The sequence below is a fragment of the Acartia tonsa genome, chromosome 11 (assembly GCF_053477335.1).
Source record: "Acartia tonsa isolate MP-2025a chromosome 11, ASM5347733v1, whole genome shotgun sequence".
Lineage (NCBI taxonomy): Eukaryota > Metazoa > Arthropoda > Copepoda > Calanoida > Acartiidae > Acartia > Acartia tonsa.
Window position 1 is genome coordinate 36,053,887 of NC_137270.1, and position 72,089 is coordinate 36,125,975.

General features: G+C 31.5%; 2 protein-coding genes and 2 long non-coding RNA genes across 4 annotated transcripts; 1 reads left to right on the forward strand and 3 right to left on the reverse strand.

The window, feature by feature from the left end:
• Window positions 1–17,524: 17,524 nt before the first annotated feature.
• On the reverse strand, window positions 17,525–23,685 carry LOC145331620 (uncharacterized). Its single transcript, XM_080176387.1, has 11 exons — window positions 22,791–23,685; window positions 22,281–22,359; window positions 21,896–21,940; window positions 21,297–21,375; window positions 21,084–21,142; window positions 20,343–20,429; window positions 19,801–19,876; window positions 19,316–19,413; window positions 18,690–18,776; window positions 18,417–18,473; window positions 17,525–17,705 (listed from the first exon to the last, which is right to left on the reverse strand). Exons 1-11 carry the CDS (start codon window positions 22,877–22,879, stop codon window positions 17,631–17,633), a joined length of 831 nt encoding a protein of 276 aa, XP_080032513.1. The 5' UTR covers window positions 22,880–23,685; the 3' UTR covers window positions 17,525–17,630.
• Window positions 23,686–25,396: 1,711 nt separating this feature from the next.
• LOC145331715 (uncharacterized) lies at window positions 25,397–27,496 on the forward strand. The gene is made up of 2 exons (XR_013883831.1): window positions 25,397–25,510; window positions 26,635–27,496. It is a non-coding gene; the product is annotated as an uncharacterized LOC145331715 (long non-coding RNA).
• Window positions 27,497–30,192: 2,696 nt separating this feature from the next.
• LOC145331539 (uncharacterized) lies at window positions 30,193–35,281 on the reverse strand. Its single transcript, XR_013883778.1, has 5 exons — window positions 34,920–35,281; window positions 32,977–33,115; window positions 31,688–31,786; window positions 30,861–31,021; window positions 30,193–30,312 (listed from the first exon to the last, which is right to left on the reverse strand). It is a non-coding gene; the product is annotated as an uncharacterized LOC145331539 (long non-coding RNA).
• A 712-nt stretch (window positions 35,282–35,993) lies between these two features.
• Window positions 35,994–40,434, reverse strand: LOC145331267 (uncharacterized). The gene is made up of 5 exons (XM_080175885.1): window positions 40,102–40,434; window positions 38,181–39,565; window positions 37,264–37,349; window positions 36,713–36,856; window positions 35,994–36,124 (listed from the first exon to the last, which is right to left on the reverse strand). Exons 2-5 carry the CDS (start codon window positions 38,342–38,344, stop codon window positions 35,994–35,996), a joined length of 525 nt encoding a protein of 174 aa, XP_080032011.1. The 5' UTR covers window positions 38,345–39,565; window positions 40,102–40,434.
• Window positions 40,435–72,089: the final 31,655 nt, after the last annotated feature.

Here is a 72,089-nt window from a genome sequence, read left to right on the forward strand (position 1 = left end):
AAGAAGTCAGTAAAGTTAACAATCTCCACACATTGGGAGTATGGTTGCATTACCATTTCTCTAACCTCTCCTCCATCCTTGTTGCGTATCTCAACTCCCAGCTTAGATTTGAAGTAGAGCATGCTTTGCACTTGGGTCCAACTCATACTTGTATTCCCACTCCAGGAGAGTGTCTTGGGATAGCCCATGAGTTCACCGACCAATGTAGACTTTTGCCACTCATATCCAATCTGGTGGCTAGCTGTGTAGTTGAAGTTTAGGTCATCAGAACAGACAAAAATCCTAAATAAGGTATAATGTAATTTCATATATGGAACAAGAAGATTGAACCAGATTTTAAAAATGGATTTTTAAATCAAAATGGCAGTGGTAAGCCGGAAAACACTTAGGAACTGGCTCAGTGGCAGTAGTTTTTTTTGCAATGCCAGCCAGTGTTTGCATAATGTTTCCCGGCTCACCACAGCCATTTTAATTTAAATATCACTATTAGGTGAGACGTTTGATCAAAATCTTCTCACTAGGGGCATTGGCAGTGGCTTACTGATATTTAAAGATCCAGCTCAGAATAAAAATTGCAGATGAGTTCTTGCCACATAGGTCAAAAGTTTAGTCAAATTTTATTAAACATAAGTTTTGTTGGAAAAACTTCAAGCAATAATTCTAAATCACCTAAAAATATGATGGTATTGTAAAAAATAATAACTACCTAGGTTTAGGTACATCATCTGAAGAAACCTCAGATTTAATATCAATGATTGGAGCCTCAATGTATTTACTTATAGCTATGACAGATTGATAGATAAACATGATTGTAGTAAATATTTGCAGAATAATTCTGATTAACTTTAATGTTTTATTCATTTTTGAGATGTTGTACTATATGACAGAGTATTTTTAAGCAACTAAATAAAAAATTGGCAAATATACTTTGTAGTGTATTTGTAATTGCTTCTTCAATATTAGTAATGAATAAAAGGATGAAAAACATAATACTTAACAGAATATAAACTAATTGTTATGAAAAACAAATTATATTAGTTATTTTTTATTATTGTTATTATTTAAAGCTTTTCTAAAAAGTTAAAATAAAATGACTGCAATTCATATATTTGTAAAGTATTATTATTGAATCATATAAAATAAGATGATTATTATAACAATTAGGCACGATTTAGCATTTCTAAAATCATTACCAGAATGTTCTGACGTCCATTTAAAACAAGCTGTTTTTGACAACAATTTTTGTAAGGAACAATTATCCTATTTATCTAATTTTGGAATACTGATTCCTATTCCACACGGTACCATGTTACAATCAAAGCATCTCTATAATCAAATCATAAAAATGTAAGTATGTCCTTAAACAGTATTCTGTATTTAAGAAGTTTTGCAACAAATTAACTTAGAATTTTGTTTAGTCCATTAAATATAATCTGCAAGTGTTATTGTTCGTTCGTCCTACCATTTTAGAGTTTCGCTTTAATGGATGTTGTCATCCTTGTTTCTTGTTATGAACAATTCTACTATACCTGGGTCTTGGTACATTATTGGCATTAGTTTCTGTCTTGATAACCACTATGGGTGCCTCTATGGGTGCCTCTATGTATTTGTTTATGGCTGTACAAACATTGGTGTTTTCATACAATACTATTTAGGAGGGAGGGGACATGGGGCTATTTATTGCACTAGTCCCCAAAGTTTTATAATAACGTTTTCTTATTCGTTGGATTAACAACTTTAGGGATTTTAGTGAATATTGATTGGTTGCATTAATAAGTTGGGTGTCCAAATGTTTCAAATGCTAATTGTAATATACAGAAGGGTTAATTTTGTATCATCATTGGGGATGTAACTCAATTCATCGGTCATTGGCTTATCCCTTTAGATCCCTGAATACAAATAGTATCTTCAATAGGGGGCAGCTACTTTATAAGTATTTGTGTATGTCTGTCTTTCTGACTGTAATGTTAGATGTAATTCATCATAGATCTTAGGGATTAGGACAAGGGATAAAGTCTTGCACATCCCAAACGAATTGTAGATCTTATTTATAAAACATTGGATACACGTTATTTACTGACCAATGTCCCCTCGATCCCTGATATTTATACAATGTATTAGTACTAGCGAATGCGCTCCCAGCATCTAGGAGCTCTGTATTCGAAGGAGTAAGGAAAGTATTTAGAAAAATAACTTAAAACTAAACCATCCAAGGGCATATAAGAAGCTTCCATAAAATGGAGAACTCAATCGGTTCAGATGTTATCGCAGAGAAAAAAAAACTTTACTACTTTATATCATAGTACTAGCGGCTACGCCCCCTAGAGGCCTCTAGGGGCACTTGAAGAGGGGGGAGTCAAATTTGATAACCCAATTTCTTATTTTAGATTTTAAAAGAAAAAGTAAAAAAAAAATTGGGGGGTGGATTTTTTTTGAGGGGGGTATTTTTCATTTTTTTGGAGGGGGGGGGAGGGTTGGGGATGTCCCACCCCCCCAAAAAAAATAGTTATAAACCATCTCGAGACCTATGAGAAGGTACCCTGTTAAGGAGAACCCGATCGTTTCAGCGGTTAGCTAGATCTTTCGTTACAAACACAAAAACAGGCATCCTGTTACTTCATAATAATGTATTGTGTGATAGGACCTGTAATGGACTGATAGATAAACATGATTAGAGTAGCTAGTTGTACAATTCTTCTAGCAGATTTCAATATCTCTGCCATTTTATCTTAAAATAATAATTAATAATAGATACTAGAACACGTGACAGGGGATTTTTTTTGTCAATTTAGGTTGCTAATATAGTACTCACATATTAGGCAGGTGGTCACTAGTCAGGGGATAGGAGGGGTCTTTATTAGCTAGCTGAGAGAAACATTTTCAGGGTATGCGAGAAACTCTCACAATCTCCACGTATTCTATATCAATTGTATGTATTAATAGTTTTGTTCCCATTGTGAAAGCAATATGAATATAAAAAAATAATTGAAAGAAAATAATATGCAATACATAAGAACTATTGAAATGTTATTCAAAAATGCTTTTCAATAAAAATTTGAATAAATTCAACAATCACAAGCCTTGAGAATTGTAGACATTTAACTAACATATATAAAACTCATATGTCATACGAATACTTTCAATTATAGATCGGCAGATACAGCCATCGCGGTTAAGAGACGCCTTGTTTTGTTAAGAAGGAAACCAACAAAAAAATTGTTAGACTAGTAAAGTAGGTTTGATGTAGAAATAGGTTTTTCGGATCATGGAAAGAAACGAAGTTGCGGGTTTCGTCGTATTTTCACGGTGGCGTTTGATAGTTTATTTAACCCTTAACGGTCGGGGGGGTCATCCAGGTAAAGCGCAAAAATATTTTTTTTGACTTAAACAAAACATTTTATCTTACCAAAATACTAAAATATCCTCTAGTAATAAATCCTTATATGAAATATAGGTGTTCAAGTCAATTTCAGGTTTTAGAGCTGGATCTTTAAATCATTTTAGTGGTGAATCAGATCGGGGTGCACCAAATTTCAGCCAATCACAGCGCGGCATTTTAAAAATGCAGCGCTAGAAATAGGAAATAGGAGAAAAGCTACTGTAAAAATACGACGAAAGTCACTACTTAGTTATCTTTCCATGATTCGGTATTTCTATTCATACATATACTTATAATACTTGTATTCAACTGAATATATAATGTATTGATAAAAAAATTCCAATTATTCCTGTTAGTGTCAATTAAATTAAAATTACGCCGTTAAAAATTATACATTAGAAATGGATATAGAATATAAGTGGATATTATGACAGGGAAAAACTTCAATTTATGTTACAAACATGGTCATTATTTATTGGTCCGTTCGCTCATCCAGTAGGAGGAGTGGGGATGGGCTAAAAGGGGTGGAAGGAGGGAATCTTTATATCAGCAAGCTACGAGTTTCAATTTATTAGAGAACATGAAAATCTACATAATGTAACATCCAAGTCACAATATATCAGAGAAATTAATATTTAAACAAGGACTTTTACGTCCATAGCAGCAAAGAACATTGAAGTTTATAAGCAAATTTACTGTTAAGTATTAAAAGTTTAGAGTATGAACAAAAAAATCACAAAGCTATACAAAGACAAAAATAAAATTAAAAATAACAACATCCATAAATAACAATGCACAAAGGATTGACAACCAGACAAAGTTAATCAAGCAAATATTCAGTAATAATGAAAAAGTAAGAAATAAAGAGAAAGAATAACATTATAATAGAAGTTATTAGGAATGATAAAAAAAATCACGAAACAAGCAAAAGCACTCTTTTGAATGAACAACATTTGTTTTTTTTGTATAACCAGTTTAACATTTTATTCTCTACTAGCGGCTACGCCCCTAGAGGCCTCTAGGGGCACTTGAGGAGGAGAGAGTCGAATTTAATAACCCAATTTCTTATTTTATATTTTAAAATAAAAAGTGAAATTGAATTTATGGAGGGGGCGAAATTTTTAAATTTTAGTTTAAAAAATAAAACTTTTCGGGGGGGGGGGGATTTTTCATTTTTTGGGGGGGTTGGGGGTGTCCCACCCCCCAAGAAAATAGTTATAAACATTCCCGGGACCTATGAGAAGCTATCCTGTTAAGGAGAACCCGATCGGTTCAGCGGTTAGCGAGATCCTTTGGTACAGACACACAGACAAATAGACACACAAACACAAGACATCCTGTTACTTTAGTATAAGGATTTAAATTATAGAAGTGTGTTACACGATACTTAAAATACAACTGAGTTTAATGTTTTGAAAAATCACTTTCTTTATAAAATACAACTTTTACAATATTATGTTTGCCTTAAGTGTACTTACACATATGTGAAGTGTGAAAGAAGAGACAATGATAAATACATACATTGGTAGTTGTGGGTCAAGTATCTAAATCTTTGGTTATACAATTTTTTAAATACCTATTTGGTTCTTGACAGATTTTTGTGTAAAAAAAAACTTTTTTTACAAAATAAAATATATTAGATTCAATTTCTGTACATTTAACTTTTCTTTTAAAAAATCCGAGTTTACGTTTAGGGATGTGTATACGGAAAAGGTAAGGGGGAAGTCCCTTTCGATCTGTAACGAGGATCTGTGACATTAATGTAGGTAAAAATAATTAAAAACCGATATTTTTGTCAAATAACCCAAACAGTTAAAACAAAGCAAAAATATTGGGTAATAAATTAGTCAAGACTGTTAGCACCTGTAGATCCCTTCTGTGCTGTCAGAATAATGCAAAAAAAACTTTAAAAAAAAATATACTTTAACTAGAGAAGTATAAAAACAAGGATGACAACATACATAAGTAGCGTAACTTAAAATTTTTAGATGGGCACCAGGAAAAATAGGAGTCGGTTGAGAAAATCACATAAACTTAAAAATATAAGAATCAATCTAGCACCCCACACAACATGTATATCTTAATGAAACTTGGTGGAAATTTGTAAACTTTGAACTTATTCAATCCCTGAAAATTTCAGCCGTCTATCTTTAACCCTTACAGAGCCCAAGAGCCCCCCCCCCTCTAGTTTTTTCAATCTCATTTTTTTTGTAGGTAAGATGGAGAGCTGTAACTTCATGACTTTTTAAGTTTAGTAATTATACGTCGGCAAGAGTTGATTTTATTAGGATATCTGGTCTGTGTCGGTCGTGGTGTCCGGTCAAAGTCGGTTGGGTAGCAAAAAAAATTAGAAAATATTCTAAATGAATCTTAATTTCTACATTATGACTTTTGTGTATAACGTAGAAACCTAAAATTTGTTTGGTGATTACTTAGATATCAATGACCTTCTGAGAAAAGTGGTGTTATGACCGTTTGACCGCTCCCAAACCGACTTAATGACCGATTTTTGTCCGGCTTTTACTATACAGACATATATCATGAATATCGTGGCTTCTATTACAGCTAGAGACCTATACTTTTTTTGGTAAATCCTTGAGCAATAATAAACAGATAAAAATATTAATTTGCGCCGCCAACCGCCGTTTTACCGCCGTAACCGCCGAAAATGGCGGTTTCCGTTATTTGCCGTTTTTCGGCGATGATCAGAAAAAGTAATTTTTTTGTTATGAAAAATAATAGTTCGTCCTAAAATTTGGTCATCCTAGCTGCAAAATTGCCGCTCTACAGCTGTTTTAAAATTTAGCTGCTGGCGGCTAAAAAGCGGTCTAAAAGTAGTGGTCTGACTGCTATAACTAGAAAAAGTAATTTTCTCTAAAAATACACATGAACCACCAGAAAAAAATTTTTACGTCTTTATCTGTACCAGGAGCCGAGATAGCCGATCTATTAAGGTGGGAATTGGGGCCCGATCTGTAAGGGTTAACAGGAGTTAAGAAAATCACAAACACTTAAAAATCTAGGAATCAATCTAGCACCCTTACAATAAGAAAATGTTAAAATACATATCTATCTATCTATCTATCTATGGTAATATGTAGAATGTAAACTTATTCAATCCCTGAAAGTTTCAGCTGTCTATCTTTAATAGGATCCGAGAAAACTCTTTATGGTGCAAACTTAGAAATGACAGAATTTGAATGGGAAGAAAAGGTTATGAGAAGAACAGTGATGTTCAGCTTTCCTAACAAAAGAACTTAATTGGTTCAGTGGTAGCAAATCTTAGCAGATCTTAGCGGACAAACAAAATCATCATTATATTAATGACAGGAAGATATATATTTTTTAAAATATCTTCAAACTAGCACAAAACCTTCCAAGGACCTATATCAGTTAAGAGGTTTTTAAGATCCAACTGTACATTCTACAAAGTACAATCACCCACTACAGTGAATAGACCTGAAAGGTTTAATTTTATAGTTGACATTGACAAATCCTTTTTGAAACATTCCATTCAGCTATCAATTTACTTGTTTTAAAATCATAATTAATTGACACTTTACATAATTAAGCATAAGTGGTGTAAAATATTAGGATAGATTCAAGTGTTCTTAAAAATAGTTAGAAGGCAGAACAAAAAATAGATTTTGATTGAATATTGAAGTTCATTTTAGAGACATCCAAAACTTTGTAGAACAAAACAGACAACGATTCTAAAAACTGGATAAATTCTTACGTGTTAACAGTATTGATGGCTAGCCAAAATTAAATATATACAAGCTGTAGAATAATTACATATTAATTGTTTTATAGACAGCTTTCCGCGGATAAAAAAATGAAAAATTTGAAGATTAATTTCAGTATTGATTGCCCGAAGGCCGGGGCTAACAAACTGGTATTAGTATCGTGACTTTATTATTTGTAGAAAATTTTCTATAATACAATACATGATTTTTTTAGTATGGTTCAGAACTGGTTTTTATATGAATCGTTTTTGAAGCCACACTGGAAAGTATATGCTTGCATTCAGAACTGTATAAATAGGTTGACAATCTGGTAGCCAGTATAGCTCTTCTCTACTTGTCCTGAAATATTAATACAGCTGTACTACCTTTGGATACAATTGTCCTTGTTTCTGATAATACTTAATCCTTTCTCATATTAATGATTTTAATAAATTATGCATTAAGGCTAAGTTAAAATTAAAAGTTATTTATATTCAGCAAATTTTAAGAACAACATAACCAATCAGCAATTAAAATTAAACAATTAAAAGAAACGGTAGGACAAAAGGGCACTAACACTTGTAGAGTGTCAGAACTGAATAATCAGAATATAAATGTATAAGAGTCGCAGCAAAATTGTAAGTAAATTTGTTGAAAAATTGCTTGATGCAGGATAATGTTTAAGGAAATACTTACATTTTTAGGACTTAATCATAGAGTTGCTTCGCTTATAATATTGTACTTTGTTGCTTTCTAAATTGTACCTAACTACTACAGGGATGACCATGCAAAATTTGAAATCGATAGGAAAATTCTTACGTGCTTAAATTAACGAAAAAAGCTATCCGTTACAGACGAACTCTAATAATAATAAAGCTTCGCTTTTATTAAGATATTAAATATTACTTATTTACTTCTTTGCTTTTATCTAAATGACCCTTTTAGATATTTTTTAATGCTTTGATTTGTAGAATAACCAGAATTATAATGTCCATAAGTAACGAAGGTAGAATTAAATATAACAAAATATTTACAGAATTAGCAAATTAATCACCCAGAATCAGTGGCGTGCGAAGCACTTTGTCTAGGGGGGGGGCATTTTGAAGATTTTGTAAAATTTTGCCCCCCCCTAAATCAAAGTGCCCCGGGGGGGCACTTTGCTTTAGGGGGGGGCATTTTGATTATATATACTAATTTTAAATAAGGGCGTTTTAAGGGGTGGGATTATTTGATTATGGGCCTCCTAGTCCTTATCCCTTCTTCCCCATCCCTATTTCCCATTTATATCCCCCACCTCTTCCCCCCCCCCATCTCTTCTCCCCCATCCCTTCTCCCCACCCTGCAATGACCGAAGGGAAGGGAGCTAGAAAGCATCTTCGAAAAAATAGTACAGAAGATAAATTAACCTTTCCCCCCCCCCCCCTCCACCACAAAACATTTTTAATGGGAGAAGGGGGAAAAATTTGGGGGGGGGGGAGATAAAAACACTCATTTTGGAAATAATTTACTAAAAATTAACCTAATATGAAAAAATGATATTAAATATTTCTTTATTGTTTGACAACAAGGATGACAACATCTTTAAGTAGCAAAGCACAAAAAATCATTAATAAGAATACAGACAAGTAGATTTAAAGAGCATCTGTTGAAATAAATATATATTTTAGGTAGAAAAAGTCACAAATCCTTTTTCCTGTATGTTGTGTGATGACAGTCAAAGTAAATTACATACTGGATGCTCGAAACAGCGAGAAATTTTATTTTTTTCAATATTATAATCCACAAAAAAAATTATCGTACCATAAAAACCAAAGATATAATGAACTGTGTAAAAGATAAAAAAAATTACTTGTCCTTTTATTGTGATAAAAAGAAGAAACCATTTGGAAGGGCATGAAGCGCAAATTTTTTTCTTCAAATATGCAGGGAGGGAGGGGTTTTTGGGCTATTTATTACACTAGTCCCCAATATTTCATAGCAGAAACCATTTAGAAGGGCGCATAGCGCAAATTTTTTTCTTCAAATATGCAGGGAGGGAGGGGTTTTTGGGCTATTTATTACACTAGTCCCCAATATTTCATAGCAGAAACCATTTAGAAGGACGCGAAGCGCAAATTTTTTTCTTCAAATATGCAGGGAGGGAGGGGTTTTTGGGCTATTTATTACACTAGTCCCCAATATTTCATATAAAATTTTCTTATTCGTTGGCTCAACAACTTTGGGGACTTTAATCAGTGGCGTGCGAAGCACTTTGTCTAGGGGGGGGCATTTTGAAGATTTTGTAAAATTTTGCCCCCCCTAAATCAAAGTGCCCCGGGGGGGCACTTTGCTTTAGGGGGGGGCATTTTGATTTTTATACTAATTTTAAATAAGGGCGTTTTAAGGGGTGGGATTATTTGATTATGGGCCTTCCCTTCTTCCCCATCCCTTCCCCCATCCCTATTTCCCATTTATAACCCTCATATCTCCCCCCCCACCCCATCTCTTCTCCCCCATTCCTTCTCCCCCATCCCTTCTCCCCACCCTGCAATGACAGAAGGGAAGGGAGCTAGAAAGCATCTTCGAAAAAAAAGTACAGAAGATAATTTAACCTTCCCCCCCCCCCCCCACCACAAAACATTTTTTATGGGTGGAAGGGGATGTTATAAAATCTCAGCAGGAAGGATGATTAACCCCATTAAAAAAAAATTGGGGGGGGGAGGGGGAGATAAAATATTAAAAACACTCATTTTGGAAATAATTTACCAAAAATTAACCTAATATGTAAAACTGATTATAAATATTTCTTTATTGTATGACAACAAGGATGACAACATCTTTAAGTAGCAAAGCACAAAAAAATCATTAATAAGAATACAGACAAGTAGATTTAAAGAGCATCTGTTGAAATAAATATATATTTTAGGTAGAAAAAGTCACAAATCCTTTTTCCTGTATGTTGTGTGATGACAGTCAAAGTAAATTATATACTGGATGCTCGAAACATCAAGAAATTTTATTTTTTTTAATATTATAATCCACAAAAAAATTTATCGTACCATAAAAACCAAAGATATAAAGAACTATGTTAAAAATAAATAAAAAATACTTGTCCTTTCATCTACAGATATAAAAATTGATAAAAATCTCTTAGAAATATGGAAAATTTTGGGGTATAGTCTCTTTTGTGGCAACGCCTCTTAAGGGGCATTTCGTCGTATTTTCATAGTAGCTTTAAATATGTTATTCTAGGTTAAGTTAGGTCAGGTGATTTCCCCGCTGGGTTAGGCAATTGGCCCGGTAGGAGCTATAAATAGGTGAAAAGCTACTGTGAAAATACTGTTAACATTAAGTTTTAGCCTTCTATCTTTAATTGCAGTTGAAAAAATCACATTTCCCCCTTAGCATTATGTACTGACAGCCATAGTGAATTATAGAGAAGCTAAAAAGTTATATCAACATATCCTACCCTCTTTAAATGGCACTTTAAAACTCTGTTAATTTTTGATTAAGTGGTGTTTCCAAGGATTTATAAGGGCGGTGCATGAAGCGCCCCTAAAAATATTTACTCCCCCTTTGAACTAAAATCAATTAAAGACAACAAGAGTGGCGTATTTTATCAAGTTAGGAATATAGAGTGTAGTTAGTTTTAAGGGTTTTTAATGAAAATTGCCATAAAAAAACATGTCTTTTTGTAAGGGTATGTACACAAAAAAAAGATAAACTTATTCTGAAAATATATAGTTATTCATTTAGACAGACTTACAGTGTTGAGAAAAAGGCTTAGATAAATATCAACGCTGTTTCTTTTTTATATAAAATAACTTTTTGATTAAATATTTGTTGTTTACACATGTTTTCATAGAAATAAAAACAAAATATACAATGTAATAAAAAGCAGAAACCATTTGGAAGGGCGCGAAGCGCAAATTTTTTTCTTCAAATATGCAGGAAGGGAGGGGTTTTTGGGCTATTTATTACACTAGTCCCCAATATTTCATATAAAATTTTCTTATTTGTTGGCTCAACAACTTTGGGGACTTTAATGGAATTTTGATTGGTTGGTTAATTAAGTTGAGTTTCCATACATTTAATCCACTAATTGTAATCTACATAAGGGGTAATTTTGTGTAACATCATTGGGTATGTACAAAATTTCTTTGGTAAAAAGTTTATATTATACAAAATAAAATACTTCCTATTACCTGGTTTGTTATGTTCAGTGAAAAAAGATTATAACCTAATTTCTACACTAATTAAAAAATTTGGTAAGGTTAAATGAATAGTAACTGTCTGTTTGGCGCGAAGCGCCAAAAATTTTTTTTGTTAAGTATTTCTTGATCTTTTTTTTGGAAACTGGGATAGTTTTGCTTTTTGTAGGGTAGGGGGCAAAAAGGGGCATTTTTGTTGACCAGGGGGGGGCAAAATGGGGCATTTTTCAACATTTAGGGGGGGGCAGGGGGGGCGTTGGCTAGGGGGGGGCAGGGGGGGGCGTTTTGGTCGCTAGGGGGGGGCGATTGCCCCAAATGCCCCCTTCGGTTCGCACGCCACTGACTTTAATGGAGTTTTGATTGGTTGGTTAATTAAGTCGAGTTTCCATACATTTCATCCACTAATTGTAATCTATATAAGGGGTAATTTTGTGTATCATCATTGGGGATGTACAAAATTTCTTTAGTAAAAAGTTTATATTATACAAAATAAAATACTTCCTATAACCTGGTTTGTTATGTTTAGTGAAAAAAGATTATAACCTAATTTCTACACTAATTAAAAAATTTGGTAAGGTTAAATGAATAGTAAATGTCTGTTTGGCGCGAAGCGCCAAAGTTTTTTTTTTGGAGTATTTCTTGATCTTTTTTTTTGGAAACTGGGATAGTTTTGCTTTTTGTAGGGTAGGGTAGGGGGCAAAAAGGGGCATTTTTGTTGACAAGGGGGGGGGGGCAAAATGGGGCATTTTTTAACATTTGGGGGGGGGGGGGCAGGGGGCGGTTGCCAGGGGGGGGGGTCGATGACAAATTAATGCCCCGCTGTATCACGGGATAGGGTCGTGATTTTTTATTGTATCACTCTCACTTTTTCATTCTCAATTTTGGCGCTTTTGTTTAATTGCAACATTTATTCCTAACGATAAAAAAATTTTCTTTTTGGCAATGATTACATACCTGTGCATATATTTTATAAGATATATCTGTTTATTAGTTAATAAACCCGCTTACTCAATGTATATAGGACATGACATCATTAATAATATGAATTTTGTAATTAAAGATAAACGACGACTTTTCTCTATTTTTATGAGTTCTATTAATTATCTATGCCCTTACATAATTTTTAAAAAAGATTGTCGTCTTTTACTTCATTTATTATTAAATGTGAACCTTTTGTATAATTAATGTCTGTCCGTCCGTCCGTTCGAAACGATTAGCTCTTATAATTAATTTAGACATGTTAAAATTATCCTAACGATTTCAAACTTGCATGGTAATTCCTATAACAGTTTGGTACAATTTTGAAAACGTAGCCACTACCAGAATGTCCAGACGTCCAATTAAAACATGTTGATTTTTAACTTTTTAACTATACATGTTTGAATGATAAAATTATCCGATTTATCTGAAAAAAGTATTATGCTATATAGCGAAGTTTCTCTAAAAATGCAAGTATATCCTTAAACATTATCTTGTATTTAAAAAGTTTTTTTCAACAAATTTACTTTTAAATTTCTTTTGACATATATACATTTATATTCTGATTATTCCGTAATTCCACTCTACAAGTGAATTTTCGTTTGACCTACTGTTTCAGAGCTTCGCTTTTATGGATGTTGTCATCCTTGTATATGTAGTTCTTACTATGAGAAAAAAAAGATTTGGATTTTTATTCCCTTATAATTTACTAGCGGCTGCGCCCCTAGCATCTAAGGGCTCTATATTCGAAAGGCAGAAAAATAGCCTAAAACCCTACCCAGACTCATTTAAAAAAATAAATAGCCAAAAACCATCTCAGAGCCTATAAGAGACTTCACTGTTAAGAAGAACCATATCTGTTCAGCGGTTAGCGAGATCCTTCGCTACAGACAAAACAATCTTATTACTTTATATTATAGGACTAGCGGCTACGCCCCTAGAAGCCTCTAGGGGCACTGGTAGGAGGGGGAAAAGTTGACCTTATCACTTTTTAAATTTGATTTTAAAAAGAATTTAAAAATATTTTTTGGGGGGGGGAGAGAAGTGAAGACACCCTCTCCAAAAATAGTTTAAAACCTTACCAGGACCTATAAGAAGCTTCACTGTAAAGGGGAACAATATCAGTTTAGCGGTTAGCGAGATCCTTCGGGACAGACAAAAAACGCTTACTACTTTATATAATAGGATAATCTATTTTTCTTAGAATATTTGATTTTTAGTTACGCACAACCAAAATGAGAAACTTTGAAAGCATTGAAATAATTTTTTTTTGTTTAAAATGTAAGATTTTGATACATAAACACATGTATTCTAACAAGCCTCTTTCAGGGTACGTATGGATTGCTAAAAATTAGAATTTATGAAGGTAATAAGATCATATATGCTTAAAAAGGATTTTTTAAATTTTAAAGCTACTCGATAATTTGAAATATCCGACTACTTTTAGGATGAAACATGATTATCTCAGCTGCTAATTAAAATTAGTTGAATTATTTTGTGCATTCTTCTGATTAGATTCCATATATTCTATGATTCTCTGACCATTGATCTTTTGTTCAGTGCAAAAGACATAAATAGATTTTGTAATAAGTTTCGTGTTTATAATTTTTTTTATTAACGTTCTAGCTGTTACTATATTATTACTGATATCAAAGAGCTTTGTTACTATTAATGTTTAAAATTAAAAAAAAAAATTGATTAGATAGTATATATTTTTAAAAAGTATATGCTAAAACAACGAAAAAGGCAATATAAATTAAAATTTGAGGCACATTTACTAATATGAAGGATCAGACGGACTAGCATGGTTAATTAAAGAGAAGCTGTGTTTTGTGAGATTTGTGTTAGAAAATCATGCAACCTCTTATAATTATAAAGTACAAAAAATCAAAATAATGAACTCAATTTTATTATCAATAAATTTATTAAATAAATAATACTTAAATAATAACTTAAATAACACGGAAAACGCCTTTGCCGCCTACGTTACATCTCCGTATGCTTTCTCAGGTTACATGACATCTTCTTTTTCTGTAATTCAAACACCTAGCTTCCTCAGACACTTCCGCACTTTATATCTGCTAACCAGAAATGCTGCCGAATGCCAACGTCACTAAGATATAAAAATATTTAAAGTTATGGTTAAGTTTGTTTCCGAAAAATGATGTTTCCCGATAAATATTTCCCCTAGGCTAAGATTAAATTGCCAATTTAATTCATGCTTATTTCGCCCCAATGTTAAAATCTCTCAGAACTAGATACCTAAAATTTTAATTTGCTAAATGATTAATGCAGCTTAAGTTTTAGGATTTGAAAATTGTTGAATAAAAGTTTGGAACATTCATGACATTTTTTGGTAATAATTGTTTTCAAAAACGAACATTGGACATTTCAAATTATAGAGTTAACTTGCTATAGGCAACAAAAGCATTATTAGAGAAAACGAAAATTTAAGGCTGTAAAAAAAGATTTGCAATTTAATAGTTATTTCTACGAATATAAATATGTACAATCATAAGATTAAAACCAGTTTATTTAGCTGGTGCCTTTGGCACCTCGGGAAAGCTGGATATAATACTGTATAATGCTAGACATAGTTTTTTCGTATGGATGAGACCCGGTTCTTATCCACCGGATTCGAATGAATACGAGAAAAGAATTTACAGACAAAGGGGTAGTTTTACGAAATTCCGCATATTTTTTGCTAGTTATTGGGTTAAACTATATTTATATGGCATATATTTGAAAGAATTTCAATTTTCTACCACGTAGTCTTGATATTTTAAAAACTACGAGGTAGAAAATTTAAATTCTTTCATAAATGTAGTTTAATGAATTAACCAGTAAAAATATGAGGTTCACTAAATTAAGTTCAAATGCATTTCGTGAAACTACCCCTTTCAATTTTGTAAAAAAAGAGCCTTGCTCCCATTTTAGCAGGGTTGCAACTGCACAGAATGAAAAATCACAAAAAAACACTCCTTTTTTATCCCCCAATACTTTTTCATTCTGCCCATGGTTAAGGCTACTTTTTTAAGTCTTTACATTGTCGAATATCATAAAAAAATTCTTTGCTAAAATGGAGAAAAAAACCAACCCTTAAGGACAAGTAGCCTATTTGCTTAAAAAAAATGATACATTTAAAAAGACAATGCAATGGGAAGGACAGTCCTTTTAGGGCGTCTTGCTCTATTCAACCGACCATGGACACGTGCCAGGAATAGGTCCAATATACATACATTTTAAATTTTCTGAAAAAAAACATTTAAACGCAAGTATTAACAACAAAATGCTAATTACATATAAAAAATATCACATAAAAATATACAATTTATTTTATCAAATAAAATAAGGAACTAGTTTGAATTACTGAAAGGGATTGCACAACTTTAAAAAAAACATTACTTTCAGACCTGTATACATAGCCCAACCTAACAATTATGTCTTAACTTAACCTAACAATATGTCCTAACTTAACCTTACAATATGTCTTGACTAAACATAACCTAACCAAATAGTATACCAGCGGAATCCCACATTTTGCACTTGGAGCACTCAACCCCCCCCCCCCTGCCCCTCTCCTCACCTTATCTTTTTGTGGGGTTCCTTTTTTTCTTTCTTTTATGCTCAAGCCTCAGTTTAGGTAAGGTTTACCCCCCCAGGGCTAGGAAAAGGTTAGTATATATACCTGCAGGGTTAGAGCTCCCCGGCTACGCCGGCTTGAAATAGGTTAGGTTAAGCTAAAGTTAGATTTGCCCATCAAGGTTAGTGAAAGGGGTTAAGAAAGGGCCCTGTAAGGTAAGAGCCCCAAACAAGATGCTCCAAAGGGTTAGAGCCCCCCCCTCCCTCAGTGGCTAGTATTAGAGAAATGAATAACCCCCTCTTATTTTCAAAAACAAATAAAAAATAGGGGGGGGGGGTGGGGCATGAGTGTTCCAAAAGCAAAACACAGGATTGCAACAGTATATAATGATAAGGCTGTACAACCCTGGTATTGTGTTTCAGGAACTTCAGGCCTTTCAATATAATAATTATTTCCAACAATATAATTAGAAAAGTTAGATTGTAGTTGTTGTTGTTGTTGTTGTGGTTGCTGTAGTTGAAATTGTTGTTGAAGTTGTAGATATTGTTGTTGCAGTAGCTGTTGTGGCTGTAGTTGATGTAGTGGTGGAAGAGGCTGTATTTGCGGCTGCATAAAACTTGAAAAATTAACTTGTTGTGGTTGTGGTTGCTGTATTAGATATTGTGGTGGAAATTGTAGATATTGTTGTTGCTGTTGTGGCTGTAGTTGATGTAGTGGTGGTAGAGGCTGTATTTGTGGCTGCACAAAACTCGAAAAATTAACTTGTAGTTGTTGTGGTAGTTGTTGTTGTTGTGGTTGTTGTTGTTGTTGTGGTTGCTGTAATTGATATAGTTGTGAAAGTTGTTGATTTTGTTGTTGAAGTAGAAGATGCTGTTGTGGCTGCAGTTGTTGTTGTTGTGGTAGTTGTTGTTGTTGTTGTGGTTGTTGTTGTGGTTGCTGTAATTGATATAGTTGTGGAAGTTGTTGATTTTGTTGTTGAAGTAGGAGATGCTGTTGTGGCTGTAGTTGATGTAGTGGTGGTAGAGGCCGTATTTGCGGCTGCACAAAACTCGAAAAATTAACTTGTAGTTGTTGTGGTTGTTGTTGTGGTTGCTGTAGTTGATGTTGTTGAGGAAGTTGTAGATTTTGTTGTTGAAGTAGAAGATGCTGTTGTTGATGTAGTGGTGGTAGAGCCTGTATATGCGGCTGCACAAAACTCGAAAAATTCACTTCTAGTTGTTGTTGTTGTGGTTGCGGCTGTGGTTGTGGAGGCTGTTGATTTGAAGAGTCTTCAGAATCACCAGGTGGAATTTCAACTACAGTCAAGTCCGAATCACCAAAGTGTTGCATATTAAAAAGATAATTAAAAAAATTTTCAGGATTAACCCTATCAAATTTTGTCAACGCTTCCTGAACGATAGTGTAGTTTGAACTTTTTCTGATGTTTTTCTGATGTTCTGTTGGATTTTTTTCCATGCTAGTCAGCTTTGCCTCCTACAATAAGTGTATTAACTTCAAAATCCTTATAATAAAGTAACAGGATGTGTGTTTGTCTTTCTATTTGTTTCTACCAAAGGATCTCGCTAACCGCTGAACCGATCTGGTTCTCCTTAACAAGATAGCTTCTCATAAGTCCAAAATTTGTTTTTATCTACATAGACTTGAACGCAACATTGCATGGTATCGTAGAGACTTGAAAGACATTTCGATTCAAAAACAAATTATTTACAATAAGTTAATTCAAGTTACATTTGATTTTATTTAATGAAGCTTTTTAACTTTTATTAAATGGCTAGTTAATATTCCTGGAAACATGTAATTTCGTGTAAGTTTTGTACAGCAGTTGTGAATGACTTGGAGTTGGCTTGGGCCTAAACACAAATAATATATAACAAGGATGACAACATCTTTAACAGGGAAGCTCAAAAATCAGAAGGAGGACAAACAAACAAAGTATGCAAAGTTTAAAACCATGGATAATTCTAACATTTGTATTTCAATTATCATATAATGCAAAAAAAAGTTGTCTAGAAAGATAAAAATCAGCATATTTTAAATGAACATACGCACTTTCTGGTAATGCTTATAGAGTTGTTACGAATTTTTAATTGTACTTAACCCTTAAAGGATTCATCATGCAAAGTTTGAAATCGAGAGGACAATTATAACATGGATAAATTTACAAAACAGCCGACTATTATGGACGGATGGATGTATGGACGGACCGATGCTAATTATAGAAAAGCTTTGCTTTTAACGAGGATGATTACATGTAATGTAGCAAAGCTGTTAAAAGTAAAAAAAAACAATTTCAAGTAGGAAAATATTTTATTTTTAGCTTAAAACTTATTTAAGGAAAAGAAGGAAAACAAATCTTTTATGGCGTTACCTACAGACAAATGGACAAAATATATTATATAAAATTGCTCATTGGTAAGCAGAATCCACAATTACCCCAAATTGTCTTTAATAAATAGATTGACAGACAACAGACTGACATACATACAGATGCGTAAAGATAGATATAATATAATTGATGTATATATCAGATTAAGATGACAAATTAGATTCAAACTGTATACCTTGTTATAAATAACATTGAATCGTTCGCAGGAATTATTCGTCACTTGCGCCACATCCTAAAAAATTAGCATTAACAAAATTTTGAATATTAGAGTGATTTTTGACCAATTTTATATTTTTGACAAATTAGTTTGTCATTTATTTTGTCAAATTTGGCATTTATCACTAAAACTGTTATTCTTATTTTTCCATACAAACTTCTTTGATATGAAAGAGCTTTGCTACATATGAATGCTGTCATACTTGATATTCTTCAAAGTATATTTACTTACACTGAAGATTTCGTCAGACATGTTCCACAGGCTGATGGGAAACATGGCTTCTTTAGTACATCCTCCGATGTAAGTGTTTCTGATGTACTAAATAAACATAAAGTTTGAAAATAGGACCAAAAACAACAAACATGCGGAAAGCCAAAAACTTCCTAAAAAGTAGTCAGAAAGACATGGATGTTTTACAGTTAATAGTGCTCCTTAATGATGGGAATGTTATGAAAAAGTTTCAGCCTTCTATCTTTCACCTGAGTAAATCCTGTTTCCTACATAGCATTAAGAACTGATGGACGGATGGACTGACGCACGGACAGACAATGTGAATTATAGAGTAGCTGTGCTACTAAAAAAATTCAATATTATAATTTTCAAGGAACAATATTAAAAAGAAAATTATCATCTTGACTTTTCTGAAATGGATAAAAAAAATAAAGCAATTTTTTCCAAATTAGAAAAATACCCCTCAACTCCTTCGGTAAGGTTAATTTTTAATTTTCAATTTTTAGGTTAGGTTATATGGCTAGTGCCCAAAGCTAGGCAGGTAAGGGGGGGGGGGGGGAAGAGGATGGAATAAAATTTATAAATGTAGAAAAAAATCCTAGAGTATTATACCCTACATGAATTACCTTAAGAAACCCATCAGCCGAAATGCCTGCTACTCTCAACAGTGATGGGACGCAGTAGTTTTCAAAGGTGTTTTCAACTGCCGTTACCGGAACAAAGGCTGTAAAAGTGTTATTTTAAAATTTCATCTCTCATAAACAACTATTACTAGAATAAATAGTCAAAGCAAAATCGTAAACAAATTGTTGAAAAACTGCTTGATAAAGAAAAATGTTTATGTACATACTTACACTTTTATATATAGATTATAGAAAATTATAGAAAAGTTTTGCTGTTAATAAGCCAGCTATATAAATTGCATAGATATCAAGAATACAATTTATAGGTCTTTATATTTTTTTTTAAATGTGGTAGAAAACTAAAATTATTTCAAATATATGCCCTATAAATGTAGTTTTAACCATTAAACATGAAAACATATGTGGTTCACTAAATTCAAGTTGAAATGCATTTTGTGCAACTACCCCTCTATAAAAGAAAAGTATACCCAGATTGTAAAAATTTGCCAGTTGTTTTCTTCCTTCCTCGGCTGACAGGACACCTTTCACCCCCTTCTCTCTGAACTAAAAAAAAAATTTCCATTTCCTAAGCCCATTTTTTAATAAGAAACTTTGCTCTTAAAATTAATTACCCTTAAAATATGTTACTTAAGTTCAAATTTTCTCCGATAGTACTGAAGATAAATACATATATATATTTACACATTTGGGAATCAGAAAGATGATATGGCAAATCTTCATATAAAAGATCAGATATCTATTTTAAAAAAGAATTTAAAAAAGGTTTGTTTTCCTGTTTCCATGAAGAGTCAAATGCTTCCTACTGAAACACCGACAGACGGACGGATAAAATGTATATATTACATGCTTTTAGATCAAATGAATATGAATGAAAGGAATCCGACTTCTATCTTAAATAGCAGCTAAGATTATCATATTTTCCCATAATGGTAGCTCATAGACGGATATTTCAAATTATGGAGTATCTTAGCTAAAAGAAACTCTGTTATTACTTTTAATTGTATCTTACCCCTGAACTCAGCCGACATCTGAGATGGAAAAAACAAAGGCGTATACTGATGTTTCTTCCAAACAGTTCGTTCAATGTGTTTATAACCTGAAAATATAAACATTAATTTAATTACATTAGAATACAGATTTTCATACCTATCATAACATATCTAATTTCATGTTTAGTAACTGAGCATAACCAATTAGACAAAGTGAGTTAAAGAGTATTTGTGTATTGGCCATAATTAAAACAAAGTAGAGTCAATTAAATAGAAACATATTGAAAGCAAGTCTTAAAAATAAACATTTCAAGTTATAGAGTACCTTTTATAGTAAAAAATTAATAAAATATGAATGAAAGCATCCACTGTTAGTGCATAAACGTAAACTATACCAAGAAGTTAATGAGGTAATACATCTCTACTACAAAGTAGCTTGATGTCTGTCTGTCTGTCCGTCCGTCCGTTAAGATCTCGGTAACCACTGAACTGATTGGATTCTACTCTGTGCTGTTTTAGGCTGTTTGCTTAGGGGGGGGGGGGGGTTGGACACCCACAACCCCCCCCCCCCAAAAAAAAAATATCCGCCACATTAAAAAAAAAATTTATTTGAAATTAGTGGTTGCACCACCAGAGGTACTTTATTTTTTTTTTTTAATTACCTCTTGAGCCAAAGCCTCTATAGGCTAGGGGCGATGGCGCTAGAACGACATATGGAATTAAATTTTCACATATGTAAAAATTTGTTAAAAATTACTTACTGAGGATTCGAGGTCAACGGCCATTGAAATCTGCCTTTCCCCAATAAAAGACTTTACAACTGAAAACAAGTCCAATTTTATCTATTGATTATTGTTTTTAAAGGCTTTATGTTATTTATATGCTATTTAATTTATTTAATTATTTGTAAAAAATAAAAAAGGTTGTAAATAAAAAAATGTGTTTTGTATATATTAGTTGGTAAAAATGCAAACCTGTAAAGATTTCCGTGTATATAGATGCACTTTTGCCGGGTAAAAAGCAGTAGAAAAGTGGTACATTTAAATCGTTCAACTAAAAAAAAAATATAAGTTATATTATCTGTAAAGTAAAATTAAACAAGAATGTTAACATCCATAAAAGTGAACCTGTAAAATCAGAAGGAAAGACAAGCAAGCAATAACACTTGTAGATTGTCAGAACTTAATAAAAACATTAATTTCTAAGTCTAAACGAAATTAAACATAAATTTGTTGCAAATTGTGTAAATATAGGATACAAAAAATTGTTATCAAAATGTTAAAAAAAAAGCATGTTTAAATGAACTTTTGGTAACGATTACAGAAATTGGTACGCTTTCTAACTCGTACCTAACAATTATATAATCACCATGCAAAGTTTGAAATTAATAGGACAATTGTAACATGCCTAAATAAACTAAAATGGCTTACCATTACAGACAAAGGAACAGACAGACAGACGGACCAAAATTATAAAAAAAAATTTGTTTTTAAAAAAATGTTATCTAGTCTACTAAAGGGACTATACCAATGAGATTTTAGAGAAGCTTTGATGAAGAAAAGGAAATACTTACTTTGCCTAATATTATGTACAGCTGTACGAAGGGATGTGGGCAACACTAAAAAAAATAAGAATAATACCTTTCGTTCATAGAAAAGCTTCTCGATAATTTTAAATGTTTTCATTTAATTATGTATTGCATAAAAATAAACCTAATCTTAACGATCTCATAAACCTTTTATTCATAATGGAAACTAAAAGTTAGTTTATATCCATAAAGATCAAAAAAATTGTAATATCAAATTGTTAAAGATATTTTTTTGCGGTCCCGGGTGCTTAGGTGGTGGGTGGTGATTTCTAAGGTAAAAGTTAATTCATAGTCATAAAAGAAAAATAAACGGTTTATCAATTCGTTCCGGAGACCCCCATAGAAATAGAAAAGTTGTAAATTAAATAACCTTGAAGGTGCCGTCTGAATAAAATTTATCTATATCCTTGATAACTCTGCTGGTGTATACACATTTGTATACAAGAATCCTAAAATTAGTGTATTATTTTCACAGAAAACATTGTAATATACCTAAGTATCTTTGTTTAAGAGAAAAATAAGAAATATGGGCAGAAAGATGGACATAAATAATTTACAGAAAATATGCTCATAGGTAAGATAAATCTGCAAAAAATTACACACATATCTTAATTAGCCGCTGAGAAAATAACGTTTCCCCCTAAACCTGACATATGGACGGACATTCAGACGAACATTAGTAGTTATAAAGTACTAGCGGCTACGCCCCTAGAGGCCTCTAGGGGTACTTGAGGAGGGGGGGGGGTCGAATTTAATAACCCAATTTCTTATTTTAGATTTTAAAAGAAAAAAAAATATTTGGGGGGGTGGATATACAGATACACAAACAGACAAACATCCTGTTAATTTAGTACAAGGATATTCGATACTAAAAATATACCTCTTGATATTTCCCGAGGACAACATTGTTTCTTTGTTATAGATAAGTGACAGTACTTCGTTTTTTGTAGATGTTAATTCCTGGGGCATACTTTCATACTGGCTCCACTCTTTTGCCTTGAAACTTCCCTAGGTAATTATTTTTTTGTTGTATATTTTTTACTCAAAACCCAAATATAAATATTATTCTTGCTTTAAAAGATTCTTGAAAATCAAAGTATACTTTTAATGAAGGTCTCAAAGAAACATAATGTAACAAGGATGACAACATCCATAAAAGCGAAGCACTGAAACGGTAGGACAAACGGACATGAACACTTATATAGTGTCAGAACTGAATAATCAGAATATATAAGTATAAGAGTCAAAGCAAAATTGTAAGTGAATTTGTTGAAAAACTGCTTTATACAGGATAATGTTTATGGACATACTTACATATTTAGGACTTGATTATAGAGTTGCTTCGCTTATAACATTATACTTTGTTGTCCCAGGAAACAGTATACCAAAAATCAGATCAATCGGATTATTAGATCACATAAAAATTTATTGTTAAAAAAGTAAAAAAACAACATGTTTAAATTGGATGTACGGACATTTTGGTAATGACTATAGAGTTGCTACGCTTTCTAAATCATACCTAACTACTAAAGGAATCACCATGCAAAATTTGAAATCAATAGGACTATTCTAACATGCCTAAATTAACGAAAAGAGCTATCCGTTACGGACGGACCCTAATTATAGAAAAGCTTCGCTTTTAATAAATTACTATTATCTTTTTATTTAAATGATTTTAAATGAATAAAAGACGCGTAAATATATTAATTTAATTGAAGCCTTACCAACTTTCCAACAAAACACCTAAATAGACTCTAATGTTCTAAATATTTTTACCTTAAAGGGAGTGTGAAGCTAAATATTTCTGTTAATATACGGAAAGAAGGGTGTTTTTAAAACAACATTAACTAAAAAAAATATCTGAAAGTTCCTTGTGAAAAAAAATATTGACTTTTTAAACCCGAAAAAACCTTGTTGGGGAAGGGAAGAAATTTTTTTTGAGCAGCTGAGACTACATTTTTACTGTTTAAATCTATTTCCAATGACAATTTGGTTATAAAATATAGCTTAAAAGTTTTCCTAACAGTGTCTAATCAGTAATGTGATATCGAATTTTTATTTTACTGTTTTGTTACTGTGTAATTGTCGATAAATGAAGCATTTTAAAATGGAAATTTTCTGTATAATGTCTAGATTAGGCTAGTACTTCCATCCAAATCCTTATACCAATTTATAGAATATATAGAATTAGACAAATTTCTCCTGAGTATTTTTTCCGTTTTCATTTTACTTTTTTTATCATAGTATGAAGCGAAATAAGGTTCTTTTTGTAAGGTTATAATGCTGTAATTATATTAAGTGTAAAATACTTTTATAAAAATAAATTTTATATATGTTTTTGAAAAATACTTATTTAAGTATAAATAAAAAATTGCGACTAATATTTTGTCCACCTGCCCATCCGTACCTATATAGAACAACTTACAGCAGCTGATTTTGTTATTGTTTTGCTACAATAATATCTGAGATAAAAAATATACCTACTTTGTTTATAATTCCGAGTTTATTATTTATGATAAAGTATTTTTTTTAAAGTTGACCTTTAAAAACATATTAACAACTTTTAAAGCTTTCATAACATGTATGTCTAAGTTGATAACAAAAAAGTGCAGAAATATCAGTCGTACACTTGGCAAACATAAAGAGAGGCTGCTCTTTTATTATTATACACTAGCGGCTACGCCCCTAAAGGCCTCTAGTGGCACTTTGAATGTTTTTTTATTTCAAATATCTAATTAGAGAAATATTTGGTTTATGTTTCGTTGAAGTCTCTTTTTTGGAAAGGGTAATTTTTTCTAGGGGCGATATCTCTTGGGAGGGTGGTGGTACCCTCCCCCAAAGTAGTTATAAACCTTCCCGAGACCTATGAGATGCTACCCTGTTAAGGAGAACCCGATCGGTTCAGCGGTTAGCGAGATCCTTTGTTACAAACACACAGACAAAAAGACATCCTGTTACTTTAGTATAAGGATATATGTTTAGGTACAATATAAAAAGAGTAGCTAATTTAATATAACTATTTCTAGAATGAAGATAATTATTTTTTACATTTTTAATAACATTGTGTTATATTCTGAGCTGTGTGATTACTGATTAGCTTATAGGGTTTGCAAAGGCAAAAAACATAACCCACACAAACCAGCAACTAATTTGCCCCAAGAGGTTTAATCAAACCAATGTTTCGTATTTTAGATTTAAAAGAAAAATTAAAAACAAATTTGGGGGGGGGGATAGTTATAAACCTTCCCGGGACCTATGAGAAGCTACCCTGTAAAGGAGAACCCGATCGGTTCAGTGGTTAGCGAGATCCTTCGCTACAAACAGACAAACAAACAGACAGACATCGTTCTACTTTGTATTATTTACTTTATATAAGGATGATATAGGTAATTTTTCACTTTATTTTTTAAATTTGATTCCATGGATGATGAGATTATATGATAGGTTTATTATTTGGTTTCACCTGTTTATAAGTCAAGTTGTGTCCCTTACTCTTGCTTATTTAATTTGCTCTAATATGTTTAATTTCATATATTAAATTTTCAGAAAATTATAAATATGAATAACATCTAAGTTGAACATTAACAACCTCCGTAATAGGTAAATATTTTTACAGATTGTTGAGCTGAAAGTCAAAGCAGGTCCGATAGTTGTTAAAAACGTCAACCATGCTTGATATTACATAACAACACATTTTCTTTGGTGTCGTGCACATGGTTACTGCCAGGAGTGCTTGAAGCGCACATGAAATTATGTGAACCAAAATCGGGGGTGTATTACAAACAACAAGAGGGGTGTATTATTGATGTCAGTGGGATGAATTCACCCTGATAGGTGTCCATCTACCAATTAAAAGTCAAAAAATTTAATAAATATGGAATATTAACCATTGTGAAAGGGGGGGGGGTTGTATTCTTTCTAAACGCCTCTGCTTTTATCAACAAACAGACAATTTATTAGTGAAGATAAAATTCTGTATTAAATATGGGGCTTAAATCCTTAAAATAAAGTAACAGGATGTCTGTGTATTTGTTTGTAATGAAGGATCTCTCTAACCGCTGAACCGATCGGGTTCTCATTAACGGGGTAGCTTCTCATAGGTCCTGGGAAGGATTATAACTATTTTGGGGGAGGGTACCACCACCCTTCCAAGAGAAATAATAATAAATCTAAATTTTTATTTTAAGTATAGAGACTCATACTTAACATTGCGAGGTATCGTATAAAGAGATTCTTATGCAACATATCGTAGAAACTTGAACGCAACAAAAAAAACCAAACATTTAAACTGTCACTAGAGGCTTCTAGGGGCGTAGCCGCTAGTAATTAAAATCAGACTAAAGGGGTAGTTTCACGAAATGCATTTGAACTTAATTTAGTGAACCGCATATATTTTCCTAGTTAATGGGTTAAACTACATTTATATAGCATGTGTTTGAAATAAATTCAATTTTCTACCAGGTTTTAAAATATCAATACTTGAAAATTGTCTTTTTGTGATAAATGCAATTTAAATAAACAAATTTTTAAGTCTTGAAATTTTGAAAACGAGGTGGTAGAAAATTGAAATTCTTTTAAATATATGCCATATAAATGTAGTTTAACCATTTAACCAGGATAAAATATTCGGTTCACTAAATTAAGTCCAAATGCATTTTGTGAAACTACCCCTTTGACATTTGTGTTGTCTTCAACTACCTAAGTAATACTATTTCTTTATTCAGACGAGGGTTGACTGTGATGTCATTTTACAAACTGAAACTGATTATTCAAAATCTAGAAGCAATAAGAAATGTTATAGTTATATATTCCTAAGCAAATGGTTCACAAAAAGTTCAATTCAATATCAGTATTTTTTCTCTTTTTGATAATGCCATTTAAATGCTATTGGGAAATTGTTATTTTCATACCTATTTATATCCAATGATATTTTGCAGAGATCATTAAACCTTATTGAAGCCTAGGCCATACACTTTTCAGTCAATTAGTTAAATTTAACTGAGACCATTAACAAAAAAAAACTTGTTATATAACTATGTAACTTTAAACCACTTTCTAGTAAATATTTCAACTTTGACCATTTGTGCTATATTTTATCAATGTTGTAATTCATGTCATTCTTGCTGTATAAAACACTTATGCAATGTAAAATGGTTTTCATCTTATCCTTTTTTTGGTAATCGAAAATTCAACTTATTTTTCACTTCTATCATTATCAAAATATTAAAAGTGGGGATTTTGTATGTATTGGAAACAGCTGTTTTTCGACGAGAGCGTCATGTTTTTTAGTTTTTGTTTAAAAAATGTCACAACTAACCCTTCCTTTTATTTGATTGTCCAGAAAAAGATATTTATTATCTGAAAATTTTGAATACATTGTTGAAAGATATAATATCTTTAAATTACTATGAATTTTGTTTTTAAATTTCACCTGAAAATATCGTGGAAAGACTCCTTTACATATTGTAAAATTTGTATTTATTGGCTATGTTTGTAGTTTTAAGTTTTTAGTGACAATTGAAGTTATTGTTATATACCTTTTAATTTTTTTAATGTTTTTATTAATAAAGTACTTATTTTTGAAAAGATTTTCTTGATCTATACATTCTATGAATCAAGCTTTGTTAAATTTTTACCTATCCATCTTTGAACGTATTGAACATTAAGGATTACGAAATCCGTAAGTGGCAATGCAAAAAAATGCATGTGTGTGTGTTTGTGTGAAGGACAAACGAACAATAACTCGTGAGTGTCAGAACCTTATAAAATAATTATTTTTTTAAGTCTAAATAAAATTGTACATAAAGAGGGACATTTGTTACGTGGAATTTTCGTAAAGGCCGAATTTTTCACCCTCGCCTTAAACCGTCAAAAAATATTTATAAAGAAGAAAGTACCCTAATTTTTCACCTGATACTTGTAAAGGGGGAAGGAGATGAGCCCCTTTATGTAACCAAAAGTAAAACGCGCATGATTTTAACCCATAAAAGAGTTACAGCTCTAAAATTCGGCACAGCAGTTGCTTTTGTGGAGAACAATATTGAACTGTGAAGAAACGGCGGCGGAACAGCCGCTTCCGCCGAAAACCGCTGTTTCCCGCAAAAATATTTTTTGTCTTTTTTGCCAAATTAGACAGTTCTAGATCATCTGAGATAAACTTTTTTCTCATAAAAATTTCTCTTACATTTACACATTGACATTATATTTCAAACATGTCAATATTAAAAAATTGCAATTGTAAAATATAAGGGAAATTTTTATGAAAAAAAAATTATCACAGATGTTTGAAAATTGTCTATTATGGCGAGAACAGGCAAAAAAAAATTTGATGAGAAACGGCGGTTCCGCCGCCGTTCCTTCACAGTTCCATACAAAAGCAACTGATGTGCCAAATTTTAGAGCCGTAACTCTTTTATGGGCTAAGATCATACGCGTTTTACTTTTGGTTTAAAAAGTGGCACATCCGCCTCCCCCCCCCCCCAAATAAAGTTTAAATGGGATATTTTTAGAGCTACTCTATAATTAAAATGTCCGTCCATATTTCTGTTAGAGACAAAAAGGGGGAAAAGTGATTTTCTCGGCTGCTATGAAAGATAGAAGGCTAAAATTTTCAGGAATTGAATATGTTAACATTTATTAAGATTAGTCAATTAATTAAGGTGCTAGATCGATTCCTACATTTTAAAGTTTGCATGATTTTAGATAGAAGGCTGAAATTTTTAGGGATTGAATACTTATTATAAAGTGTTATTGAGATTTTCTGATTGGTTGGGGTGATAGTTTGATTTCTAGATTTTTAAGTTTTTATGATTTTCTTTACACCTATTCCGGGATAAACCTACACAATTAACATATCCCCACAAAGTTTCATTAAGATTTGCTTATAGGTTATGGACATTCATCCATAATTTTTTTATTGATGTTGTCATCCTTGTTTTAATATTAAATTCGAGCAAATAAAAGGCCTACTTTATTAGAAAAAAAATAAGTTTGTTTTAAATTATTCAAACTTGTCTAATTTAGCGAGAAATAACGGGATATACAGGTTTTTGGCGGCAGCAACGGGTTTTCAGCTTTTTTCCTCACAGCTCCATTTTAGACCAACTGTCTTGCCAAATTTAAGGATTCTACTCTTGTTTTAAAGTCTTGGAACATCAAGAAATATCAATTCAAAAAAATACTCCCTTTGTTTTTTTTAGATATGCCTCGTGTCATTAAAAAGTCAAAACAGTTAATAAAATCAGTATGTTTCAAATGACTTTCTTGTAACGATTAGAGTGTTACTTAGTCCCTAAATCGTACCTAACTGTTATAAGAATCACCATGAAATATTGAAATCAATAGGATGATTCTAACATGCCTAACCCTAGTTGTAGAAAAGCTTTTCTTTTAAAAACAATGTATTAACTAGATGCGGTTGTCTTATGAATCTTTACTGAAATTTTCAGATGTAACTTCGAAATCAGCTGAGAATATCACAATTCCCCAATAGTGTTATATACTGATTTGACTGATGGATACACAAATCTAACCCTTAACGTTTTTTTCTATCTCATTTTCTGTGCGTGAAAGATAAGAGCCTAAACTGCATGACTTTTTAAGTATGGGTATGACACATAAATGAGAGTTGAAATTTTTTTAATATCTCCATCCTGGCGGGCAGAGGATGCCAGCAAACCTCATATGAAATACAGGTGTTCAAGTCAATTTCAGGTTCCAGGCATGATCCTGCAGGTCTCCAAAAATCTTTGAAAGGTTTCCCGCCAACCACTGACTGTGGCGGCTGACAGCTTTTGATGTACAGCTGCGGCCACTGAAATTTATGTTTAATATTTGAACGCCCCCCCACCCTCGACCGTTAAAGGTGCGGCAAGGGTCCCGAATGCTAAATTTTAGAGCATTTTCTCTAATAGTGAAATCGAATACTTATTAACGGACACATATCTTCAAAAGGCTTAAAAGGGTAAATTTCAATGTAATTAAAAATTGTATATATATGGATCTTCTGATAATGGTCACAAGGGTTGCATCACTTTCCAAATTATATTTAATTTTAATGCAATTCTTTTCTATAATTGAGTCCGTCCGTAACTGCTAGACCTGTATTTTTTAAATTTAGGCATGATTCCCTTAGCAATAGGGTTAGACTTATAAAGCGTAGCAGCTCTATAATAGTACTAGAAAATTTGTTCTTTCATTTCAAACATGATAATTTTTATACACAGATGACAGACGGAAATTTCTAATCATAGAGTAATTTTGTATCGTAAAAAGTAAATATCTTTAAGACAAGTAAATTTATTCCGAAAATTTTATATTTTAAATTCAACTGATACAAGATAAAAGGTAATTACAATTATTTTTTTTCATTTCTCAATGAAAGCTAGGTATCTTCTTAACACCTGAAAAATAAAAAAAATAATTAATAAAGAACATTTTTAATGTGTTTGATAAAAATCGGCATGCAAAGTTTGAAACCGAGAGGACAATTAACATTCCTAATTTAAAGAAAAAAGCACGGAAAGATAAATTTTATTGAAAACATCGTTTATATGTTCCAATGGAGACATACAACTGGCGAAAAAGCATTAAAAACTTTTAAATGGCTATAAAAAGTGAAAGACTTTACTTAAATTATTTGGTATTTATATAAAGGATGACAACATCTTCAAATAGCGAGGCACATAAAAAGTCATTAAATGGACAGAGTGAGTTAAAGAGCAGATGTTCAGTTTAAAAAAAGAATGAGAATATACCAAAGAAAATCACGATTCCTTAAAACATAGGGTTTGTGTCTTTTTAAACATGGCCGACAGACAGACAGAAAGTAACAAAGTAGGCTGGATGCGCATTTGTCCTAGAACACTTATACTGAAAATTTCAGCCGTATCTTCAAGGTTCCTCCCGCCCACAGCCCCGCCCCCTATCCACATAAATTTTGTCCCCTTACCTGAACCAATGAATTTTCTTTAAACTGTGCCAGGAGGGCGTAGGACAACACAAACCAATTACGCATCAAGTGCGGTAGATATCAAATAAGGGGGGGGGGGGTACCCGTTCCCCCTCTCACAGTGTTGTTGAACTGGTTTTGATACTTTGACTCCAACTGCTCTGAAAAATAATTGAACTGTTAACAAAAAAAAAATTTGTGACAAGACAGACAGACCGGCAGAACCAAGGGAGGGAGGAGACATTGAGCTGTTTAAACTAGTCCCCAAATTATTATAATAACGTAGTCTTATTCTCTGACTTAAACAACTTTGGGGACTTATATTAAAACTTGATGAGTTTGTTCATTAAGTGGAGTGTCCAAACATTTCAAGTTAAACCACTAATTGTAAGTTAGAGAAGAGGTAATTTAAATTTGTTCCTATCATTATTGGGGATGTACATATTGTACATCAATTAATCGGCCAGTGTCTTATTAGGGTATCTTAGCGAGAAAAAAAATTGAAGGCTAGTGGAATAACCAGCCCGTAGTCCCCACCCTCACTCCCTATGTATTACCTGTTTATCCCAATGATGATACATAAAATTATCCCTTCGGTAGACTAAACTTAGTGGTTGAAACATTAGAACACTCAACTTAATGAACCGACCAATAAAAATTCACTTTAGTCCCCAAAGTTGCTAACTCAATGAATAAGAAAACTTTAGGGACTAGTGAAATATCCAGCCCAATGTCCCCTTCCTCCCTGGGATATAATAGTTAAAAACCCTTCCCACAACTTAAGAAAAGCTACACTGTATAGGAGAACAATATCGGTTCAGCGGTACCTGTTTTTCTCTGTACTCTATTCTAATATGACCAGCACGGCCACACTTGTAGCATGTCTTAGTTCCAGCGTCAGGACAATCCTTCACTATGTGCCCAACCTAAATATTTACACAATCATTATAAACAAAATTACTCCTTTCATAAATAAGAGCTATTAACAGGGGTGTATATTCTGCAAATTTGAGCCATCTAAAGGAGGGGGGGGGGGGGGAGCCCAGGAATCCAATTTTCACTATGTGCCCAACCTAAATTTTTACACAATCATTAGTAATAAAATCAACCAATCTGCAAATAAGAATTATTAGTTAAAAGTTCGATCACTAATAGCTCATATATCAACCAATCAAAATTTGTTATAAAGTTTTTCTTTGCAATAAGAAAACTTAATTGGGAAACTTTGGGTACTAGTGTAAACAGGGGTGTATATTCTACATGGGATCCCCTGAGATGGGTTTTAAAAAGATGAATGCCGCGTTTTTTCGGCGTTTTTTAGACCGACGGACAAAGTAAAATTCTAAACTGGATGCTCATTAGTAAAGAGAATCTTTGTAAAAAAATACATCTCGACTTTCTTTTACCCGTACCGTATCTAGCATTCTTGCTGATTGGTATACGGAATCAACACAAAAAAATCAATAGTTAATCTTGAAAAGCAGCAAATAAAATTACATTTTCCCCATATTGTTAAGTATCAACGTAAAAACAAATTGAATTAAAGAGCATCTTAGTTATTAATCGAATCGAATTATAGACAGCTTTTCGCGACTTGAAATCCAAATTTGAAAGAACCAGTTTTGGTAGCCTGAGGGACTGAAGGTCAGGACTAACAAAACTAAAATTTATTTTATTTTAATGTTCGTGGAAAAATGTCTAATACGATGCTATATAAAATTATTTAGTATGTCTAAGAGCCGGTTCTAATCCAGCGAATGTTAATCGGTTTTGAAGCCAAACTGAAAAGTTCCTACCTACGCCATTTCATATGTAGTACCAGCGTACTAACTAACAAAGTTAATTAAAGAATAGTTTTGCTCAGAGAAAGAGGGGACAACGGGATGTTTATTACACTAGTCACAAAAGTTTTATAATAATATTTTCTTATTCATTGACTTGACAACTTTAGGGACTTTAGTGAATTTGGATTGGTTGGTTTTCTTAGTTGAGTGTTCAAACGTTTTAACCACCAATTCTAATCTATAAAAGGTGTGTTATCATTGGGACTGTACATCAATTTATCAACTATTGCCTTATCCCTTTAGATCCCTGAGCTTCGCAATAAAACTCCTACCTACGCCATCACATCTGTAGCAAACACTGGAGCTAGAACCTCCACCACCTGCACTCCCCCCCCCCCCTTTTCCACGACGGTAATCCCCCGGTCACCACCGCTAGGACACTCGCAGGCAAAATGGCCAGTCTGGTCGCACCTAATAATAATGGATTTATTCCAGTATGGCTTTGAAACGGATCAATATCCGCTGGATTAATGCTGGTTCTAAGCCATACTGAAAAATCATGTATCGTATCGTATTATATCCAGTTTTGTCAGTTCGTGCCTTTGGCATCTCGGGTATAACAAATCTAGTTTTTATCTAATATTTGTGCATTTTTATATACGCGGAAAGCTGTGATAAATTACTAAATTATACGCTTTATCTTACACCAGGTTTTCATGTTCTCTAATAAAGCGAAACATATAGCGGGCTAAAATAACCACCCACCCTCCCTTCCTACTAGATAAACGAACCAACTTATAAATAACAAAGGAAATGGCAGCCTAAATTGAAGACAATTTTTTTCTCTGTTATAATATCCACGTATATTATTCTATTCCATTATTTCAGAGGTCTAAATCTCCTTCTATATAAAGTTAAGTTTTTTTTGTCTGTAGCTTAAGATTTCGATGACTAAGGGGGGGGGGGGAGTTCTGACACTCACTTTTGCGTAAACAGTGATTATAGGCTTTGTCTTTGGAGTGAGAGGATAGGTTATTTAACAAAAAAGTTTCCTTTTGGAATGTAGTTTTCATATTTTAAAAAAATTTTGGATTTGGCCTCCAGGTTCCGGTACTCCAGGCCTCCAGGTGGATTCTGGACAGGTAAAGAAAAATTTCAAGATAGAACAAAACTTATTTAACAAAAGTTGCTACTTTATGGATGGTATGAACTAATTTGAAGAAAATTTTGAAATCAGGCTCCAGGTTCAGGTACTGCAGGCCTCCAGGTGGATCCTGGAAGGTAAAAATTGAAAATTTTTACTTTAAAAGTTAGAACAAAACTTATTTAACAAAGGTGGCTTCTTTCTAGATGGTATTAACTAATTTGAAGAAAATTTTGAATTCGGGCTCCAGGTTCAGGTACTGCAGGCCTCCAGGTGGATCCTGAACAGCTGAAAATTAAAAAATTTTACTTTAAAAGTTAGAACAAAACTTATTAAACAAAAGTGGCTTCTTTAAAGATGGTTTTAACTTTTAACTAATTTGAAGAAAATTTTGAAATCGGGCTCCAGGTTCAGGTACTGCAGGCTTCCAGGTGGATCCTGGACAGGTAAAAATTGAAAATTTTTATTTTTAAAATTAGAACAAAACAAAGAAGCCACTTTTGTTAAATAAGTTTTGTTCTAACTTTTAAAGTAAAAATTTTCAATTTTTACCTGGCCAGGATCCACCTGGAGGCCTGCAGTACCTGAACCTGAAGCCCACTTCAAAATTTTCTTCAAATTAGTTCATACCATCCATAAAATAGCAACTTTTGTTAAATAAGTTTTGTTCTAACTTGAATTTTTTTTAGTTACCTGTCCAGAATCCACCTGGAGGCCTGGAGAACCGGAACCTGGAGGCCGAATCCAAATTTTTTTAAAAATAGGAAAACTACATCCAAAAGGAAACTTTTTTTGTTGAATAACCTATCCTCTCACTCCAAAGACAAAGCCTATAATCACTGTTTACGCAAAAGTGTCAGAACTTCCCCCCCTCCCTTATCTAGCCGTTTAATTTATCTTAATTTTAATGAGACGTATTTTTAAGTAAATATTTCTTAAATTAATCGCGTGAGTGAGGGATGGTGAGGGGGGGGGGGAGAACGCCCTCACCTAAGAAGATTCTTAAATAGGGGAGGGTATGGACTCGAAGGGTATCCACCCCACCAAAAAAATCTATGTATTAAGAACTCGTAGAATGTGATATCTTTTAGTGATATTAATTTAGAGCAATTGACAAAATTATATTAATACCTTAATTAAAGCTTAACTAGGGAGAAGCTGAAATAGTCAACATCCGAGTGATGTGATTTCTGAACTGCATTTTGTCTGAAAATTAAATACTTTGTAAAGAATTTCCATTACAGTGAAGCTTCTTATAGGTCTTGGGAAGGTTTTAAACTATTTTTGGAGAGGGTGTCTTTACCCCCCTCCCCCAAAAAATATTTTTAAAACTCTTTTGAAACTAAAATTTAAAATGGGATGAAGTCAACTTTTCCCCCTCCTATTAGTGCCCCTAGAGGCTTCTAGGGGCGTAGCCGCTAGTACATTCTATAATCGGATGTAATTTATGCATTAACTATTAATTCTTTTTCAGCCGAGAGACATAACCACTTAATCCATTATCGGCGCCGGTAAAATTAAAATAACAGTAATTCAGGGTCACCTTAATAAATATACTCCTTCCCATCCTGTGTGCCCATTATAACCTCAGGAATGGCAAAAACGTAAAAAACACAGGACAATTAATATGATAACTATGTACGACGTACGTTGAACGTTCTACTATATTACTAATTTTGCTTAAATAGAAAAACTTTCAGAAACAATTACAAACGTGTTGTTTGTTTTATATAATTTTCCAGTCAGCTGTTTATATTGTCTCTGTCTGCTTCAAATTAATGGAGGGGAAGTAATGAAAAAAGGGAAGAGTGGAAATACTAGACTAACCTATTCCGAACCTAAAAAAGAGTTAATATATGTGTCACAGTAGAATTGTGGTGTCAATTTTGTTATGTAATTTTAATGGCTGATTTGAATTTCCAAAAAGAACATGACTTATTTCATCAATTTCTCTGTGCCTGGTTCATATTTTAATGAATAATTTACATCTACAGATAGCTTAACGGTTAGGAAAAGTCAAGAACTATGCGAAAAAGTTTAATTTTAGCTATAATGAGAGAAAAAAGCAATCTAATGCACATTTTATAGAATACGGAAAATTTCTTCCTTTCCCCGTACCTTATAAAAATCTGCAGAAAAAGCCTTTTTTTAAGCAAACAAAAGCGCGTTTTGCTCTATCTGTGAGATATTATGAATGAGATAATGTTAAGATTTGATATTAAGATGAGAAAAATTCTCGTTCACAGTCCCTTTAATGCCAAAGCATTTAGTTTTCTGATATCTTATTTGTCTAATTAAAGCATTAAACTCTGTCATTTGATCATACAAATCCATTTCTAAAATAGCAAACATTACTTTAAAGGGGTAGTTGCACGAAGTGCATATAAACTTGAATTTAGTGAACTGCATATTTTTTTCTGTTCAATAGTTTAAACTACATCTATAGGACATATATTAAAGAATTTTAATTTTCTACCAGGAAGTTTTAAAATATCAACACTTATCATTCGTATTTTTTTTTTATTAATTCAACTTTTATGACTGTCATATTTTCACAAACACAGCATGATGACTATTTGGGTGGTGCCTGATTGTTTGCTATTTAGTATAATACTAAATCATACATGTTAAATGTTATTCTTGTAACTTATGCTTGCAATCAAAATCTATAAATGCACTTCATGCAACTATCCCTTTAGTCTTTTCATGTTCATAATTGTCCAACATGCAAGCATGAAATACTCATTTTTGAAAGACTGACAGACTAAGTACATTATATACTGGGTGCTAAATCATTCATGTTTCTCTTGTTTCTAATGGATGAATAGACATACGGAAAAAAGGATGAACATTTATTTTTGTGGAATAAAAAAATTATTAATAGAAATAGTTCTGTTAATTTATAATAATTGTATTGTTTTCACCTTTTAAAACCTCTGAAATGTGTGCCACTATCTTCAATGGTGGTGTATTGACAGTTGAAAAAGTTTGTATTATGTTATCTTGGGTTTGTTTTGCGAGGTTTGTAATTGGATGCTGGTGTTCTGCACTTTTTTTAAATTCACCGACTAAAATTTGAGATTTAAAAAAAAATTAAATATTTTTTGAATTATTTCAATTAACAACACTAATTATTTGACCTTACTCTGAAAACAGAAAACAAGGATGACTACATCCATAAGTAACAAAGCTCTTTGAAATTATAAAAAATTATATTCAAAAAAATAAACTTCCATAAAAACAAAGCTCTGAAATGAAAGAATAAACGAACATTAACACTTTTAGAGTGTCAGAACTGAATAAACTGAATATTAATGCATAAGTGCAAGCAAAATTGAAAGTAATTTTTTTACGAAAGGCAAAATTTTTTTTTAAAATCGACATGTGTCTTTAGTAGCCTAATTGTCGGACTAATGTACCGAAAAAGATATCTAATGGATGCACATTTTTAAGAATAATTAATTTAATTTTATACCCATGTCTAAAGTAACCGTCCCAGAACAACCTTGCCGTGTACATCTAAAATTCTCCTCCATTTTCTTCGTGGTGAAATTTTTGAAGCTAAAATAATATTAAATATGAAGTCAATCTATATCTGTCAGTGTTCATATGTCCGTTTGATTTCCTCCATTTTGTATGGACTTAATTGTTCAGGTTAACTTATATATTACTTATTAAATATTAATTCATTTATCGCCGAAGTGTGACAGCCGGGATAAATATTCTGCCAGAAAGATTAGTTTGTACAGCATTCATGATGTTTGCTTATTTAATATCCAAAGCTTTCATAGTATTAGGCATAAATGTCTTTGATTATTAAATTACTAGTAGATACGCTCCTAGACACCTCTAGTGGCACTTTAAATGTTTGTTTTTTATTTGAAACATCTAAGTTGAGAAATTATTTGTCTATGTTGCATTCAAGTCTCTACGCAAAAGCTATCTATAATACAAAGTAGAACAATGTCTGTCTGTCCGTCTGAAGCTTAAGTTCTCAGTAACCACTGAACCGATTGGGCTCTGCTCTTCAGGGAATATACCTACTGGTCCTGTGATGGTTTTAAGCTATTTCTTGGGGGGTAGGACACCCCCAACCCCCCCCCCCAATTTTTTTTTAACTTTTTCTTTTTAAATCTAAAATACGAAAAATTAGGTTGATCAAACCTCTTGGGGCAAAGCCCCTAGAGGCTAAGGGCGAAGCCGCTAGTTTTTATATTTAGGAGGGTGGTGGACCGATGGTACCCTCTCACAAAATAGTTACAAACCTTCCCAGGACGTATGAGAAGCTACCCTGTTAATGAGAACCCGATTGGTTCAGCGGTTAGCAAGATCTATCGGTACAAACAAACAAAAAAATTAACAAACATACTTTTTTCTTTTTTAAGGATTTACCTATATTTGTTTCCATAGTTGTCGAAGAGCCTTTCCCCCACTATATAAAGGTTTTGAATAAATGAAGCAGCTTTGGGAGTAGTTTTTGTAACCACTTTTTTTCTCTCTTTTTTTGTGGCAGCCATTGATAGATCCAATGGCTGCTCTTCTATGTTGGAGCTCATTTTTCACCTGAAAATAACTTTCAAGTTAAAAACATATTAGGATTTCTTTAAAATGTAAAGTAAACCCAGTAACCTAAATCATTGAAATCCCTCTAATATTATTTTCTTCCTACACTTATTCACTTAAAATCATCACGCCAGAAAAAAAAAACGTCAGGGATCCATCAGAATTTGTAATGCCGGGTATTTTCTTTAAAATGAATGAAACAAATGAAAATCTATATAATAAATATGTATTTCGTAAATATATCAAAATAATCAGACATTTTAACAGCACCACAATAATAGATATTTATCGCATCGTATTACAGACAGTTTTCCGCGGTTATTAAAATGATAAAGCTAAGATACGGCCCTTCAAGGCTAACAAAACTGGTACAAATGTTATTATTTTTATTTCAATATTTGTGGAAATTGTCTCTACTAAGATGCTATGCATGATTTTCCAGTATGACTTAAGAACCGGTTCAATTCCTGTGGATATCAATCGGTTTCAAAGACTAAATTACCTTCTTGATTATTTAATAAATTACAATGTCATTACAGAACAGGTATCAAAATAGAGAATAGGAGGCGTTGGTGGTGAGAAGGGATATCCCTCCCCCGTTCCTTATGTTCCAACATAAAATAAGGGTAATAATATCCATAAAAGCAAAGCTCCATAATCAGAAGTTTTATAAAAATAAAATAGCCTTGAGATGTAAAGGAGGACCATATCGGTTCAGCGGTTAGCGAGATCCTTCACTACAGACAAAAAGCTTACTACTTTATATATTAGGATGATTTTAAATTGTATATACATAGAAATACATTATTAGAAAAGATAATAAAATCCATATTCAGCACATAGGCAAAAAAATATGATAAATTATAGGCTTATAACAATTAAAACATGAAATTATTGAAATTTATTAAGTGCTGTAGTTTTAACCTTTTTAATAGTTGAAGACATTATTGTTCTTTCATAGAATAACATCATTAAATAACAAAAAGGCAAAAAATAAATCTAAAATGCAAGTAATAAAATACTACTCACTTGAGACTTTGAAGTAAATTGCCTATTTTTGACTAGAAATAAAAAATAGATCTATTGAAAAGGTATGGGCTTATTGATAATTATATTTACAAACAAAAATAAATTATTTAATTATTATTCTTCTTAATCTTCTTCAGTCTAGTCTATTGCAGATATGTGCTGAACATCTCAGATCAGATGGTTATCTGAAATATTTAAAACATTTATATTATAAATATTATATTGTAACATTTTTTTTTGTCTGTTTAACCATTCAAATGTCAGTAACCACTGAACCGATTAAGTTAATATTATAATTTTTATATTCCTCATTAAACTTTTCATGTTAATTTCTGCTATTAGGCTGTATGTCAATTTTGAACATGTTTAATTCTTGAAACCTTTTAAATCATTTTTTCTTTATAAAAAAATTTAGTTTTTAAAACTTTTTAACCATTGTCTTCTCCTTCGGGTATAGTCACTTTCGTGGAAACGAACCTTAAGGGGCAATTCTTCGTATTTTTCACAGTAGATTTCCTCATAATTCTAGCCCCTGCAGGGCTAATTGCCTAACCCTTTTGGGGCAATCACCTAACCTAACATAAAATAACCTATAAAAAGCCATAGTAAAAATACGACGAATCGCACCTTAAGGGGCTTTGCCACGAATGGGACTTTTCCCTCTCCTTCTTTTAAGATTATATATAAATAACTAAGCTTCTATGTTAAAAATAAATAGTACCTGTCCAAAACTACTTTGCGGGAAGAATAATGTTGCATACGATGGACTTCCTTTAGCTATAGCAGCCATTTTCAAGTAGTTAACAACATAATCATCTGAAAATAGAAAGGACTATTAAAAAGTATGATAATATATTGAATGTATTACAGAAATCTTCTACAAATATTAAAATAACAAGGATGACAACATCCATAAAAGCGAAGCACTGAAACGGTAGGACAAACAGACATTAACACTTGTATAGTGTCAGAACTGAATAATCATAATATAAATGTATAAAGGTCAAAGCAAAATTGTAAGTAAATTTGTTGAAAAAGACTATTTGTTTCAGGATAATGTTTATGGACATACTTACATTTTTAGGGCATGATTTTAGAGTTGCTTCGCTTATTACATTATACTTTGTTGTTCCAGGAATCAATATACTAAAAATCAGTCTGTCTGTCTGTCTGTATCTTCGGCATATCAAAATTTTTGATTAAAATTTTTAAACAAGATATAACAAAAGTACAAACCTACCCAAAGTTTTCAAGAAACAAATGAGAAAGTGCGTAAAGTATTTAAGCTTATTTGATCCACAGCAATTATATAATCTATAATAAATACTTTGACTCTCTGTCTGGAGTTTCGACCTTTTTTTATCTCCTTTTTTAAATCTTAAAACTTTTTAAAAACATAAATATATAATCTAGATCATTAAATCATGTTAAAGTTTTGAAATTAAAAAAATTCTTTTAACATTTAAACTATCTCGAGTCGTTCATATATTATTTGTTATTGTTATATCAGCTGATTCATTCTATTTACATATTACGTGTAACAAATTTGGAACTCATAAAAATTATTCATTTGATTCACTCTTACACTGCTTTGCTGTTGTTAAAAAAATGAAGAAAGTTTTTATGACGAAAAAAGAATTTATAATAATATGCAAAAATTTAGGAGTAAAATTGACAAGCGTTAAAATGAAAGAATAGTGTTGAAAAGTTGTCATGGCTGATTTTCATGATAGATTCTTAAAAAGGACTTTTATTAAAAAACATATGTACATACTATTTGTATTTTTAGTAGTAAAGCTAATTTGAAATGTCTGTCTGTCTGTATCTGTAAGATATTTTGGGTATACATGATTTTCTCCGCTCATATTCAAGACAGATACCTAAAGGTTTTAGCGTAGATTTCTATGACATATGCCCATATATTTTATACATTGGTTTGTGCATCTGTCCATATTTGGGGTGCTAGATTGATTCCTAGTTTTTCAAGTTTTCATGATTATCTCAACTCTTTTCCAAGATAGAGAACTGATATTTTCAAGGAATAATCAATTTTACATTCTACATGTTTTTTACCAAGTTTTATTAAGATTTCTCTATTAATTGGGGTGCTAGATAGATTCCGAGATTTTTAGGTTTTTGTGGTTTTCTCTATTCTTATATAAAGTACTAGCGGCTTCTCCATTGGCCTCTAGGGGCTTTGCTCTATGAAATAATTAAATTGGAGGTGCCCCCACTATTTGTGATTTTAAAAAATCAAGGTGGATTTATTTTTGGAGGGGTTGTTTGGGGTGTCCCACCCTCCAAGAAAATAGCCTAAAACCAACACAGGACCAAAAGGTATATTCCTTGAAGAGTAGAATCCGATTGGTTTAGTGGTTACCAAGGGACAGACAGACAAACATCAAGCTACTTTGTATTAGAGATATTTTTTTTGTTATTTTAAAATTTTTAAACATATTCCTAATTATAGTTTATATAAAATAAATTGTTAATTTAGGACACCTTATGTTAGGTTTTGATGTTTTTTATCTTAGGTTAGATAAGGTAAAGCCTCACAGAGGTTAAGGGCATTGTTTATGTTAGGAAAAGCTCCTGCTGGGGTTGTGAGTTTTTGTTAAGTTAGATTAAGATACATTATTATTCTATTAGTATTCTACTTTATATTATAAACCAGCATCTACACCCCTAGAGGCATTTAGTGGCACTTTAAATGTTTTTTGTTTAAGTTTTATTGCTTTCAAATTATACAATACCTCTTTATGTTTTGATCAAGTCTCTCAAATATTAAAATTTTTAAAGACTTTTTTTATTTCTCTTGGGAGAGTGGTGGTATCCTCCCTAAATAGTTATAGACCTTCCCTGTTAAGGAAATTCTGATTGGTTCAGCGGTTAGCGAGAGCCTCCGGTACAAACACACAGACACAAAACAGACATCCTGTGAATTTAGTATAAGGATAAGAGGCTTTGCCCCTAGCCTCTAGGTTTAATCAACATATTTTTTCCTATTTTAAATTTAAAAGAAAAATTTAAAAAAAAAATTTTTCATTTTTTTTTGTGGGGGGGGGGGTAGTCTACCCCTATTTTAATTTAATTTTTAAAAAGAATATTATTATGGTGGGGGGTTAGTCAACCCCACTAATTTAATGTTAGTTTTAAAAAGAAAAAAAAATTTAGGGGGGATTTTATATTTTTGTGGGGGGTAGGGGGTGTCCTACACCCCAAGAAACTAGTAATAAACCTTCCTGGGACCTATGAGAAGTTACCCTGTAAAGGAGAACCTGATCAGGTTAGCGGTTAGCGAGATCCTTTGGTACAAACAAACATAATTATATTTTGTATACCAGCAGCTACGCCCCTACAGGCCTCTAGGAGGAGAGAGTCAAATTTAATAACCCAATTTCTTATTTTAGATTTTAAAGAAAAAGTAAAAAAATTTTTTGGGGGGACAAAATTTTTTTTGGTGAGGTAGGCTCCCCCTCATTTTTAATTTTACTTTAAAAAATTTTCTTTTGGGGGGGGTCTCATTTTTTTGTGTAGTTGGGGGTGTCCCACTCCCAAGAAAATACTTATAAACCTTCCCGGGACCAATGAGAAGCTACCCTGTTAAGGAGAACCCGATCGGTTCAGCGGTTAGCGAGATCCTCCGGTACAAACACACAGACAAACACACATCCTTTTACTTTATTATAAGGACTAACAGTTACGCCCATAGAGGCCTCTAGGGGCACTCAAAAAAAAATTTTAGGAGGGTTATTTTTTATTTTTTTGGGGGTTGGGGGTGTTCCTACCCCCAAGAAAAGAGTTATAAACCTTCCCAAGACTTATAAGAAGCTACCCTGTTAAGAAGAACCCGATCAGTTCAGCGTTTAGCAAGTTCTTTTGGTACAAACATACAGACAAACACACAGACAAACATCCTTTTACTTTATTATAAGTATAACTAGGGAAGGTATATGTTCAAAGGCCCCCCCCCCCTTAAACAAAGTGCTTCGCACGTCACTGGACAGATGCACTTGATTAAATTATTTATCAGAACTAAAAAATCTGTATGACCCAATTCAACGTCAGCTTATGTGTAAATTTGGTGAACGTGAGCTACATTATCGAGTAGTAATATTGAGTTTTGACAGAAGCATTTTTCAATAAAAGGGAAAGTGGGGAAGAGAATGAGGGATGGGGGTAGAACCAGTTATAATAATACCCAAATTTTTTGTCGGTGGTTCAAATTCCACCAGGGGGGGCGTTTTGGTCGCTAGGGGGGGGGGGGGCGATTGCCCCAAATGCCCCCTTCGGTTCGCACGCCACTGCCCAGAAAGAATAGAGATAAGCAATTTTCCAGTATGGCTTCAAAACCGATTAATATCCGCTGGGTTAGATCCGGTTCTTAGCCATTCTGAAAGATCGTGTATAGCATCGTAATACAGATAATTTTCCACGAATATGAAAATATAAATCTTTAAATGTTTCATTTTGATATCCGCGCGCTGAAAGCTGCCTATAATCCGATGAGTTAAATGACTATTCTTCACAGAAATAAAAGTAAACTGTCCTAGCTTATACGCCGATACGGATTCCGCACCTAAATTTAAAATCTGATAGCTATCTGACATAGCAGCTGATAAAATATCATTTCGTATTAGACGGACGTACACACTACCAGACCCTAGTTATAGAGTAGCTACGCTGCTATAAAAAAGTACTTTTTATTAAAGGCGAAGCTTTTCTATAATTAGGGTCGGTCCGTACGTCCGTCCGTTACAGTTAGCTCTTTTCTTTATTTTAAAAAGGTTAGAATTGTCCTATCGATTTCAAACTTTGCATGCTGATTCCATAACAGTTAGGTACGACTTAGAAAGTGCAGCAACTCTATAATCGTTACCAGAAAGTTCGGACGTCCATTTAAAATAAGCTGATTTTTTACTTTTTGACAACAAATTTTTGAATGTTTAAATCATCCTCTGTTTTTTTTAATACTGATTCCTATTATAACAAGGTATAGTGTTATAGGCGAAGAACTCTATAATCAAGTCCTTAAACAGTAACATGTATTTAATAAGTTTTGCATCAAATTTACTTATAATTTTGTATATACATATGCATTAATATTCAGTTTATTCAGTTCTTACACTCGACAAGTGTTAATGTTCGTTTGTTCTTCTATTTCAGAGCTTCGCTTTTATGGAAGTTGTCATCCTTGTTCATTTGCATTACTAATTCAATGTAGGAATTTCAAGTTATAAAAAAATATATTGAAATAAATGCAATAATGTCTAATCATGACTTTCAATTTAAATTATGGAAGAGCGTACATCAGGTAAAAGTAATATTTATTATATCATCATATATACAATAATGTTTATATTTTTAGATTTCAGGGTCAGCCTAGAGTCAGAATTAAAAGACTCCATTGCTAGCTTAGACATATACCATGATCATTGAAAAGCTTTGCTTTAGGATAATGCAACATAAATCCCCAAAATTTCTTTGTATATACCTTACAATGTTAAACTATATAGAGATAGTGTAGACTTATGAAGAAAGGCTTCGAAGACGATTAATATCCATTTTATTAGAACCAGTTCTTAGCGAATTTTGATTGGTTTTTTCATTAAGTTGAGTGTTAAGACGTTTTCACCACAAATTTTATATACAGAAGGGGTAATTTTGTGTAGCATCATTTGGGTTGTACACCAATTTACTGGCCATTGTCTTATCCCTGTAAATCCCTGCTTGGTATTGCCATTGTAGATTTGTAGTTAATCCCTTTTCAATGAAGAGGATAGAAACTGAAAGTGCAACCAGGGCTTCTGAGAATAACTTTGGCGCTTGCCACACTGGGCTCGTGTCGGACATAAAGAATTAATACATGTTTATTGTAATATCATTTTCTAGAAAAAAAGATCTCCTTTACAGAAGAGCTTCTTATAGGTCTGGGAAAGGTTTATAAGTATTTGAGGGATGAAATCGCCCCTTGTTAAAAAAAGCCCCCACCCCCCCAACTAAAAAAAAATTGAAAGTGGAGAGTCAACTTCCCTCCCCCAACCATTCCCCCCCCCCCCCACCCTTTTCCCTCAAGTGCTCGTAGAAGCCTCTATGGACGTAGTGGCTGGTATAAAATAAGGATAATTCTTAATGCAAGATGTTGTTAACATGCCATAGCTACGCTACTTAAGGATATAATAACCCTTGTTACAATTTTGTCTATTTTAGCCCAACAGTTAAGCATGGCAGGATTACCAATACTTTTTTCTTTTCAGATTCCAATGTTTATAATTAAGACAATACGACTTTTTTCCTGTATTCAAGTTAAAAACTAAATTATTTGATTAAAACCCTAGTTATTAGTAATTTGGACATTAAAAAGTGTCGAATACCAAAATCATGATTTAAACGTGAAAGTGAGTTGGAAAGCATATGTAGCATAACTGACAAATCAACTGACTAAGTATTTTATGCATATGGGAAATCTTCAAAAAAATATCCACCTTTCTTAAATAGCAGTAGGGAAATTCACGTTTTCCCAAAATATTAAATTTGTATTTTTAAATTAGCATGGATCTTAAGAGAATAGACAATAAAGAATTTTATATACCCCAGTAATGATTAAATAAATTAATCAATTTGTGTATTAAAAATTGTTGTCGAAAAGTTTGTACACTATTCGTGTTCAACTAACCAACAAATATTCAATTAAGGTACCCAAAGTTTTGAGCTAACCAATAAGATAATGGGGTTATAAAATATTGAAGACCGGTGCAATTTACTGTCCAATAATTTATAGAGTGACTAAAAATACGCTGCATTTGCGCTTACAACCAATGAGGTTATATAATGAGGTCACATGACAAAGTATTGACGAATAGGAGTACAGCATTTAGTTGATTAATTGATTAAAATGAAGACGATTTATAAGTTAAATCTTGATTTCTCTAAAATGTTTTTATTCCAATTTTAGTTTTAAAAATGCTTTATATATTCTTTTTGTGTAATATTGATGACTATTTTCTATTTTCTTTTAGATAAGATAGTGTTCATGTAAAACAGAGAACAATCATTACCGTTACAAGACATGTTTGTTTATTCTCTTGGGGTAAAGAAAGAGTTGAAATTCCATGTCATTGGCATCCAAAAATGATAGAAAATGGCAGAAAAATAGCTTTAACTATCCTCAGTCTTAAGCAGATGCTTCCTTGAAATGGATAGAATAACTCAATCTGTTTAGCAATTATCTAAATCTTAAGTTACAGACACTTAAATAGTTTAATGTTTTACGATAAAACTTTTGTCTTAACCTCTTTTCGAGGAAGCTTTGTGTTTATCAAGATCGAAATTAATTCCTTATCATTATCCCAAATTAAGCGCAAATGTTGTCTTGTTTGACTTTCCTTTTCTAAAGAGACGCGGCATGGATTGTTTATATTTTGATGCGTCCACGTTCGTTACTTTTGAATGATATGTGAGTGTGTGAAGATTTCGGAGAACAAAATTGGGCCTATCATTGGTCTCATAGTGCGTGAACGACCCTAGTATACCAGGGGCTTGAAACCATAAGAACTTCAGGTAGGATTTGTTAATTTTATTTAAACAGAATGGTGTATAGGACGATTATATTTAGTATAAAAGGCTTTAGCCAGCTAAACATGAAACTTTATTATGATTAATTATTATGTTTTAGTAATTTTTTATGTGCTTTTATTTTTGCATTTAACAATGATTTATTAAACCAAAAAATTTTCCTTTAAAGCCAAAGTTTCCAAAGATTCTTAACCGTAGAAAAAAATGATTTTAAAAAGCAAATAAGATTACGTGGTTATAAAAAACTGGAATTTTGTATTAATTGATTTTGTAATTTCAGGACTTTGAAATAGTTGCCTCAATAAATCTATAATCAAACCTGCTGTTGAAACTTGATGGTTCCTGGTATTGGGGGTTTGTGTGTACGTCAACAAGATCTCTAGAACTTCCCGCTAATTCGGAAGTCACACTCAACCATGAGTTCTAGAGCTCATGATAATCTGGTGTAACATTCAAGTAGTAATAGATTTTTTCTAACCGAAAAAGTCAGGGATTAATAGGGATAAGACAATGACCGACAAATCGATGTACTGTACATCCCCAATGATGTTACATAAAATTACACTTTCTGTAGATTAAAATTAGTGTTTTAATGTACAGAAAGTGTAAACTTAATTAACCAATCATTCAAAAGTCCCCAAAGTTGTTAAGCCACTTTGGGGACTGGTGTAAAAAAACATCTCATTGTCCCCTCTCTCTCTCTGGAAAAAGTGTTGATGTGATACAAGTGGTGTTGCTAATATATTGATGAGAAGAATAACAGTGACAGTGGGCGGGTAACAGGGATACAGGAAACAGCAAATATTGCCTAATAAAAAATGGAGTCATACTGTACAAATGACTAATGATAGGCCAGTATATATTTAACCACTGATCAATTACAATGTATATTGGCATATCATTGGTCATTATATGACGTCATTTTTATTAAGCACTATTTGCAGCTTTTGAATTCAGGGATATGACAATGAACAATTTATGCCCTGTTATTGATTTTGTTATTTAATTTAGATAATAGTAACAGGATGTCTGTCGGTTTGACTGTAGTTTAAGATTTCACTAACCGTAGGACAGATATAGCTTTGAAGATGAAGCTTCTTTTAGGTTCAGAGAAGGTTTTTAACAATTTTAGAGAAAATGCCTCTGTACTGTAAATATAATACCCACAAAGTTCTTATTATCTTCTTATGCTATTTGTTCACTTGATGACTTAGATAACTTAGTGTTATGTTTAAGCCAAACTTGGTTTTGACAAAGCTGCTGTTAAAGTTTTTTCTTAAAATAATTTTGATATTTATAAAGAAAAGGGTATTGTCCTATTGTCATATCTTTTTATCCCTGCTAGTTGCATAGTAAGAATAAGAAACAGAAATATAAGATTATAATCTACTTTTTTATTTATAACTAGCTATATAAATTTTTATTTGGTGCCCTTTCTTAAATCTGGATCTATAAGAAGCTCCAATTTAAAGGAGAACCATTTTAGTCCAGCAGTTTGCGAGATATTTCACAAATAGACAGATATTCTCTTACTTTTATAAAGTAACATAAGATAATGAGTTACCAGACACATTAACTAAAGTTTATAAATATATTAAGAAATATTTATACATTTCAATGCAGATGTCTTATTTTCAAGCTCAGAAGCTGCCTTGTAAAAATGGTCTATTTGTTTCCTTAATAAAATTTAAGACTACTGCAGTTGAAATGATATTTAGACACCCTAAATACAGCGGTGACGGTGACTTGAAATCTTTTGTTGTTAAAACTGCTGCGTTCTAAAGAAGGTTTAGTAAAAGCAGCTGCGCCTGCCCAACCCTGCTTTTTTTATTTTATAAAATTGTTCAGTAAAAAAAGTAAGAAAAGCTCTTATCAAGAGAAAGATAATTCTTCTTAAGAACTGAAAACTAATATGATCTTGTTTTATTATATCCTTTTTTTTTCCAAATTCTCAAATTTTACTGAATTTCAGTGGATGTGCCATCCTTGGATCTATGCCTAAAACATTTCATCTTAATGCTTTGTACTTCCTAACCCTATCCCAATCCCTGCAGGGCTGATCAATCAGATCAGAACAAGGCAGGGGAACCCCCCTCCCCCCTGCCAACCAATATCATTTCCCCCTCGCTCTATCCCTTATTTTCTCGGGAAAAAATCCACGAAAAAAATGTCGGGTTTTCTGCAACCAAAGTCCCATTCACCACTTTAGTCTTTGATCGGAGTACTTTCTCTCTCTCTCTCTCTCTCCTCTCTATTTATCTCCCCACCTCTCTCTCTCTCTTTCTCTATCTCTTTATCTCTCTTTATCTCTCTCTCTCTCCTCTTTCTTTCTGTCTCTAGAGAGAAAACCAAGGCTTTAGAAAATGAAGTTTTTTTTAAATAAAAAATATTTTTGTAATTTATTCTATTTCATCTTTTAAAAAACAGGCTTAATCACACAGAGTTAAGTACAGCGTAGCTACTCATTAATTTTTATTTTCTGTTCGTTTATAAACAACTAACTTATAAGATGGATGTAAGATTAAATCTGATTAAGATCAAGAATATCTTAAAAGTTATTTAAACAAGTTCAATTATATTTACTATCATAAAGCAATAAAGTCATCATAATTAGGATTAAAATGGGCATAAAAAAATATCTTGTTATTTATATAAGAGCTGCGCTAATAATGAAAATTATACAAAACCTTGATCTTAGAGTAAGGCACTACAATAAGACTTTGCTAAACTTTTGGGGCGGGGGAATAGGAGTTTCTAGGCTTTTTAAAGGGAAGGATAAACTTTTACGAGTGTTGATTTAATACTGCACAAAAGCTTTAGCTTTATAACAACTTTATTACATTGTTTATTAAAATTATAATTGAAATTGTTAAATACTTGTATTTCGTAGGAACTCTTGTAATTTATTGTCAATAATATGTTAGTCATGGCCACTTTTATGATATACCATACATCCGAGATAAACTGTTGCCTTTTTGGGTAATGATATACAGGGAGGTTGGGGCAATGGGCACATTGGTCTGTTTAAAACAGTATTCCCTAAAGTTTTATAGTAACCTTTCTTATTCGTTGGCTTAAAAACTTTGGGGACTTTTATCTAAATTTGATGGGTTGGTTCATGAGTGTCCAAAAGCTTTAACCACTTATTATAACCACAGAAGGGAAGGGTTCATTTTGATAATCATCATTGGGGATGTATATCACTTAATCGTCTATTATCTTATCCCTTTAGATATGTGAATAATACATTACTGATTATTTTTATTTATTTTAAAAGTTTAGGTGCTAAAGATATTTGTTTCATATTAAGAACATTCCAAAGAACCTTTTCCATCTAAGAGAAAGAGATGGAAAACTGAGAGAGAGAGAGAGAGAGAGAGAGAGAGAGAGAGAGAGAGAGAGAGAGAGAGAGAGAGAGAGAGAGAGTGAGAGAGAGCGAGAGAGAGAGAGAGAGAGAGAGAGAGAGAGAGAGAGAGAGAGAGAGAGAGAGAGAATGAGAGAAAGATTGAGAAATCAGTTTTCCGTCGCTTAGAGGTTGGTTAAGAATACAAGAGTTAGATAAATTTAAATCTTATTTATTAAACAGTGATTTTTTAATTATTTTAAAAACTTTTGATTAAAAATATATAATTCACTAAGTTTTATGGGTATTATAACAGTTAAAAATGACTTTACATTATAATGTTAATATTCAAACATATAGGTTTAGTTAAAAATTTTCCAAAATTGAATATTTAAGAATTAAGCTCTAGATACATATAAATATTGATAATATGAATTTAAAATAGTTTTGTGTTGTTGTTGTGTTAGGAAAGCACTTCTTTCTCTATGCCTAATTTATTTAATTTTGCATGGTTTCGACTCTTAACCTCATAATATTCGAATCATTAATGGCATACCAATAACATTAAAAACTTAAATATAAACTAAACTGAGAATTTAAAAATCCTAGGACCTATATAAAGCCTCATCAAAATAGAAAAATCAATTCAGTTCAGAAATTAGCGAGATATTTAAAAGACAAACGAAAAAGCATACTTAATTTTTAAAAGGATCAATTATTTCTCACAATCGGTAGCACAGCAATTACAAAATAGCAACATTGAACATGAAGGAAAACTAAAAATAGCAATAAATATGACATAAAAGTTTAATATTATATCAATTTTTGGCAAACTACGTTCTTTAAGCTTTGAAATTGTCATTAAACAAGGAAGAAAACGTTTTTAATTTCTCAAATTAAACATAGACATTTTTGTAAAGGAGGCTGTATAAAAAGTATTAAAGCTCAGACATTTTTCGTCTCACCTGTAAGTATTCAAGGTTGAATTGGACATTGGTACCCGAAGTTTTATAAACTAAATTCGTGGGCCTAAATTAATCTTTGTTTAAACTTTCAGTGGTTGAACTTATTAACCAATAGTTTAAATCTACAGTTGGGGTAATTTCTTATCATAAGTTTGAATGTATATCAATTTTATTCCATTGTCCTATCCCTGTAAATACTATATTTTAAATTTAGTTATACTAAACTAACATAGTACATACATAAATATTGAAAAATAATAAGAGAATACTATTAAATACATAGATTTCAATCATAAAAGTTATATTGAATAAATATAAAACTAAATTTATATCTAATATTTTTCCACACTTTGAATTCCATAATGAGTCTGAAATTTTTTTTTTTTTCATTTTAAAATCAGACATACTAGCAATGAATCATGAATCAAAGAGCATTTTTTCAGTTATGATATTCCAATTTTTTTTACAAAAAACTTATTAAAAACAGCAATTTAGAAATACTGCTACTTCTGTAACAAATTAAGTAGTCAAAGGTGAACTTTTCTTTAGTTACAATATCTGTCCTCTCTCTTTTCCAAAGTTGAATGTTGATTTTAGATTTACATATCCTATATATTACAACTTGTAAAATAACACAAAAAGTACTAAATAAACGTAGACTTAGTGAGCTTAGGTAGTAGTCAACCAGTGTCAGAACTTAAGACATTAAAAATGAATACCAATAGGGGGAATTCCTACAATAACAAGCGCACCTCACAGTAAGAACTTTGCCCTTTTACAAGTGCAGCTAAAAAGTGTTAAAAAAGTAGTTTTTTATTTATAAAATTGACAAAGAACTTTATAAGGATAAGGCAATGGACAAAAAAAAGTTTTTAAAGCCCTAATGATGATTAACAAATTTACTTTTATGTAGAAAAAAATCCTTTCATAGCATTGGTAAATAAGTTTTTACACTGCTAGTTACAACCTACTATACAAGATTTAATGAGAGTTTTATGCCAATGAGAACTGGTGTAAAACTTTGGATACCTGTATAATTTAATTTCTTTACCTCCCTTATAATATACTAGCGGCTTCGCCCCTAGCCTCTAGGGGCTTTGCCCCAAGAGTTAATTTACAAAAAAAAGTTTTTAAAAAAATTAAGCATTTCTGGTGCTGCCATTTTATGTGAAGTAGTTTACTCAGAAATTTTTTTTGGGGGGGATGTGGGTGTCCCACTTCACAAGAAAATAGCTTAAAACCACCACAGGACCACTAGGTATATACCCTGAAGAGTAGAATCCGATCGGTTTAGTGGTTAGCGAGATCTTAAGGGATGGACAGACATCAAGCTACTTTGTATTATAGATTTAGAATACTTTGTGGTATTAAATGTTTTGCTAAAGTCTAAGTATAGTTTAAACTACAGAGTAAATTACTAAAAAAGGATTTACCAAAACAAAGATATTCTATAGCTAAAGAATAATGTCTGCCGTTTTGAGAAGCTTTCCTAAAATGGAGAACTCAATCTGTTTAATAGTTTTCGAAATCTTAAGCAATAGACAACAAAAACTATATATACTTTATATAATATGATTATTGTTTTTGTTATTGCTGCGCTACTGATGGTTCAAACTGTAAATCAAACTAAATCTTGTATCTTTTCAGTAAAACATAATAAAAAGAATTATTTAAGATCATAAATAAGATTAAATTAAATATAATATTTCCTTATTCTTACAAAATGGGAGAAAATACAGGGAGTAAGGGAGGGGATAATGGATCGAATATTCAATTTTTAGGAGTCTCAGACTTTGGGTACTGGCTTAAAGGGAATGTGCAAGAATTTAGCAGTTTCTGACTGAGTTTGGGTACTTGCGCATGAAATGCCGCTACTCGTTGTGTATGTTTTGAATATTGCAGACGGGGAGAAGGGATAAGGGAAGTGGGGGCAAGGGAAATAACTACTCGTTGTGTTAGTTTGGAATGTAGCAGACGGGGAGAAGGGAGAAGGGAGGTGGGGGCAAGGGGCAAGGGAAATAAACAGAATAAAAAGGGGCAGTCATATTCTTGCTAGCAGCTGGCCGGGAACAATAATCTTGTAATATAAAAATCACACCATAAAACCTCAATATATTTCATCAAAAACAAGTTGTGATTTCACTTTACAAAACGCTATGGAAATCTATTATTCAATTAACAATCCCTTTATAATTTCCTACAAATTTATTGGATTAAACTGGATTTCATACCCTTTCTTTGATAACTCATATATTGAATTAATTGCATATTGTCCCCTCCCTTACTCCCTGGTGAAAATATCTTCCAAGTTGTTAATGAAGCATAAAAAAAAACCACCCTCAAATGCAAAATCTAAATATATGAATAGGATATGTCCGTCCGCAGCTGATAGTTTTGATTCTTAACTTCAGAACATTAAAGTCGTTCAATTGATTTAAAACCTTGCATTAAGATTCATTAAACAATGACGTATTTTATTCATTACCAGAAATTCATTACTGTCATTTACAATATGTAGACTCTTAGCTACTTAAAAAAAACTTGAAGACTATTTTTTAAAGAAAAACTTTTTTATTATGAGAGTTTGTCTGATCATTTGTCCGATTTAGGCGATTTCAGAAGATTCTTTTTAAAGTTAACATAAGAATGGGGGATGTTTTTTGGTTCACTAAATTAAAAGAGGTTCTAAAGAATGGGTTGATAGGACATAGTACAACATAATAAATATATTTATGTTAGAATAGGAAGGAATATTTTATCTCAAGAAAGCTGTTTTGCAGAAAAGTACGCCGAAATTTAAAAAGATTTAAATAGTAAGAAACAAGTAAAATCAAATCCATAAGTGGTGCAGTTATGACAATCTCTAAATATTTAGAAAAAAATGATAAAGTTTAATTTTTAAGTATTAGTTGTCTAATAATTTCAATAAATTAATCCTATTCAAAAAATTAGAAATTTATTAGATTCTGAGCCGTGTTGGTTTAATTATTTTGTATCTAAAAAGTTTTTACCAAATTTTTTTTAGTTTTCTTTTGTATAATTCTAAATTATATTTGTATTCATAGATTATAGAATAAAAGATTTTCATAAATTGTAACACATTTCTATCTTCTTCTTTTCAGGTCTATCTATCTTTCTATGTGTATTTGGAGTCTATATGTATTTATCTGTCTATCAATCCATCTATAAATCTATCCGGCTTTCTATCTATACTTTAATCTGAATGTATCTGTCTATCAATCTATCCGGCTGTTTATCTATACTTTAGTCTATACTTTTACTGATTATTTATCTGTCTTTCTATATGTCTGAATGAATGTCTTTCTTCCTATCTTTCCATCTTGTCCGTGTTTTGGACTTTTAAAACAATAACTTTGTATGTGTAAAAAAAACTACCTAGTTTAATTCTAAGACAAACTATTCCCTGCTGTATATTCTATTTTATTCTGTATTCATATGTTATGAAATAGAATATTATTTTCTGCGAATGTAGTCTTCAAAAGTACTGTCCATTTTAAAATTATTTCTATACAAGAACTTTTGAAGCATCAAGTTTTGATTTTCAGTCCCAAAAAGAAACAGTTTTTGCCACTGCAAAAATAAGGCGTTTTCCTGAAAGCTAAATCAAATCCTTGCTATCATATCAATTATCTTTAAAAATATACAGAATATTAGATTGGCAACAGACCGGCAGGTGAACCTGCAGACAGACCAATTGATGGACAAAAAGATATTTCTTTTAAATAGAGAAAGAACATAAAAATAGATCTATAACAGACAAACAGACAAATAAATACTATACTGACAAAAAATTATTCACACAGAAGGTCTCAAATACAAACAGACATACAGTCAGACAGACAATTATTGTCAATAATTCCTTTTTTTTATAAATCAATCTAAAATATTGGCGGGTACAGTCCTTTGACGTGCCTAGAGCGAATGATATATGTAAACATTTATTATCTATATTTATCATACATATCTACAGGGTGCAGGACAGAAAATTCGCAATTTGTATACTTCAAAAAATGTATTGTTTCGTTTAAACAGGTTATATTCCTAAAATTAAAGTATCCAAAGTCGTTTTTTTTCAATTTTGACTTTTTCACAAAGCGCTGAATAGTGTCATGTGTGACGTCATAAAAATAAAATAAATCCGTTTCTTTTTTAGGGGTTTCCTTTCCCACTTCTCCTCTCATCCCTTTTTTTATGACGTCACCCTTGACACTTTGCAGCGCTTTCTTTAACACATTTTTTTTCTTTTTTAAACGGGCCATTAAAGGCTGTAACCATAGCCACCGGTGTCCTGGATAGGAAACAGGTTTTTTTTGACATACGTCTCACAAGACCTATGTAGTCATGACCGGTAGACAATGACGGTTCAGTACATGACTTTCGTTAAATCACAGCTGATCATTTTTGTGGGTTTTTTTGAAAATTACTTTTTTATCCAAAATTTCATAGTTTTTCCAAAAAAAATCTAAATTTTCTCACATTTGCAGCTTAGTTAGCCTAAATTTACGCAAGAAAAGTATAATAAGTAACAGCTGTACTGAAGATTGTGCTATCACCTATAACAAGATCTTTCAGAATAAATGGAATAAGATTTGTAGTCTAGAAATTGAGTAAGAGTTAACTATTTTGAATTAATGTTCAACAATAAATTTGCACGTCAGAACTGCTTCCATAGGCTTTCACCTGGCTTTAACATGATTAAATCTATCTGACTTTGCCTTTGACTCCACAACATAAAGTTATTGCCCTCAAATTTCTTTCACTAAAACATTATCTCCTATCAATCCACATGTTAAACTTCTTGTTTAAAGATGTTAAAGTTACCGTCCCTGTCCTTCAACTTTAACAAGTATGCCTCATAATACTTTCCACTAAACAGGGTACCTCTCTCCACCCTGGTATAGCCAGACCTCTATTCTAGCTGGCTGACATGTTTCACCCAGCCTATAAATCTTGATGGAAGTCAGTTTAGAATTCTGACCTTGTTTGTTAATAAACAATTTCACACACTTTTGACTCTTTCTTTATGGCACTTGTTTGCTATTGAACTTGTGGCTTGACTTTTGCCATGTAAAGGGATAACCTCAAGATTCAGAATAAACTTTCAAGTATTCTTACTTTTTACTTCCTTTGGTTTCCTATGAACCAACTACTGTCATGAGAGATCTTTCCATGAATGAAAGCCAAGACTGCCATGCATCTAGCTACATGGTCTTTAAGACTCCCTTGCCTTAGTTACTTCAGCTAAGAGCTCATATCCTCTCATTCTCTATTACTCAGAAATTCACCATGGTTTCCGCCTACTCTGCTGATTGAAAGTCAGGTGGGTCTATGATTCCAAATTTAACACCACTTGATAGACAAACTGCCCTTTATTTTTGCTTTGCTAATCCTACATTTTGGTCTTCCTGTTCAACACCTTCCTAGGTCCCTTTACTACTGGTAGCTTTTAGGAAGGGTAGTATTGATCTGCTTAGGACAAAGAACTTGCCTGTGTTTATTTTCAAATTGGATTTTAAAGTGGCAATTGGAAATTGAACTTAAATAAAATCCAGTTATGATCATGTAACCAGAATTCACATTCACTCTAGTAATAAGCTACTATTATTTTCTTCAAGCTATGAGCCAAGTGCTTTCCTGTCAGTTAGCTGCTCTTACACTATCTTGCAAATTATTCATCCAGCTTAGAATCCAATATGTATCTATAATCATTCTGTAGGTTCACCTATGTAAAACCTTCCATGGTTCTCACTATGACATTTAATCAGTAGTAAAGACAAGCATTGTGTACAAAAGGCAGAGACTCAATCAAGACCAGCTATAGACTGGTCTTTCCACGGATTCCAAGTTCATGTCAAACACTTACAAGTGATAATCCCACTTGTTAAAAATATTAACCTTCTACTAAGCTCTTTTGAACCAAGGACTGGTTGTATATTCAATTGCAGCCTGGTATATATGGTAATATAGGACTTTAAACATGACAACTGTGGTTGTGGATATATATGTTATACTCCAAGCAGATATTGTTTTGATGTTGAGACATCAAATCAGCCAGGAACCAATATTGAGCAGGATAACTTGTTAATATTTCAAGGAAACTTGTTTTAAAAATTTAATATGTCATGAGGCATGCAATAGGGACATGAAACATTTTTTTAAAAGTTAATTACAAGAGTTGTTTAGACATCATTTCAAATATTTACTTCAAATAACTCTTATTTCATTTCTAGACTACAAATCTTAGATTATTCAAGATTCTTAAAGATTTTGTTATAAATGATAACACAGTCCTTAGTTCAGCTGTATTTATTATACTTTTCTTGTGTAAATTTAAGTTAACTAAGTTGCAAATGTGAGAAAATTGTGATTTTTGAAGGAAAAACTATGAAAATTTGGGTATAAAAGTAATTTTCAAAAAAAAAACACAAAAATGATCAGCTGTGATTTAACGAAAGTCATGTACTGAATCGTCATTGTCTCCCGGTCATGACTACATAGGTCTTGTAAGACGTATGTCAAAAAAAACCTGTTTCCTATCCAGGACATTGGTGTAGCCAAAAAAAATTTTAATCTATTATTTTTTTTACTTTTATCCTCTTTTTTTAAAGTTTGGTACCATTTTGTTGACTGACCCTGTATTAAAGATGTATATTATCTATATTTATCTTACACTTCTGACATACTTTATTTAGAGAAAAGGAAAACGGTTTCGGATAAAGATAAGAAAAGTAGATTTGATCGTGGGGTCATTTAGTAGTCACAACTTCTTGATATCTTATATAACATACCAACAGATTTTTATAGTGCGAACTACTTAAGTTATCTAATCAATTTAAGATATTACACTTAAATAATTATCAAACTTTTGTTCTCTTTCTTAGAACGGGAAGGAAATTTGTATATTAGATTTGTGAATACAAGGTTTTTTGTATAAACTTGATAATACATTAGTTACAAAAATAAGAATAAATAGATTATATTTAAATAGATAAATATTTGTCTTTTTGTCTTTGAAGATCTGTTAGATGTATAGACAAAAGTACATAACATCAAAGTTCTTTGAAAATTGGTCTGATCTCTTGTTTCCATTTCATTAACTATAAACAATAAGATGCAAAAATAAACATTTTCAACCTTTTTTTTCTGACTTCATTTTTCCATTGAATTGTTTTATTATATTTCTTTATTGCCAAACGATTCAAAATTAAAGCTAGTTTATCAGACAAATTTCTCAGAAATTTTTGATATTTTGGTTTATTAAGCCATTAGAATAAAATAAATGATAAAAATCACATAAATTTCTCTTTGAATATCGAGTTAATTAAAAACAAGGATGACAACATCCATAAAAGCGAAGCTCTGAAATGGAAGGACAAACGAACATTAACACTTGTAGAGTGTCAAAACTAAAAAAGCAGAATATCAATGCATAAGTACAAATAATATTTTAAGTAGATATGTTTCAAAACTGCATAAATAGATGATACTGTTTATGGACATACAAAATCAGATGAATCAGATAATTTTAACATACGAACTGCACTGTCTACATCGTACTACCATCGTACTAGGAATCACCATGTAAAGTTTGGAATCGATAGGACAATTCTAACATGTTTAAATTAACGAAAAGAGCTAACTGTCCGTGACTTACGAACGTACGAGCCTAATTATAGAAAAGATTTGCTTCAAATAAAGAAGTTGCGCTATTAAAAAAAGATGATTTATAACATCTTCAAAGGTTCTTCATAAACTTCCAACTAACTAAAAATCGTTATAAGATTTTAGGTCATATCAAATTTCTAAAGAAAAAAGGATCCATTCACAAATTTGATACAAACCAAAATGGAGACATTAACATGACTGTTAAAGAAGGCGAAAAACCCGTTTGGCTAACTTACTATCCCAAAAGTGAAAATTCATTTACTTACACCATAAGTGATATCGACAGCTATCTGCCCAACCATGTTGGTGTTAAATCTGATATAAAGCCAAAATATGTGAAAAAGAATTAAATAGAATCTTATTTAAAAATCATTCTCTGATATCAAATCTAATATATGTTTAAACTAACGTCACCACTCTACACATTATCTCTATTGTATGTCACTAATCTTTTACTATATGCTAATCAAGTTTACTATTTTGGGGTTTAATAGTATAACTTATAAAATTAATTTTCCAAATTGGCACTTTTTAATTGTAAAATTTAAACTTATCTGTTATTATAGGGCTTTGATGATGATATAGATTTAATTTCAAGTAATGGTCAGAATGAGCTTATATTAAATAGAGATTTTGGGCACAGCTGTAAGTATGTTGATCAAAATGAATTTAAATCGCTAGTTAGTAATAAAAGTGAACAATTTTCCGTTTTAAGCTTAAATATTCGTAGTATTTCAAATAAATCAAATGATTTTAGAGATTTGATAGAGGAAACTAAAAACCAAGACTTTAATTTTTCTTGTTTATGTGTTCAGGAGACGTGGGGAATTAAAAATAAAGATTTAGTCTGTCTAAATAATTATAATCTAATCTCAAAAGACAGGGAAGAAAAGAGAGGAGGGGGTTTGGCTATTTATTTATCTAACTTAAAAAACTATGAAATTATTAAAGAATTCTCGTGCTTTAATGACAATTTTGAATCTCTAATAATTAAAGTTTACATTTCAAAAAACAAGTTTAAGATAATCGCAAATATTTATAGAATACCAAATAGCAATATACAATTTTTTTCTGATTGGCTTAACACAACTCTAACTTCTCTCAAAATTATGAATGCAGAAGAAATAATTCTTTGCTCTGACTTAAATATTAATCTGCTTAAATATAATGAACATTCTCCAACCAACGACTTTTTAAATATGTTAATCTCTCATTCATTTTTACCAGTTATTACATTACCTAGCAGAATTACACCAACAAGTGCCACTTTGATTGATAATATTTTCACAAATAAAAGGATGGATAATTACAATGCTGGACTTATTTATTCAAGCCTATCTGACCATCTCCCAATATTTTACTTAAATGTAAGTAATCCTAAGCAAAACAAAGATTCTTCTTTACAAAAAAGAAATATGTCTAATGAAAATACTGAAATATTTAAGCAATCCTTATCCTCTTTTGATTGGTCTGACATAACTACAGATTGTAATCCAGAGAGTGCTTTTGAAAACTTTTCTAATGTTATCAACGAAAACTTTGAAAAATGTTTCCCTTTTAAAACTATAAAACCCAACAAAAGAGTTATCCCCCAAAATCCCTGGATGTCACCAGATTTACTAAACCTAAGAAAGAAAAAGGAAATGTTATTAAGAAAAAAATTTAAGGATAAAACCGTTGATAGCAATAGAAAATTTGTCATTGCAAATAATATTTATAAATCTGCAGTTAGGAAAGCCAAAAAAGAGTACTATTTTTCTAAATTCAATGAATTTTCATCTAACATGAAAAAAACTTGGTCTACAATTAATCAACTTATTAACAAGAATAAAAAAACGCATTCTATCCCAAATCTTTTTACTGATGATAACAGATCTTATGAAAACTTTCAAGATATTTGTGAGGGTTTTAACAATTTTTTTATTAATGTTGGTCCCAGCCTAGCAGACGAAATTCCATTTTGCGATAATGATTTTAATGACTACCTTGGGGTTCCAGTAAATGAAAATTTTGTCTTTCAAAAAATCACCCCTCAAATAATTTTTTCTACTCTCAATAAGTTAAAACCTAAACTAAGTTGTGGACCTGACAATATTTCTACTAAACTTTTAAAAGAAATTATGCCAAGTATTATAGATCCTGTTGTTCACCTATTTAATCTTTCATTTAAACATGGCTTTGTTCCAAACAATTATAAATGCGCTAAAATTTTGCCAATCTTTAAATCAGGAAGGAATAATTCATTTGATAACTATAGACCTATTAGTATATTAAATGCCTTTTCTAAACTACTGGAAAAAATAGTGGCCTGTAAAATGTTTAAATACTTAAATAAGTTCAATATTCTTTATAAACATCAGTATGGATTTAGACCCAAGCACAACACAACACAGCCCTTAATTCAATTATTGAATAAAATATACCAAGGTCTTGATTCTCAAACACCAGAATACACACTGGGGTGCTTCATTGACTTAAAAAAGGCATTTGATACTTGCAATGTCCAAATTCTTTTAACCAAGCTAAACCATTATGGTTTTAAAGGTTTATCAAATAAATGGTTTCATTCTTATTTAAATAATCGTTCTCAATATGTAGAAATTAATGGTGTCAAATCATCTATTCAAAACATAACCCATGGAGTCCCACAGGGTAGTGTTCTGGGTCCTATACTGTTTTTATTATATATAAATGACTTGCCAAATGCAATTGATATATTTTCTTCACTTTTTGCTGATGACACAATTTTTGCACACAGTGATAGCAATTTAAAAAGATTAGAGGAGAGGGTTAACATTGAACTAGAAAAAGCTAAACTTTGGTTTCAAGCAAATAAACTTTCACTTAATGTTGCCAAAACTAAGTTTATGGTTTTTAGAACCAAACAAATGCAGTGTGTCCAAGATTTTCTAGTCATAAAAATTGGTGGTGAAAAGATTGAAAGAATTGGGAATGATTGTAATATTAAATCTTTTAAATTTGTAGGTGTTCATCTAGATGAGTTTATAACGTGGGAACACCATATAAACTCAGTTATTAACAAAGTATCTAGTGCTAATTTTGTATTAAATCAATTGAAAAAGTTTGCACCAACTAAAATTCGTAAATCTATATATAATTCCCTTGTAAAATCGCACTTGGAATTTTCTATTATAACATGGGGTAATGCTAAATGTGAGGGAATGAATAGATTATTATTAAAACAAAAGCAATCTGTGAGATATGTCGCTAATGCAAAGTACAATGCTCATGTAGATCCATTACTTGAAAAACTTGATTTACTTAAACTTGAAGATATTATAACTGTTAATATAGGTAGCTTTGTAAAAAGTTTCCTTGCAGGACAAATGCCAGACTCATTCAATAATATTTTTGAACCAATGTTATCCAACAGAGTAATGAAATTAAAAGTACCTTTACCTAAACATAAAGCTCTAGAAACTTTTCCTAATGTTTGCTTTGTTAAAATATGGAACAACCTAGACACTGCTATAAGGTGTGCTGAAACTAAAAATTCCACTAAAAATCTCATCAAAAAGAAAGCTTTAGATAAATATAAGAGTTTTAATTGTAATAAGCAAAAATGTTTTGTCTGTAATAATAATTAAAATTTGCCTTAATTTACTATAAAATTTTAATTTCTCTAACCCCATTGTATCATAGTGTAAATAGCATCATTAATACCTTACTATTTATTTATACTATTTAAACCAATTTATATGTTATATGTATATATCCAATTTAATTATCTGATTAAAATTTCTATGTAGCTAGAAACATCAAAAAATTATTTAAATATGTTTGTCTTAAATCGGTACTTTCAGCTTTTGCAACGGCCAACCCAGGTTATGAAAGTACCAAACTATGCATAAAATTTTGTAAATATGTGTAAGAAATATTATTATCATTTTGTATGCTTATGTTGAAATACATCTATCTATCTATCTATCTAATAATATTCAAGGAATAATAATTTATTTAATTTTCTATTCAAGATTGTTTTGATTAATTATAGAAACTGGACTTTTAATAAGACTTTTTACTCTGTCTGATTTGAATTCTTTATAATAGAGATACAACTTATAGACTGTAAATATGGATATAGGATATACGTGGTTAATATCGACTGTCATCCATTATTTGTAATCAATTTAGCTTGCTAATATGGTCTCATATGTTAGACAGTTCGTTTATCCAGTAAGAGGCGAGAGGAAGGGGTAAATGGTATAATTTATGGTATCTTTATTTAAGCCAGCTAAGTGTTAAATTTGTCAGAGTACCGAAATTATGTATCCCTTATTGTAGATTACACTTTTTTCCCCACTAAAATATCAAGATTCAGTTGTTTCACCCCTAGCCTCTTCCTTACTACTTTATATTATAGACAGAAAGCATCTAGACACAGTGCAATCTTTTGAAAAAAATCGGAACATCCAAAAAATTTAAAATCGACTTTTATCTATCCTATGACCTAATAATGGCTTTAAGTAGACAGCTAGAAAAGAATTTTTTTTTAAAATATTAATTTTTGGTGGATTTATGCCATTTTTAAAAAAGGTAGTGAAAAATTTCTTTTCAGTTTTGATGATTTTCCAGATTTTTTTATACAATTTTTTCAAAGCAACAAAAAATAAATTTATGTTCAGCTTATGCAAATAATTTTTGATTGAGGTACTTTTCAGATATCATGTACCAATGTCTAATTAAAGAAAAATTTTTTAAAAATATTTTTTTGGTGGTGTAAATTGACATTTTGTGAGAAAATTTCACCAAAAATATTGAGATTTTTAACCCAAAAAAATCAGTTTTCTACATTTTACCCAAAAACGGCCAGGAGGCCCCGGGTTTTGCAATAATAATATTAATATGCAACATGTATTGTGTATAAAACAGTTTTCACAACCTGGGGCCTCCCGGCCGTTTTTGAGTAATTGAGCATTTTACATTGCATGGTTTGAACAATGTTAGAGGGGGAAGGAGTCATTTTAGAGCCTAAAGTCATCTCTGCAATATTTTATAACTTTTTAAGGCAGATCTTTCTTGACTTCTGCATTATTTACCGCCAGCGAACCGTTTCGCTGTTATTTGCCACCGATGGCGTGATTTTTAACGATTTTTGCCGTTTTTGCGCTTTTAATGGACATTTAAGGGTTAAAGGAGTCGTTAAATAAAGATGACTTATAAATACTTTTATTTAGGCAATTGAATTTGCTCATATTGCTCATATTCTCTAGAAAAATTTGTATTTCTAACCAGTTTCGGTCCAGCAGAAATTCAAATTTGGGGATTTTTATAATATTTGCTAAAACCTTAGAATATATGCGTGTGAGAGAGAGAGAGAGAGAGAGAGCAATATACGTGTGAGAATAATATAAGTAATTATGTTTATATTCTTATACAAACTTTAAATGAAGATAGCTAGACTTAGAATAAAGCTATTAACACAAAATCAAAAGTTTTAGAAAAAATATGTTATTGTTGTTTATATCTGTAAAAAAAATATTTGAAAACATGCCTTATAAGTGTCCTATTTTACTTATTCTAGGCCTACCTAAAAATGCCGGGACTCAAACTGGGTGCACCTGATGCTATATTCTTGTTCACAAACATTATTTGCTTTGAAGAAATATTTACATAGACGTTGATTTTGTTAAAATGTTCCTATCCTAACTAAAGTTATGATGTTTTATAGATTTTTTAAAAGTAGGGTAGCATCGCTCCTGCAAAACAGCAAGACGTACTTACCAAATGCACATTAGAAGTTAACTGAGGCAAAATTTAAGTTATTTCCAAATTAAAGCAAAAGAAATTACATCATTTCTTCAAATACAAGCTTATTTATTGAAGTTTACTTTTTTCTACTCTGAATGTCCCGTTTTTATCACATTGTTCTAGAATAGTTAATACTAAAGTTTTTTGTGCTTATTTTTAGTGTAGATTCGATATTTGAAGCCAGATTAAATAGAGGATTTGTAGTTTTTGAGATATTTGACCTATTAAGAAGCCCCTTAATAAAAAAAATTTTGTCCACAAAGCCACTAAAAATAATACCAATAATATAGGCTTAAAAATTATAAAGTTAATGGTATCAATTAAAAAAATAATATTTATAATAATATTTGTAGGCCAGCCAAAATCTATATTTATATCTCTAATATCTGTAGGCTAGCCAAACTCTCTATTTATATCTCTAATATCTGTAGGCTAGCCAACCTCTATATTTATATCTCTAATATCTGTAGGCTAGCCAACTTCTATATTTTTATCTCTAATATTTGTAGGCTAGCCACCCTCTTTATTTATATCTCTAATATCTGTAGGCTAGCCAACTTCTATATTTATATCTCTAATATCTGCAGGCTAGTCAACCTCTATATTTATATCTCTAATATCTGTAGGCTAGCCAACCTCTATATTTATATCTCTAATATCTGTAGGCTAGCCAACCTCTATATTTATATCTCTAATATCTGTAGGCTAGCCAACTTCTATATTTTTATCTCTAATATTTGTAGGCTAGCCACCCTCTTTATTTATATCTCTAATATCTGTAGGCTAGCCAACTTCTATATTTATATCTCTAATATCTGCAGGCTAGTCAACCTCTATATTTATATCTCTAATATCTGTAGGCTAGCCAACCTCTATATTTATATCTCTAATATCTGTAGGCTAGTCAACCTCTATATTTATATCTCTAATATCTGTAGGCTAGCCAACCTCTATATTTATATCTCTAATATCTGTAGGCTAGTCAACCTCTATATTTATATCTCTAATATCTGCAGGCTAGCCAACTTCTATATTTATATCTCTAATATCTGTAGGCCAAGCAACCTCTATATTTATATCTCTAATATATCTAGGCCAGACAAACTCTATATTTATATTTCTAATATCTGTAGGCCAGACAACCTCTATATTTATATCTCTAATATCTGCCAAAGTTTTCTTACCATTAACATTTTTTTGTCTGGACGGAAAAGAGCTCCGCAGTCTCGTAATTAGAGGGTAGTGATGTAATGAATATATTATTACTTGGATGTTGCACCAGATTTTCATAATAAAGTAATACTCGCAGCTGGCTAAAATAACGATTTCCTCTTCCCTCCTACTGGATAAACGAACTTACCAATAAAATAGGACCATATTAGCAAGCTAAATTGACGAAAAATTTTCCACTGTCAATATATTCACGTATATTTTATGTTTTATTTTTTGACATATATTTATTTCAAGTCAAGCTTTTTTTTCTATTCCAAATCAATTAGGTCAAGGCAACTAATATGTTAAAGTTCTGTATAACTAGAAAAAAGTTTTTGAATAATATACTAGGTACACAGCACTTTTGGGTATTATATACTTTCAGGATGTAAATATTGTTAGAGAGTTCGGAGGTTTCTTTCAAAATCTTCATTTTCATGACTTGCATTGCTGCATAAAGAAATGTCTTCAGAAAAAAAGTGCTTTACATGCCACTGGAAAAATAATTATTTATTTATCTATCTATTTTTTTATTTTTATCTGTGTCTCTATTGATAACAACTCTAGCTATGCACTTGGATAATAATTATTGTGGCTTGTTAATCTTAGAAATAGATCATTTTGTAAGGAAATTTATCTATCTATCTCTTTATTTCTTTCTATGCCTCTTTTTATAATCATTACAGATACGCCCTTAGATAATAATTATTGTGGCTTTTTAATCTTAGAAATAGATCTTTTTGTAAGGATATTTATCTATCTATCTCTTTATTTCTTTCTATGCCTCTATTGATAACAACTCTAGCTATGCCCTTAGATAATAATTATTGTGGCTTGTTAATATCTTAGAACTAGATCATTTTGTGAGGATATTTATCTCTATCTTTTTCTTTCTATGCCTCTATTGATAATAATTCCAGCTATGCCCTTGGATAATAATTATTGTGGTTTGTTCATCTCAGAACTAGATCATTTTGTAAGGATATTTATCTATCTTTCTATCTTCAATTATATCTGTGCCTCTATTAGATATAAGTCTAGCTACGCCCTTGGATAACAATCATTGTGGCTTGTTAATCTTAGAACTAGATTATTTTGTGAGGAAATTTATCTATCTTTCTATCTTTAATTACATCTGTGCCTCTATTAAATATAAGTCTAGCTACACCCTTGGATAATAATTATTGTGGCTTGTTGATTTTTTAGAACTAGATCATTTTGTGTGAGGAAATTTATCTATCTTTCTCTCTCCAATTATGTCTGTGCCTCTATTAAATATAAGTCTAGCTACACCCTTGGATGATAATAATTGTGGCTTGTTAATTTTTTAAACTAGATCATTTTGTGAGGAAATTTATCTATCTTTCTAATATCTATCTTTCTATCTCTCTATTTCTTTCTATGCCTCTTTTTATAATAATTACAGCTACGCCCTTTGATAATAATTATCATGGCTTGTTAATTTCTTAGAACTATATCATTTGGTGAGGAAATTTATCTTTCTTTCTATATATTTTTTTCAATCTATGCCTCTATTGATAACAACTCTAGCTATGCCCTTGGATAATAATTATTGTTGCTTGTTAATCTTAGAACTAGATCATTTTGTAAGGGAATTTATCTATCTTTCTATCAATATTTTTCTATCTATCTTTATTTCTATCCATCTATGTGTCTTCCTATCTATCTATTTCTATGTGCCTCTATTGATAATAATTCCAGCTACGCCCTTAGATATTAATTATTGTGGCTTGTTAATCTTAGAACTAGATCATTTTGTAAGGGAATTTATATATCTTTCTATTTATCTATTTTTTATCTATCTTTATTTCTATCCATCTATGTATCTTCCTATCTATCTATTTCTATGCCTCTATTGATAATAATTCTAGCTACGCCCTTAGATAATAATTATTATGGCTTGTTAATTTCTTAGAAATAGATCATTTTGTAAGGATATTTATCTATCTATCTCTTTATTTCTGTCTAAGCCTCTTTTTATAATCATTACACCTACACCCTTGGATAATAATTATTGTGGCTTGTTAATCTTAGAAATAGATCATTTTGTAAGGATATTTATCTATCTATCTCTCTATTTCTGTCTAAGCCTCTTTTTATAATCATTACAGCTACGCCCTTGGATAATAATCATTGTGGCTTGTTCATCTTAGAACTAGATCATTTTGTGAGGATATTTATCTATCTTTCTATCTTCAATTATATCTGTGCCTCTATTAGATATAAGTCTAGCTACACCCTTGGATATTAATTATTGTGGCTTGTTAATCTTAGAACTAGATCATTTTGTGAGGATATTTATCTATCTTTCTATCTTCAATTATATCTGTGCCTCTATTAGATATAAGTCTAGCTACACCCTTGGATATTAATTATTGTGGCTTGTTAATATCTTAGAACTAGATCATTTTGTGAGGATATTTATCTATCTTTCTCTCTTCAATTATGTCTGTGCCTCTATTGATAACAACTCTAGCTACGTCCTTGGATAATAATTATTGTGGCTTGTTAATCTTAGAACTAGATCATTTTGTAAGGATATTTATCTATCTTTCTCTCTTCAATTATGTCTGTGCCTCTATTGATAACAACTCTAGCTACGTCCTTGGATAATAATTATTGTGGCTTGTTAATCTTAGAACTAGATCATTTTGTAAGGATATTTATCTATCTTTCTCTCTTCAATTATGTCTGTGCCTCTATTAAATATAAGTCTAGCTACGTCCTTGGATAATAATTATTGTGGCTTGTTAATCTTAGAACTAGATCATTTTGTGAGGAAATTTATCTATCTTTCTATTTATCTATTTTTTATCTATCTTTATTTCTATGCCTCTATTGATAATAATCCCAGCTACGCCCTTGGATGATAATTATTGTGGCTTGTTACTCTTAGAACTAGATCATTTTGTGAGGAAATTTATCTTTCTTTCTATATATTTTTTTCAATCTATGCCTCTATTGATAACAACTCTAGCTATGCCCTTAGATAATAATTATTGTGGCTTGTTAATATCTTAGAAATAGATCATTTTGTAAGGGAATTTATCTTTCTTTTTATTTTTCTATCTTTCAATCTAACTATTTATATATGTGCCTTTAAAGATTACAATCCTAGCTACGCCCTTGTATAATAATTGTGGCTTGTTAATCTTAGAACTAGATCATTTTGTAAGGATATTTATCTATCCATCTCTCTATTTCTATGTGCCTCTATTGATAACAACTCTAGCTATATAGTATATATGCCCTTGGATAATTATTGTGGCTTCTTTTAGAACTAGATCATTTTGTAAGGATATTTATCTATCTATATATTTCTTTCTTTCTATGCCTCTTTTTATAATCATTACAGCTACGCCCTTAGACAATAATTATTGTGGCTTGTTAATATCTTAGAACTAGATCATTTTGTAAGGGAATTTATCTATCTATCTCTTTATTTATCTTTCAATCTAACTATTTATATCTGTGTCTTTAAAGATTACAATCCCGCTACGCCCTTGGATGGTAATTATTGTGGATGTTAGAACTAGATCATTTTGTAAGAGAAATTTTTCTATCTATCTATCTATATATATTTATCTTCCTTTTTATCTATTTCTATCTGTGTCTCTATTGATTACAATCCCAGCTACGCCCTTGGATAAAAATAATTGTGGCTTGTGAATATCTTAGAAATAGATCATTTTGTGAGGAAATTTATCTATCTTTCTATCTTTAATTATATCTGTGCCTCTTTTAAAAATAATTCTAGCTACGTCCTTGGATAATAATTATTGTGGCTTATTACTCTTAGAACTAGATCATTTTGTAAGGATATTTATCTATCTTTCCAATTGTCTATCTTTCAATCTAACTATTTATGTCTGTGCCTCTAATGATAATAATTCTAGCTACGCCCTTGGATAACAATCATTGTGGCTTGTTACTCTTAGAACTAGATCATTTTGTAAGGATATTTATCTATCTTTCTATTTATCTATCTCTCTATTTCTGTCTAAGCCTCTTTTTATAATCATTACAGCTACGCCCTTGGATAATAATTGTGGCTTGTTAATATCTTAGAAATAGATCATTTTGTGAGGAAATTTATCTATCTTTCTATCTTTAATTATATCTGTGCCTCTATTAAATATAAGTCTAGCTACACCCTTAGATAATAATTATTGTGGCTTGTTAATATCTTAGAACTAGATCATTTTGTAAGGGAATTTATCTTTCTTTTTATTTTTCTATCTTTCAATCTAACTATTTATATATGTGCCTTTAAAGATTACAATCCTAGCTACGCCCTTGGATATTAATCATTGTAGCTTGTTAATCTTAGAACTAGATCATTTTGTAAGGATATTTATCTTTCTTTCTATATATTTTTTTTCAATCTATGCCTCTATTGATAATAATTCTAGCTACGCCCTTGGATAACAATCATTGTGGCTTGTTAATCTTAGAACTAGATCATTTTGTGAGGATATTTATCTATCTTTCTATCTTCAATTATATCTGTGCCTCTATTAGATATAAGTCTAGCTACGCCCTTGGATAACAATCATTGTGGCTTGTTAATCTTAGAACTAGATCATTTTGTGAGGATATTTATCTATCTTTCTATCTTCAATTATATCTGTGCCTCTATTAAATATAAGTCTAGCTACACCCTTGGATATCAATTATTGTGGCTTGTTAATCTTAGAACTAGATTATTTAGTGGGGAAATTTATCTATCTATATATCTATCTATTTCTTTCTATGCCTCTTTTGATAATAATTATTTTAGCTTGTTAATATCTTAGAACTAGATAATTCTATGAGGAAATTTATCTATCTTTCCTTATATATAACTATTTCTATCTGTATCTCTATAGATAATAATTCCAGCTTCACCCTTGGATAAAAATTATTGTGGCTTGTTAATATCTTAGAAATAGATCATTTTGTGAGGGAATTTGTCTATCTTTCTATTTGTCTATCTTTCAATCTAACTATTTATATATGTGCCTTTAAAGATTACAATCCTAGCTACGCCCTTGGATGATGATTATTGTGGATGTTAATCTTAGAACTAGATCATTTTGTAAGGGAATTTATCTATCTTTTTATTTATCTATCTTTCAATCTAACTATTTATATCTGTGCCTTTAAAGATTACAATCCTAGCTACGCCCTTGGATAATAATTGTGGCTTGTTAATTTGTTAGAACTAGATCATTTTGTGAAGAAATTTATCTATCTTTCTAATATCTATCTATCTATCTTTTAGTGTATATAACTTTCCATGTATCTATTTGTCTATTTTTCTTATTACTTGTGGGTTACTAATTATAATAATCTGAGCAATGTTAATTTTGTATTGCTTCCGCTAACCACGAATATTTCCATATTTTTATAGTAGGGAGCGAGAAATCTAGTCTTACTCTGCAGCTGTACCTCTATAATTCTAAGCTATCGCTCGATGCTCTGCTTTTAAAATTATAAGTTTAAAGAGTTTTAAACATCTAAAAAAATCATTTTAAAATGGACAAACTTTCTGAGATATAATATTGAGTTGCAAGGATTTCAAAATTGTACCCAATCATTGCAAAACCCATAAATCATAGATCATTCTAACATTTTGAAATTAACAATAAGAGTTATCTGCTATGGACTGATGGATAGACCAAACAAGATAAAGTATAGAATAGAATCCAGGTAGATGATTCTGCCTGGCTACCCTGAAATAAAATTGGAACTTTTGAACGTCCCAAAAGTCTTTATGGCTTTTAGTAAAACCACATCATTAGAGAAATTATTCAAATATATTAATATAATAAATGCCTTTTTTAATATTTTACTGAAAGCCATACCGACTGGCATTTGGCCATTCACCTTGGATTAAAACTTGATATAATGTGCAAATCCATGTACAAAATTGAATTTAAACGTGAATTTAGTAAAGAAATATTTGGACAAAAATAATGACATTGGCACATTCGATATATTTTCTTTTTAAAAAGTATTATTTCAGTATTGGGGTAGACTTACCCTAACTATAGAATTGCCTAAATTTGAGGTAAAAGATAATGATTAAGTTTCTATGTAATAATACTTAGTGCTCCCAACTATTATAGACTAGAGAGAATAATTCTACTATTA

Excerpts from the sequence above, each read along its gene's own strand:
- LOC145331620 (XM_080176387.1), bottom strand. The coding sequence starts at position 22,879 with ATGCCCCAGGAATTAACATCTACAAAAAACGAAGTACTGTCACTTATC. Across the intron at positions 20,430-21,083 it reads CCGTTGACCTCGAATCCTCA|GTTATAAACACATTGAACGA; the intron begins GTAAGTAATTTT and ends TTATATTTTCAG. Across the intron at positions 19,877-20,342 it reads GATGTCGGCTGAGTTCAGGG|TTCAGAGAGAAGGGGGTGAA; the intron begins GTAAGATACAAT and ends TTTTTTTTTTAG.
- LOC145331267 (XM_080175885.1), bottom strand. The coding sequence starts at position 38,344 with ATGAGCTCCAACATAGAAGAGCAGCCATTGGATCTATCAATGGCTGCC. Across the intron at positions 37,350-38,180 it reads AACTATGGAAACAAATATAG|CTTCAAAAATTTCACCACGA; the intron begins GTAAATCCTTAA and ends ATATTATTTTAG. Across the intron at positions 36,857-37,263 it reads GACGGTTACTTTAGACATGG|TCGGTGAATTTAAAAAAAGT; the intron begins GTATAAAATTAA and ends CTCAAATTTTAG.